The following is a 71,896-nucleotide window of genomic DNA, read 5'->3' as shown; positions in this document are numbered from 1 at the left end:
AATGGAAAATTAAAGGATGATAATTTTTATTGGGATATTTGGGGATTCAATTTTGAATGAATTGAAGGTGTCAGATTAGATATGGATTTGCTGCTCATGGATTGAAGGCCCGCCTTCTCTCATCTCATGGTTCACCATGCCGCCAAGTCGCAAGGGGAGTTGATGATTACCTGTTGAGAGAGAGAGAGAGAGAGAGAGAGAGAGAGAGAGAGAGAGAGAGAGATATATATATATATATATATATATATATATATATATATATATATATATGACATTTGGCTGGCGGTGAGGAAAGGGAGGTTGCCATCGGGTTGGGGTGGGTGGGTGGGGGATAGGGGTGGGCATCTGAACCAAACCAAACCGGCCCGGAAAAAATAAAATAAAAAATCGTATTGACCAACAAGTCAAATTCAATTCAAAAAATCGAACCGAATCAATTTTGACCGATTCTCGTTACTGTTCTATACCCCCAACAAACCGAATTGGACCGAACCGAACTGGCCAAATTTAAAAAATATATAATTTTAATATATATTTATATCCAAAACTATATTTTTAATCCATAACTAATATTTACCCAAGTTCAATTTCAAAACATCTCTCTTTTCTAGCCTCAATATTTCTTTTTGTATGAAATTGGATAATTTGTTAATTTTCAAGCAAAATAAATAAATTTCAGTTGAAATTTGTATAAAATAATAATAATAATAATTCAGTTCAAAATTGAATCGGACCAAAACTGAACCAAAACCGATTCAACCCGAATAGGACATTTTTATAAATTTTTTTGTTAAAATCGGACCGAACCAAACTCAATTTTAGACAAAAATCAGTCCAAACTGAACGATGCCCACCCCTAGTGGTGGATGGGATCATGGGAGGGGTTGGGTCTGCTTGTTGGGTTGTTTGTTTTTCATTTTATTTTTTGTTTTTGTTTTTGTTTTTAATTTGGACTTAACAATGTCAAGTGTAAATACATTTAAGGCTAAGGATAAACTTGGAAAACAAAAGATAAGTTGCCTCATACATTAATTATATTGTTTTAAGTGTAACAAAAGTGATACATGTCATTAAGAAAAGGGAGAAGGTTAGAGAGAAGGTTGCTAGCATTCCCCTTATTGTAACTATGTCCATCCCCACGTATTAATCACTTGATCAGAAAAAAGTAGCGCAGCACATTTGGTGTATGCCCATGTCTTACGTCAGAGGGGACTTTTCTTTTGGGATGGGACTGCTCCTAGTGGCTAAGGTCATCTCCAATCATAAGGCTAAATGTAGTTAGGCCATCTCCAGTTATAGAGCTAAACGTAGTCTATGCCTATAAATTTAGCCCTCCAAAATATTAATTTTTTAAAGAATAGTGTAAGGCTAAATTTTTCTATCTCTAGCCATGCAGGGCTATATTTTAGGGTCCTTCATATTTTATTATTTTGAGAAAAACTATGGTTCAACACTCATACATTCAACAACTATGTATTGTTTAATAATTAAACTAATATTTAGAGGCAATATTCCATATATGACATATATACGTTGATAACATTTAAAAAGGCTATTTTTAAAATATATATATATATATATATATATATATATATATATATATATATATATATATTATCCTAACGGGTAGCTGACGTCATTGCGCTTTTAATATTGGTTGTTGGATATGCATTTGCACGAGATGTTTTGTGCTCTTGCCCACACTTGATAATTTCTCTTCTTGAAAAGCACATGCATGGGGCCCACAAAAAATTTGTCCTAGGCCAAAGCTGGGCTCCAATTGGCCTGGTTGGAGGGCTAAAGGGCCAAATGTTGCCCAACAAATTTGGCCAAATTTTGTTTTCAGCCCATGACTGGAGATGGATTTTGCATTATTTTATGGCTGGAGATGGCCTTAGGAGCTTTAAATTTAGCCCTCCAAAATATTAATTTTTTAAAGAATATTATATGGTTAAATTTTTCCATCTCCAGTCATGTAGGGCAAAAGGGCCAAATGTGGCCCTCCAAATTTGGCCAATTTTTTTTTTAGCCCATGAATGAAAATGAGTTTTGCATTATTTTATGGATATATTTCGCCTATGGCACATGGCTGGAGATAACCTAATTGCGAAACCATGAATTTTTCAATGGGTGGGCTAGCTAATTTTTTTTTTTTGCACTTAATGTTTCTATAATTTTTGTAGAAATAAAAGTATATATTGGCGTAAAATAATAAAAGTTAGAGAGTTAAAATCATGAGTGTTTGTTAAGAGATTATGTTTCTTAAATGAGCAATATATATATATATATATATATATATATAAGATCATTATAGGCCTACAAAATTGAGTGTACAATGGGTTACGAGGCTACTAATAGCTTTTATGGGATAAAATAACATTGAAATACATGTAATATATTATAATTTTAAAAAAAGGCTACTTGGGCTGGAGCCCATGGTAGCCCTCTACCTGGTTCCGCCAGTGCTAGTACTCATGATTATTTACAGATTATTTGCTATTCGAAATTGATAGTGATTTTAGTCAATTCATTCTGTGCCACTAATGTTAGTTATTATTTTAAGGCTCGTTTGATTCACGGATTAAACTTTCTGGGAATGAAATTCTCATGTCTAATCCTACGAGATAGGAATGGAAGATGTTCATTCCCATATTTAGGAACCCTGAGAAATGAGGACTAGGAATTGTCATTTTCTCTCATTTAATTTCCATTTTTGGTATGAAGTTCCCCTAGATGAGAAGTTCATACTCATAAGTTAGATATTGCCAAGGGTGGATCTATGAAGGGGCTCAATTGGGCTTTAGCCCAATGCTGGTTTTGTACTTTAGTCTTTATTGTACAACAAAATCCACTACAATTAAATATTGGCCCACTTATCTTTTAGAATTCAGCCTATCCTAGCCACCCAAATAAGATTTTATTTTCTTCTACCCACTAAAATTCTACCATATTTTCTATAAATAAAAATATAATCCTACCATATAATATTAATTAGCCCAAAAATTCCTAGTTATAAAAGATCTCCCAAAAAAATAATTTAGCCCACCCCTAGAAAAATTCCTAGGTCTTGGTTGTTTCATCCCATGTAAGAACAACCATTATTGTAATTATGTCCATCCCCACATATTAAACACTTGAACAACAAAAAACTAGCGCAGCATATCTAGTGGTTGCCCGTGTCTTAATTACGTCAAAGGGGACTTTTCTTTTGGAATGGGACTGCTCCTAGTGGCTAATTGTGGAACCATGAATTTTTTAATGGGTGGGCTAGCTAAAGTTATTAGCTTAATATATATTTTTTTGCACTTACTGTTTCTATAGTTTTTCTAGAAATACAAGTATATATTGGGGTAAAATAATAAAAGGTAGAGAGTTAATTAAAATCATGAGTGTTTATTAAGAGATTATGTTTCTTAAATGAGCAAACAAATTAAATATAAGATGATTATAAGCCTACAAAGTTAAGTGGACAATGGATTACTAGGCTACATTTGGGTGGACTACTAAGCTTTTATGAGATGAAATAACATTAAAATACATGTAATATATTATAATTTTAAAAAAGGCTACGTGGGCTAGAGCCCATGGTAGCCCTCTACCTAGTTCCACCAGTGCTAATACTCATGATTATTTTAGGATTATTTGTTATTAGAAACTCATAGTGATTTTAGTCAACTCATTTCGTGTCAATATGTTAGTTATTATTTTAGGGCTCATTTGGTTCACGAATTAGTCCAAAAAAGTTGCATTAAATGCTTTTCGAAGTAGGGGAAAAAAGTTTCTGGTGAGCCAAGGGTATGAAGTTCCCCTCTAGAGATGAGAAATTCATACTCATAAGTTAGATATTGCATTCCCAATAATGCATTTACTAAACATAGGAATACAATTTCATAACCATGAGTTAAGGTATTTACTTGTATTCATATCTATGGAATAAAATTCCTCATCATTTAGGAAAAAACTAAAACAGCAAAAAGTAGAAAACCTATTCTTTAGCTGTCGCCAAAGCCAATATATAGCACAAGCACACCATAATATATAAAATAGTAAAAATAAAGAAATCAAAATAAAAAATAGTAAGCAAGCAGCCATGCAGGAAAAAAAGAAAAAAGAACAGAAAAGGCTCTTGGCAGAGGCGGCCCATGGGGTGTGCGAGCTATGCGACTGCACAGGGCCTCCAAAATTTAAGAGCCCCAAATTTTTCCGAGTCAACGCATTCAATTAATTAAAACATAAAAATAAAAATGAAATATTAAATATCACCCCACAACGCCACATGCAAGACCACAAAACCAAAACCAAAACCAACATTGAATTATTAATCATCAACAACTTCCACAACTTAGAGAGTAGAGGCCCTAATTTAATTCGTTTTCCTATTCCCAACTCTCAAGCTGCAACTCTTCTTTTTATTTATTTATTATGGTTTGAAACCTGTGTTTTCCTCCTCCCAACTCTCGCGCTGCAAAACCATTATAATATTCTTTTCTCTTCTTTCAGTGAGTCTCTCTCACTCTCCTCCATCAAAATAAATCCCTTTCTCTTCAGTACCAGTGTACCACCCTCTTCCATCAAATTTTGGATTGTAAAAACCCAAGCTTTAGCCCTTTCCCCAAAATCACAGTTCTTTTCTCCCTCCCTCATTCACATGAGAATTCACCGAGCATTGAAATTGGAAAATCAATTTATCAGCTCTGTGATTTGGAAGAGTGACTAAAGAAATTTTTATGGGAAGCTTTTTCCAAAGGTGTTCCTCCTGTGTCAGAAAATTTTGTTTCTATATGGAATTTTTTTTTCCTACTTGTATATGTAGGGCCTCGACATCCATATTTGCACAGGGCCTCTAAAATCAATGGACCGGCTCTGGCTCCTGGTGCTGCAAATTTTAATAGCACTAATTTTCATTTGACTCCAAGCATGAAAAAAGAACTCATGGCTGCTCTGCTACCATGATTTTTATTTATTTTTCCGCTAGAACCCTTTGGTCAATAATTATCTAAATAAATACAGGATATTGAAGTTCATCGACGGCACAAGAGAAAAAGAAAACCCAAGGTGCAGAATATGAAAGGAGAGCTGTTACATATTAAGCTGGCAGGAGATCCAGATAGACAGAATGAAGAAAATTGAATTAAATTGATTAATTATGGAATTAATTCACAATGAATTAATTCATTTTTGTTTCATGAGCTTATTAAACGTAGATGCTCTAAGCTTTTATGGGATGAAATAACATTGAAATACATGTAATATATTATAATTTTTTTAAAAGGCTACATGGGCTAGAGCCCATGGTAGCCCTCTACTTGGTTCCGCCAGTGCTAATACTCATGATTATTTACGGATTATTTGCTATTAGAAATTGATAGTGATTTTAGTTAATTCATTCTATGCCACTAATGTTAGTTATTATTTGAAGGCTCGTTTGGTTCATGGGTTAAACTTCCTTGGAATGAAATTCCCATTTCTAATCCCAGGAGATCGGAATGGAAGATGTTCTTTCCCATATTTAAGAACCCTGGGAAATGAGGACTAGGAATTTTCATTTTCTCTCATTTAATTTCCATTTTTTGTATGAAGTTCCCCTAGATGAGAAGTTCGTACTCATAAGTTAGATATTGCCAAGGGTGAACCTACAAAGGGACTCAATTGGGCTTTAGCCCAGTGCTGTTTTTATACTTTAGTCTTTATTGTACAACAAAATCCACTACAATTAAATATTAGCCCACTTATCTTTTAAAATTTGGCATATCCTAGCCACCCAAATCAAAATTTATTTTCTTCTACCCACTGAAATCCTACCATATTTTCTATAATATATATATATATATAATCCTAGCTACCATATAATATTAATTAGCACAAAAATTCCTAGTTATAACAGATCTCCCAAAAAAATTAATTTAGCCCACTCCTAGAAAAATTCCTAGGTCTTGGTTGTTTCATCCCATGTAAGAACAACCATTATTGTAATTATGTCCATCCCCACATATTAAACACTTGAACAACAAAAAACTAGCGCAGCATATCTAGTGGTTGCCTGTGTCTTAATTACGTCAAAGGGGACTTTTCTTTTGGAATGGGACTGCTCCTAGTGGCTAATTGTGGAACCATGAATTTTTTAATGGGCAGGCTAGCTAAAGTTATTAGCTTAATATATATTTTTTTGCACTTACTGTTTCTATAGTTTTTCTAGAAATACAAGTATATATTGGGGTAAAATAATAAAAGGTAGAGAGTTAATTAAAATCATGAGTGTTTATTAAGAGATTATGTTTCTTAAATGAGCAAACAAATTAAATATAAGATGATTATAAGCCTACAAAGTTAAGCGGACAATGAATTACTAGGCTACATTTGGGGGGACTATTAAGCTTTTATGGGATGAAATAACATTAAAATACATGTAATATATTATAATTTTAAAAAAGGCTACGTGGACTAGAGCCCATGGTACACTATGCCAAATTTCACTTTTAGCAACACTACATAGGCATCGGTAAATACGAAATCGATGCTATTAGTAGATTAGGCATCGATTTCATAAATAACGATACTAAACAGATATAAAGACATCAGCACAAATTTTTGTTTTTCTATGACGATGCCTTTATTCCCCTTTAGCGTCATCTACATAACTACAGATGCCTAAAGTGATTGGTTTTTATTTTATTTTTAAGAGGGACATTTTTTGATAACATCCCTCTGATGCCTAAAGTCGAGTCAACCCTAATCCAAAATTTTCACGTTCTCCCTCCAAACTCGCTGCCCGAAACTTCATCTCCCTCTCAAACTCTAGCCCCAATTACTTCCAGCTCCCTCTCAATTTTTTCACTCCCTCTCAAACTGTCACCCTAAAACTTCATCTCCTGAAAAATTCTCTCCTCGCCCTCTCATTTTTTTCAGTCCCTCTGAAACTCTCTCTTTCTTCTCTCTCCTCCGTCACTGCCCCATTCTTGCTAAAACCATCAGATGCTCAACTCTTACGATTCACAGCGAGATCCTCCAATCGGTGTTGTCCGGAACGACGGTGTCGTACGAGCAAGCGTTGAAACTTGGGGAGTGCCGGAGAGAGGCAGCGATCCGACGCGAGGCCTTGGAGCGGACGACGGAGGGTACCTTGGTGGCCAGCATCAATAGGCGCCATAACCAGAGCTCCAATTGTTAGGTTTGGCTCTGCCGTTAGGGCTGCACAGCTCATGTTATTCGTCGAGGACCCTCTCAACTTCAATACTCTTGCTGCCATTTTCAACAGGTTTCTCTGTTTGATTTTAATTTCTTAGAAGAAACCCTAGATTTTCAAGCCAAAACCTTTTTATTGTAGCATGGATTGTAATTTTATATAATTGAGGAACAAAAAGAGGACCTATCAACCAATTTAATGAAAATTTTGTCACAACTGTATGCTGTTGATGGGCATTTGTTTATTTGTTTTGAATTATTCTGTTTTTTCTTCTTATTCTTCTGTTGTTTACTCAATCTGCGTAGTTTCATGTAAAATATTGATAAGTTGTATATGTGATAAATGGGAGGCTCACTGCTTAGGTCTAGTAGATTTGCAAACCTTCTAAAGATTCAATGCCAAATAGCAGGCATGAATCTATGCATCAGGTTTGCTTGCAGCACTGGAGATGCCATGGCATATAAAAAGAAAGTCAAAAAGATGCAGTTGGAGATGTTTGGTTCAGGTTTCTTTTCTTTTTCTTTCCTTCTCTGTTTTGTTGTAAATTTTCCTTTTCTGCTCTGTGGTGGTAGAAACTAAGAATGAATGGAGAATTTGAATGTTAAGTTAGGAAATAGGAGATGATATCCTCACTGCTACAACTGGTATTTTTTTTTTCCCAATTAACGATGGCCAATGGATGTGGTGGAATATGATGTGGTAAATTTTAAATTTTAATTATTTGGGATGTTGTTCTTAGCTAAACAGAAATGTTGTTCTTGTTTTGGTTGAGAGAAGGGTTCTATTGTTTTAGGAGTTAGGTCATTGTTTATGAACAAGAAATGTCTAAATCAGAATTTTGGTGTAGCCAAAGAGAAAATTAAATTTTTTTATTATTGTTATTGGGTTTTCATGCTACGAATGTCATTGTAGGAATAGTTCTTTTGACTCTGTAATATTTGCAGCTTGAAGGAACAAAAACTTCTATGAACTTGGATGTGCTTTGCTTGTTTTCACAAGGAACATGGAGTGACTACAAGAGTGAGCGTGCAAAACTTGCTTCATCTTTTGGTCCATTTTCTCATTAGTGAATCTCTATTCATTGCTTTGGCCTTCTTGCACCAACTCGATTAATGTTTCTTTTCTGCTTCTATGTCTGATATAATGTCTTAAGAAATCATCTGTTAACTGTTGACCATTTTAAAAGGGAACACAGCTATAATTTTATGCACCATTGCCTCTGTCATCAACTCCGTAACATTATTAAGTCCATGGTTTTCTTTTCTTATTTATTTATTTATTTTCCTTATGGTTAATTTTTTTATTTTATTTTAGAGAACTATTTCCCTTAAATTTCTGAGTTTTTGTAAAAAAAAAATTATGCAAGCTTCTCTATTTCTTATTGTGATGGAATTTAAGAAACTGAAACATAGTTCAATTGTAGGTGATGCCAGTCGTCTTCCCCAATTGGTCCCTGATCAAGTCCTAAAGCTGAAACAGCTCACTGTTCTTACACTAGCTGAGACAAACAAGGCATGATTCAAATGCGTAATCCTCTTATTTTTCAAAAGTTGTTGGTGATTTACATCTCTGAATGTGTAGTAATGGTTAAGGCTATATGGTTTCAATGTGATTATGTGGAGTGTGTCACTTCTGGTACTTTATGTTCTCCATGCTTAACAAATGTCATTCTAAATAAAAAATGAAAGGATATAGTGAAAAATGCATCACTTTTGGACAAGTCCTTTGGATATAAATTCGTCTTACTTGCACTTGGAGCAAATTGAGTGCAGTTACCAATACCGCCACTGCTTAAAATTGAATTCTGATTGTAATAGGTTATGGTGCCTGCTAAAATTATTGGAGGTTTGAGCTTTATTGCTGCCTTGGCTTTAAATTATTGGATTTTTTTTTCTCTTTGTTTTTGCTTTCCTCTTTCTTCTCTTTGGTTTCTGCTCATTCCCTTTAAGTATTCAATCTTGTGAAAAGCAGGTCCAGTTTGCTGCAGGGAGAGACCCCAGACCTGGACAACTTGGGAGTATGATACACACACTGTCAAACTGGTAACATCTCTGATATTGATGGCATTGGTGTAGTTTCTCTACCTCTCTTGGCATGTGCATTATGATCTCAAAACATTAATGTTTTTCCCTGATTGTGTGAAAGTTTCATGACTGTGATGGTCGCATGTCTAATGAAGTAATGTGTTCTGATTTTTTGTTGCTGAGTTCATGATTTATGAAGTTTCTTCTCTAGATAAAAAAAAAACTAATAGAATTGACTCTTATGTTGAGGTCTGGTTGCATATGGTTCACCATTGACTCTTATCTTACTCTTAACAGAAAAATTGATTCTTGCTTACTCTCTACCCCATCACATGATCATTTAATTCCTAGTTGAAACATGAAGTGGGATCCATTTAATGACTTGCTGTCATCTAATTAGTTTGGTTGACAAATTAGATTTTCTTGTTCACCAATATGATTTGGTAAATTTGCATATTGGTCAATTTGAAATGACAACATATCTTATGCAAATTTAGTACCTTGGATTTTTTAAGTTTATGTTTATATTTCTGCTGTTTGTGTTTACAATTTACATGCTTTTTTCCTTTTTCTTTTTTCCTAGTATAAAGCTAGAAGGAAGGACACATACACCCAAATGGAATTGGATGAGGTGCGAGAAGAATTGGCAACTCATGTCCTAGAATGGCTTTTTGATTGAGCTAAACATTCCTTCATTTTACATGTCTTTCTAGTTAGTATTTTGCTTATGCATAGACAAGTATGGATAATTTGTGGTGTAGGGCTGGTAGAATTGTGATTTGGATGTGATAAGTATGGATCATTCAAGTATTTTGCTTATATATATATAGACATTATGGATATATTTAAATTACTGTTTATATAATGTGTTTTTTAATGAGCAATGGCAACACAACATGATTTGGAAATGAGGCCTTTCTTAAATACTAACACAGAACTAAGTAAAGTGTGATGTGAAACAAGATAAATACCTACCCTTTGCTTATATAAGTGATGCCTATTGTTTATAACAACTTCATTTTTCCAGAAATAACTGAAGTTGAAAGATAAAAACAACAACCAGACATCTATTATCACTGATGCCTAAAACGAGAAGTAGCATCAGCATTTATATAACCACCAGCACTATTGGAGGCTTTTCACGTCTACAAAATAAAAAAAGCGATGATGTATAACACAATTCACAACACCATTATTTATTTCTACGATGTTGTAATTGATAATATGCATCAGCATAGTAGATGTCACTGATGCTGTTAGACCTCTTTAACCTCATCCCTTTTGAAACTACTGATGCTGTTTCGGGTTTAGGCATCAGAAGTCAACTTTTTTTTGGCACTCGAAAATCATTTACGCATCGGAGTTTACCAAATATCCGATGTAGTAAGTGACAAACAGCGACGGAGAATATCCGTTGCCTATTACATAGGAATAGGCAACAGTCACCAATACCACGGTATTTATGTGTAATAGGCAACGGATTTTATCCGTTGCTAAAGCCCTTTTTTGGCATAGTGGTAGTTCTCTACCTAGTTCTGCCAGTGCTAATATACTCATGATTATTTTATGATTATTTGCTATTAGAAGCTGACAGTGATTTTAGTCAACTCATTTCGTGCCACTAATGTTAATTATTATTTTAGGGCTCATTTGGTTCGCAAAGTAGTCCAAAAAAGTTGCATTAAATGCTTTCCCAAGTCGGGGGAAAAAGTTTCCGGTGAGCCAAGGGTATGAACTTCCTCCTAGATGAGAAATTCATACCCATAAGTTGGATATTGCATTCCCAATAATGCATTTATTAAACGTAGGAATACAATTTCATAACCATGAGTTAAGGTATTTACTTGTATTCATATCCATGGAATAAAATTTCTCATCATTTAGGAAAAAACTAAAACAGCAAAAAGTAGAAAACCTATTCTTTTGCTGTCGCCAAAGCCAATATATAGCACAAGCACACCATAATATATAAAATAGTAAAAATAAAGAAATAAAAATAAAAAATAGTAAGCAAGCAGCCATGCAGGAAAAAAAGAAAAAGAACAGAAAAGGCTCCTGGTACTACAAATTTTAATAGTACTAATTTTCATTTGACTCCAAGCCTGAAAGAAAGAACTCATGGCTGCTCTGCTACCATGATTTAAAAAAAAAAAAAATTCCCGCTAGAACCCTTTGGTCAATAATTATCTAAATAAATACAGGATATTGAAGTTCATCGACGGCACAAGAGAACAAGAAAGCCCAAGGTGCAGAATATGAAAGGAGAGCTGTTACATATTAAGCTGGCAGGAGATCCAGATAGACAGAATGAAGAAAATTGAATTAAATTGATTAATTATGGAATTAATTATGGAATTAATTCATTTTTGTTTCATGAGCTTATTAAACGGTAGGCTAGAAAATGTATCATCATCTATATAATTATATTGAATATTGGATGACCTTCAATCTTTAATTCACATCTCTAAACCGTTGCCTTTCAAAATTCTGTCTCCTCCTATAAATACTTACTGCAATGCCAACACTTTCTTCATCGATCCCAGCTTTAATCGTTTACATACCAAAAACCAACATGGCATTGGCAGCAGCTCCTTCTACTTCCACTAAGTTATATTTTCCACTTGCCCTACTTGCATGTTTCATTTTGCTCACGCAAGCCAGCAGCCATGGCTTCACTGCTGATCTCATCCACCGTGACTCCCCTCTCTCTCCCTTGTACAATTCCTCCATGTCCCACCTTGATCGCCTCCACAACGCTTTCCGTCGATCCGTGACACGTGTCCATCACTTCATAAAGCCAACAATGACCTCCCTCTCATCTTCTTCGGCCGCCCCAAATATCCAATCCAATATAATCCCAAGCGCGGGCGAATATCTCATGAACGTTTCGATTGGAACGCCGCCGGTTGAAGTCCTGGGAATAGCTGACACCGGCAGCGATCTCATTTGGACACAATGTAAGCCATGCAAGCGGTGTTTCAACCAAAACCCGCCTCTCTTTGATCCTAAAAAATCCTCCACGTACCACTCAATCCCATGCCAGTCCAGTTCCTGCACCTATCTCGAAGAAGCCGCTTGCGGCACCCTAATTAACGGCGATCACGACACGTGTGAGTACAGCTATCGATATGGAGACCGTTCGTTCACTAGAGGGACTCTAGCTCTTGAGACCCTAACCGTTGGATCTACCTCCGGCCGCCCAACTTCACTTCCAAAAGTTGTATTCGGCTGTGGACATGAAAATGGTGGCACATTTGACGAGTCCGGGTCTGGCTTGATTGGCCTCGGAGGTGGCCCCCTTTCCCTCATTTCTCAGCTCACGAAATCGACCAACGGAGGGAAGTTTTCGTATTGCTTGGTGCCCACAGCGAACACTGCAGCGAGCAAGATAAGTTTTGGCAGTGCGGGTGTTGTCTCGGGTAGCGGCGCTGTTTCAACTCCTTTAGTTGCCAAAAATCCCGACACTTTCTACTACCTCACACTTGAGGCCATTAGTGTTGGAGAGAAGAGGTTGGCCTACAAAACAAAGTCACCAGATTGCGAGGAAGCTGCCGTCGCTGCCAATGAGGGGAATATTATCATCGACTCTGGAACTACATTGACTCTCCTTCCTCCTGGATTTCATGATGATTTGGTGTCGGCATTGGAGACCGCAATCAACGCCGAGCGGGTTAGTGACCCAAGGGGGATCCTGAGCCTTTGTTTTAAAAGCAAAAGTGATGATATTGGTGTTCCTGTTATAACTGCCCATTTTAGTGGAGGTGCTGATGTGAAGTTGCAGGCGTTGAACACATTTGCTAGAATGGACGATGACATGATTTGCTTCACAATGATACCATCTAGTGATGTGGCCATATTTGGGAACTTGGCTCAGATGAACTTCCTGGTGGGTTATGACCTCGAGGAAAGAAGTGTGTCCTTCAAGCCAACTGATTGCACCAAGCATTGATATGAGAAAGCTAGGGCTTCTTTGATTTTCTGATCTGAAATTAGATGTATAAGATTCATGTGGTATTTTATCATGGAAAATTAATGGGAGTTATTTTATGTTATGTGGTCTTTTCTTCCATAAGTTTGTTGATGAATTTCATATTTAAGATATTAGCATTTGCCCAATTAACTGTCATGCATTTTAATTTATCTTCTTTTACTTATTATTTTTCACATTAAAAGTGCGTTGCCTCACTCTAAGAAAGTTTTGAACGCTGCCATCATTCTTCATAATCTTCTCCTTTGTTTAAAGTTTATTTTAAATTAAAATTATACTTAGGAAAGAATATATAATGAATTTAATTTGATATCGCTCTAAGAAAACTTTCAAGCATATACCGTCAAAGTAGTCCATTCATATGCGAATTTTCTAGGCTCAATGATTCATTCGGATCAAATTGCGCTTTTGAATTATTAAAAAGAATTTTTCTCCCAAACAAGGTTCACTAATTTATTTGGACATTCTAACATGATATACTATACAAATACTTATATAGAGCCTACTTAGAGAAAAAAAAATCTAAAATTAGCCACTTGTCATTTTCTAATTGGTTCTTAGTGTGTTGAAAATTTTCAAGAACCAATTAGAAAATGATAAGTGACTAGTTTTGGGTTTTTCTCTTCAAATCGGCTCTCTATGGGTATTTGTATAATATATCATTGCTAAAATAGGGTTATTTGTAAAAAAAATGCTCAAAGGTGTTGATTGTATTTTATATATTTGCCATGTGATATAGTGTTACTATCACATATTATTTTTGTTTGCCCAAAGGTGACATTTAATAATGTACACAATTTTCTAAAATGATAACAATAATAATAATGCATACAAACTTTGGGACTCATGAGGATATATCCTCAAAATTGCTTTAGATAAACATATATTATTTATATCTTTTTTCCTTATACAAGCGATATTATTGGGGGATGGGAGAACTGAACCTATGATCTAGGATGCAATGGATAAATGCTTTAAACCATTCAAGCTACAAGCCCATTTCATATTATTTGTTTGCCGGTTTCTTCATGAATCCTTGTGTTTAGGATATTCTTTTCAACTAAAAAACCAGAAAAATCTCTCTCGAGCTACAAGTGAACCCTAGGCCGTGGCTTCTTATCCCCCCTCCCTTCTCTTCTCCTCCCTCCTTTGCCCCTGCTTTCCTTTTGCTCCTTTTGGTTTTTTTTCTTTTTTCTTTTTTGCAGACTTGGTTGTGGTTGGCTCTGATCCCATCGATTTTTTATAATAGCTGAAAAGTGCATTGTTTATGTCCCTAAATATACCCATAGTGCTTATTTATTTACTAATTTATTCATTTTAATCTACTATACTTTAATTTTTCAAATAAAGTTTAATATTATTTTGCATTGACTTTGGCCAATTTTATGTAGGCAAATAATATTGGAATTATGTGGGCAGCTTGCTGGAGTGCACAAGAGATGAAGTAAAAGAGAAAACTAAGCCAATTGGTTGGAGACTCATCACGTGCTAAATAAGAGACCATGACTTATCAAAAGAAGAAGCTGGCATGCATGCATAGGATTGTGGAGAAGTTAAATTCAAGGAGGAAAATAAATCCTAAGTGGTTAGAGTTTGACTGTTATAAAAGGGTGCTACTTGCTTTGTCTCAGGGATTCTGCTTTTTGGCCCAAAACACTTTATTTTTCTAGAGTTATTTTTCTTTGTTATGGAGAACTAACTCCCTGGCTAAGGCTAGGGGGAAAGCCTTCGAGATACTATGTGGTTTCGTTAGTTTGATTCGAATGGAGCTTTAATGTTAAATTCTTATTTACAGATTTGTTCAATTTAATTTTAGTTTTTCTCTTTGATTGATTGATGGGTGCTTGATAATCATATTCATAGGTTCAGTCATGCTTTTCCTATAGTTTAGTAAAACCATCCATGCTTTTTAGATTTGAGAAAAATTAGTAGATTGCTTTGATTTCATTGAAATTTTTCTTGATAGATTGTTGTTGTAGGTACAGTTTATGCTTGAAATTCTTTCTAAACGAAATTAAATTGGGTTTTAATTGTGAACAAACATGGTGAGAATCAAATTAATGGGATTACTTATGTATTTTGAAGCTAGAACCCCGACGTCTTAGTGTTTTATTATTATTGAACTTTCTTCTAATCTTTTAATCATATTCTTCTTGTTGCAGTTATTTTACGTATTTTGTGCTCTTTAACACCGCTCTTTGTGGATACGATACTCGACTTACGAGATTTACTATTGCGTGACACCTGCACTTGGGTTTAGCAAGCAATTTTTACAGCAGAGCATGTGGCAGAGGGTGGAGGAGAGTTAGAATGAGACGCTTCAAATCTATGGGCATATTCCCTATCGTATTTTCGTTATTCTCCCTTGTCTTGGCATACCATGATGCTCTTCTCTCCTCTTGGCAGATTTGGTTGTCCCTGTTATGGATCTAGATGACTTTGGTTGTGCATCATTTGTAGAGCAAAATGTTGCAGCTCCTGTAGTCGGCGTTGTTTGGTTTCTTAGATTTGATGTAGTTTGTTATTAAAGTCTAGAAACTGTATGAGTTGTCTGGTTTTCTCTTGTAATTTCCAGAAATTTTGTTGAATTTGATGGGTGGTCTACTTTCTCTAGGAGAGTTATGCCAGTTAGTGGCCAAGTCTTATCCTTAATGTAACTAACTTGATCTACGACAACTTAGATGGTAGATAGGGTTTTTTAGACAAGTTCTTTGTGATTTATTCTCTCCAGGTCATTTCAGTCCTAGAGCTGACTCTGGTCACTAGGGAAGCTTGACCCATTTTCGTCGTATTGCTAATCAAGATGGCTCTCTCTATGTACTTTTTCAATTGATCTAATAAAATACTGTTGCTTGTTTGGTAATAAATAAATAAAAGAAAAGAGCATATTCTTTTCAACTAACTAGCCTCTTGAGCGGGTGCCAAGTGGCCTGGTTTTAGTTGTTTTTTATTATTATCATATATAAAGATAAAAAGAAAATTAAAAACTTAAAATAAAACCAAAAAGAGCGGAATGTGGGTAAAGTGGGCAATATACTTTTCTTTAATTATTTAGGTGATAATTGTTTTGTATTTTCAATTTTGAACATTAGTTTTTACTATTATACTCTCATTATATTAGATTGTGGTGTTTTAATATTTTTATATTGAATATGGATATTTTAAGGGTTTATGAATGTTTCATTATTTGACCCCTACCTTTATTATTATTATTATTATTATTTTCAAATATCAAAGTTCCATTTATTGTGAGAAAGAACAGAAATGAGGCATATACATATTAATAGTAAATGTGTCAAACTGACTGGGCCGGCCCGAGAATAGCCTACTTAAGTAAGGTTCCACACGGCACAACTTATATCTTTGGGCGGGGCCGAACGAGGTAATTAGGCCCAATAGGCTGGGCCGGTCCGTTTAAAGGCCATTTATTAAATTATATTTATTTTAGAGAAAATAATACACAATATTATTACATTTATATCCTAAATTCAAATTTATTTCTATCTCTAATAATATATATTAAAATTTAATTTTTTTATATATAAAATAATGATTTTGTTTTTCAAGTTTCAATTTTTAAAATCTAAAACAATAATCTAGTCATTTTCTATTTGGGTGATTTTATTTGCACCCCATTATGTGCTCTTTTCACCCCACATTCACCCTATTAAATTTTGGATTTTCAGCCGTTTTGACCTCTTCAATTATGACCCTTGTAGAAATTAACCTCTTGAATTAAAAAATCAGCCAATTTAGTCCATGAATTAAAAAATATAGCCAATTTCATCCCTGTCATTAGATTTTATCACATTTCATGCACAATTCCGTCAATAATGTCAGATGAAGCTCACGTGAAACAAAATTAGAGGACAATTTCGACTTTAAAGATAGCCCCAACTCTCACTCTCTTTCTCTATATAAATCCATGGCTGACAATGCTTTTCATGTTCTTCTTCCTCTTCCACTCCACAACTCTCATCCACATCTTCAGTTCCTCCTCGAGGGAACCACATGGGTTCGCATGTCGCCAGTCTTGGATCCTATCGCTCTGCTTCTCTCTGGAGATCATTTGGAGAAGATTGATGGATTAAACCCTCTTCCCATAAATCAGAAAAAAGCCAACTCAGTTCATCAAGATCTCTGCTTTTTCTTCTTCTCCAATGTCAACTTCTCACCTACTTTTCTATTTCCCCTCATAACCGATCAATCTCCAATGTCAAATACTTGGAAGACCAATACATCTTGATAGTCAGACTTGCATTGTAATAGAATCTTCTCTATCTTCAAGGAATGTGCCTCTCATGCATAATCTCATTTATAAATCAATTTTCACACTATAATAAGTCTACCAAACAATGGGAAGTTACAATAACCAAACAACAAAGACTGTAAACAATTCTTGTTTTCATTTGGACAACACACCAAGAAAAAGCGACAAAGCTAATTATTAGGTTTTCTTAGTTCCATTTCTTTTGTGTTTGGGCATAGCGGAAGAGATTGTTATGGGGTCGGCTGATTTTCCATTGAAGAGGCCTAGATAGGAAGAAGAGAATGGGGTCTCTTCGGCCTCAACCGTGCCCATGGACTATATTGCCCTCCAATTATGTTGCACATGTGTCTCACATGTCAGTTCTGATGAGATTTTAGATGGAATGTGATAAAATCTGACGGCACGTGTTAAATCGGCCATTTTAATTCATTCGAGTGCTAAATTGGCTGAATTTTTAGTTTAGGGGGTTAAGTTCGATTAGGGTCCCAGTTCAAGGGGGTTTTTGGCAATTTACTCTTAAATTTTGGTGAAATTTAAAACTACTCTCTACACCCCATATTTCTTCCTAAATTGCCCTCATTAACCCCATCCCTAACTTTGTCTATGTAAACTCCATTAGGCTAAACCGTATATCCCATCCCATAGCAAACCTCACCCCATTGCAAAATCCATCTCATTGCAAACACACCTCATCGCAAACATCATCCAATTGCAAACACATCCCTCGCAAACCCCATCTAATTTCAAACCCATCTGATTGCAAACCCTACCGCCATCAAGCTAAACCCGTAAGCAAACCCATCAGGCAATCTCATCACATTGCAAACCCCAGCCCATTGCAAACCCAGCCCATCGCAAACCTTATCCCATCGGAAACACCTCATATCACCAAATCTCATTTGACCTCAAACCAAAAGGAGGCATCTTGTGCGGCACATAACCTCCAAAAAGCCAAGCTTAGCGTTCAATTTTGATTTCTATATTTATGCTTCTAAGTGATATTTCAAAAAATTTATGTGTTTAAGAGTATAAAGATGTATTCATGGTTGTGATTTTGTTGAAAATGGATGTATAGTTCGAACTTGGTATTATGAAAATAGCTGTTACTTTCGGAGGTAACCCATCGAAATCATTGCATTGTTTAAGTGGTTTGTCTACCGAATTTGTTTTAGTTTTTCAGTGGTAGACTACCAAATTCGTTTATGTTTTTCAGTGGTAATTACCGAATTCATTTCTGTTTTTCAGTGGTAGTCTACCGAATTCGTTTCAGTACCTAAACCCTTTCAATAGTGGGGTACCAAATTTGTTTCAGTTTTTTAGTGATCATCTACCGAATTTGTTACAAAGTTTGTACTTAATATTGTTTTCCACATATGAAGAGGACTCACAGAGGTACTACTGAGACTTCATCATCTCGACTTGATAGAGAGCATCCCATAGCCTCAACGAGGAGACATAGAGCGGCGATGTTAGCCCCAACATGATCCCCTATACCACTTTGAGTATACTATAGAGGTTGAAGATGTAGCTGCTACTCATGATACTAATGTTGAGGTAGATGTTGAGCCTATTGAGCCATCTCAAGTAGGTTCCATTTATCCATCTTTACTTACGAGTTTCAAAACTCACATAACAACTGCAATTTGGAATAACCATGTAAGTCGTTTTACTGTAACATAAGAATGCACAATATAAGTCTGGTTCATGGTAATTAACCTAAATATTTTTTTTTGTATTTGACTACAAGAATGTGAGTCCCTTAGGTCCATGTCGAAGACATCTACCCTTCATGTGTGGAATTAGTGGGTTAAACCAAATAATGGTATATTCAAAGGGTACATTCAGAGGTTTGGGTTAGAGCAACTTATTAGGTGTTCTTATAGGAATGCAGATAAGATTGTTTTATCTGCCTTCGTTGAGAGGTGGCATCTTAAAACGAACATCTTTCACATGCCTTTTGGTGAGATGACCAACACATTGGATGGAGTGTCATCTATTTTAGGCATTCCTGTGTCTAGTGCAACGATCTCTCCGCTTGAAGATGATAATGACACAAATTACGAATTGTTAGTTAATTACTTAAGAGTGACTTATGAAGAGGCTACTGAATAATTACACAAATACAATGATGAGTATGTGAATTTTCCATGGTTACTGGCACGATTCTCAGATGCTTCAGACACAGATTGCTTAGCATGGTTGTATAGACAATTAGGCTAAGTTTCGAGGTCCAAGGTGAAACAGATTGCTGGGTACATGACTTTACTGGAGGTATGGGTGTATGAGCACATGCATGGTGTTGTTGTTCTTGATCATGACCTTGAGTATTCAGAGGTCCAACCTTGTGCTCTTCATTGGACTCCACGACGAGACAATAGAACAACATCAGTAGACGTGCAGAAGTATAGACAACAGCTTGACGCTTTGAATGCTGATCAAGTGTCTTTCTCTTACATGATCATCCAACTTTGTTGTGGTTTTTATTTTATATATATTATTTTTGGTATTTTGTTTGTTACATTAGTTCATGCTATATTGTGTATCATATTTCAGGTTATATGGGACCCCTACAAGTTTGAAAGGGAACACCACCCATGTCCAGTTGTTGCATTCTTCTTAGGAATGCTCTGATGTTGTGATGTTGTTGAGCCCTACCATCCTTAATGGGTTCTTAGACAGTTTGGTCGGGTGTAGACGATTCCCCCAGAATAAGTGTCCATACCAGAATTGGTAGTCGTGCCAATTCCTATAATTATTACTTAGGGGGAATGTGGGACAATTGGGAGAACCACACGTTGGCAGAGGTGAACTGTAGTGTACCAATGAGGAGACCATCAGATATTGTACCTGGGTATTTGGAGTGGTACCTTAATGTGGGATATCCGTTTGTCCAGAATCCTAATTACGGAGCCGCATTTAACCCATTTGCTTCAATGAAAAGTACACGTTGGATATCAGATGTCACCCTCATAATTTGCAATAGTGAGAACCTATGCCTATTAGTCTTATAGGTGCAATCCATAATAAATACATGTGAAAATGCACGCAAAATCTCAATATTAACGAGGTGTGTTAAAAAAAAAAGTCAGTTACAGTATCACCAGATGTCCTATGCCACTTAATATTATTGGGTTCGGAGAACTTAGTAAACAATTGTTGCATATGTGTTCTCCTAGCAAATTCCTTGATTATATTTCGGATCCTAGCATTGTATATTGTCTTCATAGTTGAAACATTCATTGCATTTCTATCATTCAAGGTGACCAAAATATCTCTCGGTTTCACCAAACTCTTAGATATATCCACCAACAAAGCATTCTCCTCTTCAGAAAGTCGCCCCACAAATGAATGACCTTAAAGATACTCCAAAACAACATGGTTATGTACTCTGCAAACCACCTCCAACTTCCAATTATCATCATCACCAAAAATGACACATTTGAACAAGAATGGGCATCCACATTTCTTAGTACCAGTGTCCCTCGAACACTTTTTCATATAACCATTTGCATCCGACTTTACACCAATTGTCTCACTAGACTTGCAAGACTTATATTTACCGCTTCTCTAACAAGTATGTATTACTCGAGGTCTTCTCTTGCCCTCACCTCCAAAATCAGACCTTGTAATTACAATTACAATATTATTCATTTTTCTTTGTGTATGAGCCACTCTAATTAATGCATCTCTACCTTTGAATATCTACACATTAAACTCATGTTATTTGAAGTTAAAATTTGAAACATTAATGCCACGTTAATGATACTAAAAAGGATTTCAGACAAAAAAAAAAAAAAAAAAAATCAAAATGATTACAGAATAAGTTGTGAATTGATCACTATAGTCTATTATACAATAAGAGTAGGGTCAAAATAGCTTGCATTCAATTTGTGGTCGACAGTAAGTTACTGAAAAAATAAATATATTTCGGTTCGTTGCCACTTAGTGATAGGTAAAAGTCGGTTATACGCCTCTGAAGTCCTTTCCACATTACGGTGGATCTCCACAACATCTTAAGTTAACGGCCGATCAAACACAACTAAAATATGTTCAATGTTTCAATGACATGCCACCGAATTTTCCTATCACGTTCGGTACTGGTGTGTTGCACATAACCAACGACCACTATGCAATCCTAAATTTGAAGAACGCCAAAAAATAAACTCATATCTCATTCAAAGCCTCCCTAACTTCAGTCTCACCCTTCATGAATAAATACTATATATGTTTTCACCAATATAAGCGTATAAACCTTGTTAGGATTGTAGGAACATGATAGTTTGAGAAAAAAAATCTAACTAGGATGGCAAGAACATATGTGGGGTGTAGTGAGTAAATTTAATTTTTATTTTAAATATTTTTTGTCCTTAACAGTATGTACAACGGTAAAATAGATTATTCATGTTTAATATTAATATGGGTGAAAAGAGCAAATAATTGGGTGCAAATAAAATCACATTTTTTATTTAAATGTATTTTAAATAAAGATTTTAAAAAATGTCATTGCATTTTCTATTTATATGTAAAAAAAGATTTAAATGAAGTTGTAAAAAAATTACAAAAAAAAATGCAATATATAAGTCAAATTTGGCGCGGGCCTATTTCAGCCCATTTAGTTAACTAGCACGAGTACAGTCCTAGCCCATATCGGATCAGAATTAATAATTTTCATAAAAAAACAAGCCTGGCTATTAAATGAGCTGACTCTAAACGACTGTACACCATTTGGTTTTTTTTTTTTCTTGGTCAATTTAGAACACGAGGCATATTGAACACGTTATAGTACATTGAGTAGAAGTAAAAGACATTTTTGCCATTTGTGGTCGATCAACACAAATGTGAGTTACTTTTGATCAATCCACAACTGCTCAGTAATAAATGCATAATATGAAAAACCGTTAACCATTTAACCTAGGCTTGTAGAGCTAACAACTTTGAGATTCTTCAAAATGTCCATCACCGTAAAAAAGCTTTGTCTAGCCAAAACTAAGATTACATACAAATGTCAAAGTACAAAACATTACACCCACATTTTGTGGTAATAAGAAAAAGTTTTCAGACACCCCTTTATTTAAAAGTAATTTTGTCTGTATACAAGAAACAAAAAAGTATTTTGGTAATTAAAAATTCGCCAAATTACATTTTGATCCCTATGATTTCATTAATTTTCCACTTTAGTACTTGTCATTTCAATTTTGACAATTTTAGTATTCTAATTTTGTTTTTTATTTATTTATGATAAGCGATAGAATATTATTGATGTGAAAAAACTAATGCAAGAAGTCTGAACTCGTATCAAGGGCAAAGAAAATTCTTTGATCACAAATTATAATTCTCATACAGTACATCAGAAATAAAATCAGGAGGTTCCTCAAACCAGTACATAAAAGCCCTTATATGCAAGACAAAGTGCGCTATACGGTGAGCCACACCACTTGCAGTACGACGAATATGGGTAAAACCTTCTTCAGTGACATGTGTTAGCAAGCTCTTGGTATCCTCCCACCACTGGTCCAATGACGGACCTATTTATGGAGTTACTTTGAAGTGCTGTAATGATCTGGAGAGCATCACTTTCAAAGACAACATTTTGAAAACCCCTTTCCATCGCCAATACTATACCTCTTTTGCATAGCAATCAAAGTCTACAAGTCCAAAATTGTTTTAATAATAAAAAAAAGATGAATTTCGCTAGTGTGGTATATCTCAGTTTGAAACTCCCCAACACCCAAGTAATGTCTGTGTAAACTCTCATCGATCACTTGTACTTAAAAAAATGAATTTCATATTACCACATCGAATTTCATCTATGAATTTGACCACATTTAATATTTGTCAAAATGAAAATTACAAGGACCATAGTGAAATTGCATTAGACTACAAATCCAAAAATGTAATTTGGCCTTCTAAGTGAAAAAGGAGGATTAGAAAATGAAAAGAAAATGATGTAATGAACTTGTTCATATTCGATCTCTCTAACTCATAAAGTCCCTACTTTTTTCTGTTCTTTTATATATTCGCTTTCTCTCTTCTTCTTCCTTTCTGTTACCAGTAAAAGCCAAACCACTTTCTCTCTGACCGCCAAGATCATTCTTCTATCTAGGGCTTTCTCTCCGTATGGAGTCTATACGGAAGCAAGCCAGTAAGCTCAGGGAGCAAGTCGCAAAGCAGCAGCAGGTGCTTATTATTATTGATTGCTCTAATCGTCTGCTTTAACTTTTGGCTTTTCGCTTAAGTGCTTCTCTTGTCTTTGAATGTTAAGTAAGCTTAGCAACTAACTTCATTTTGTTTTTCAATTTTATGTTAACAAGACATTGGCTAAGTCAACTTTTTGTTGAACATTGAATTACCGCGGAGTTTTTGGTTTTGAACGATTCAAAGTTGGATTTTTTGTGTTTTCTACATGACAAATTTGTCAATTTTTTGTCTTTAGTGGAGGTTTTTGTGTTCTTTAGTGGTTATATTATGAAATTTCTTGGCTTTTTGGATTGTTGTGTCAAATTGTGTACATTGATACCAATTGATGTAGAACCAAGAAAACTGAAGTACAAAAGAGAAGTAGAATAAGAACAGAGATATGAAAGTAGGAAAGTTTATCACTTTATTCTCTATTCAATATACAAAGCTCGGAACTTGAATTACAGTAAGTCCTACATATCTAATCAATCCCAGTGTGATAAAATTCCCAAAATTAATAAACTAATTACACCCCTGAATTCTTATAAACAGAACAAAACAAATAGGTAAATCCCTAACAGAAAGCAACAAAATTAAAAAGAATTCCCATCTCGTGCTTGTGGCTATAAAATCTACACACTTTTATTTTTCAAATCTGGAGGCACTTAAAAACCCATTGTTTTTTGCATGACACCTATCTTATTTGTTTTGTGAAGAATTTGGAAATTTCTTACCTGATCTATGTTATAGGTGATCAGTGGTATGGTACTCTCCCTGTACCTGTGTATACAAAGCATGGAAACTAACTAAATTTTTCATTTTTTCATTACTAGAAACCCGGAGCACTTTTCTCTCTGGTTTAGATGCTCTATAGAGATATTTATTGTGACATTAAGGGACTAGGTTTGAAGATTTGATTATTAAGGTGGAAACATCTTGGAGGCACAAGACATATAAGTGAAATAGATGGGATATTGGGACATTAAGTCGGAACTGTTTCACGAATAAGTAGTGGTAGAAGGGTAAACAAGTTGTGATAAATTGGAGGATGGGGAGGGTAGTTCATTGAGAGCGAGCAAGGAATCATGAATGACGTGATTGTGATTACATCTTTTGTTTTCTGCCTATGCAATGTCACATTTGGCTCATGGTTATGGACTGGACTTTCATGTGGGAGGGGGTGCTAATGTGTCTTAAGCTGATATTTCCTATCTGCTTAAGCTTTGTGGACAAGTTTTCAGTCATATGTTAAGATTGTAGTGTTGAATATCTTGCAGGCTGTTTTGAAACGGCTGGGAAGCTTAGGTAATGAAGCTGTTATGATTGATGAAGCTGAACTTCTGTGCCACCAAAATCTTCAAGATTTATATAATTCGACGAGGGCAGCAAAGGTAAAGTTATCATGCCGCTATGAAGTTGGCTTTTTCTTTGCTAACTACTGGTTCATCTTATTTCATCTGACTAATGAATTATGGCATGCACCATCTGCTAATGCATCATCAGTGGTTTCATTTTTCCAAATTCTAACAATAAGATATGTTACCCAGCATTTTCAGCGGAGTCTTGTTCGGGGAGTTGAAGCTTTTGTATCGATCAGCTCAAAACAAATGGAAATAGGTGACAAGGCTTTCTCTAATTTACTGCATTTGGTTCATTCTACAAGTCTAGTAGTTTAAATTTCATCTTAATAATTTAGTGAGAAGGTTAGCTGAGGATTGCTGCAAATATGGAGCTGAAAATCAAAGCACTAGCACTCCTCTAGTGATAGCTTCGGATTTCTTTGGTAGTTCACATAATTCAATCGAAGAGGAGAGAGAGATATTTCTTAAGATCCTTGGTGAGCAGGTAATTTCTTCACTGTTTTTATGTTTTATGTTTTATTTCTTTATTTTATATTTATAAACATTGGATAAATCTCAGGATGTGGCCCTTGAAAATAATCTTGTGACAAAAAGCTTCATAACATTTTCTTGAAACCAACATGCCAATATAATTTCTGTGTGTGTATTTGAAAATTATATACCATTTTGGGAAGAAAATTGATCTGTGCTATTTTTGTATGGGTGACTGGTTAGTTATATAAGTGATGATTTTGTTTTGCTCCGTTGGAGATGCATTGGACCATTGGGCTACCCAACTGGAGGTAGCACTCTCACATCTCACAAACTCACTCAACCTTAGTGCAGGCAGCATTATTCCAGGCCTTTTGCACGATGACAAGAGGCTTTACCAATTGAATCTACTCATAGTTTTTATGAGGCTGAACTTACCAAAATTTACTGTATAATTTTGTAGTTTCTTCCATTTTTCCTTTCTTTTTGGTTTATAATCATGGTACAGGATTGAAATTTGTAGGTTGCTGAACCTTTACGGGCGCAAATAACGGGAGCTCCTTTGGAGGATGCTCGCCACTTGACTCATCGTTATGATAAACTGCGTCAGGAGGTGGAAGCCCAGGTATATCTTGATGTCACTTCCTGTATATAATGGTCTTGGATGATGCATCTGCTTAGTGAATAAATATTTATCTTCTAATCAGGTGGCCGAAGTATTGAGGCGTCGGCTGAAATCCAGGGGCTCTGTATCTGCAGAGAGTTCTGTGAAGCTTCAGAATGCAGAAGCAAGATTGATAGAACTTAAATCTACAACAGTGGCACTTGGGCGAGAAGCAACTGCTGCAATGTTGTCAGTTGAGGAGCATCAGCAACAGATGACTTTCCATAAGCTTTGTACCATGGTATTGTTACTAATTTTTTGTGAGAACTGCATTTGCTGTTACATCTTGGTTTCCACTTATGGATATAAATAGATCTATTCTCTATGTGAAAGGCTTATTAATGTAATAGCTGTTATGTTGATTCCCTGAAGATTTTATATGATTAATGCGCCTACAGTCTCAGTAGCCTAATTTTCTGCCTCCTCTGTACAGTACATTTTTAGATTTTTATTTTAGATTTTTTTAATTTTTTTGTGTTTTAGTACATGATATACATTCACTGAATTCATAATTTTTGCACAAACACCTGTGGAAAGTTTGTATTTATTTTTATAATCCATAAGTAATTACTATACGTTATTGTAGGTGTATAATTTTTAGTTCCCAAATAATAGGAAGATGAAGTTATCTGAAAATCAAAAGATATTTCAAACATAATAGCTTTACTGAATAATGCTTTTCATGCTCAATATATATATGCATACGGAAACTAGCATTGTTGATGAACTAGTTTCATTGAATAATTTTTGCATCGTTGTTAGCAATTTTAACATCATTTCATTACAGCATAATCATTGTGCACTACATATTCACCATGCGCATTCCTTTTCTTTAACAAATTGGTTTTTGAAGCTGTTATTGTTTTTCAAAACTTGAGAGTTAAAATCTAAAATCTAAAACCTAAGCCCTAAGCCCTAAGCATTGTGTTTTGGTAAAAATTGATTCGGCATTTGAACGGTATCAATGGGTGGTCGAACAATGTTGGCATCTGGCCGTCTAATTTTTCATTAAGGAATACACTATATGTATTTATATGTATATATGCATTTATTCAGTCTGCTTCTCGAAAAGGTTCGACACTCACTAATTGATCAGCAAGTGTGACCAATTGGTCTGCACTTTTTGATTTTCCTGAAGGTTTTTAGGAACAGGCAAGCTTGTTTAAGTGATTATCCAATGACAGAGCTGTGTAATCACTAGTTTAGCGCATCTCAATTTTATGTTATTTTTATACAATTTGAATTTGTGTATCTATCTTTTTGCAAAGGTTAGACTTTGGAAGGGAGTGATGAGTTCTTTTAGCCTGTTTATTCGTCTCTGTGACTTCTGCCCTTCTATATCATCTGTTGGAAATTTGTACCCTTCTTTGGTTAGAATTGGTTCATCTAAAACATGGGAGGGTATACTGGTGCTTTGGAAGTGCACTGGCTTTAATTAAGGAGAAGCTTTTGGAGGGTCAGGACTATATGGGGATGGCAATGTTTTGCAGATTTTTGGATGGCCATTTATTTTTAACAATTCTTAAAGGTTGAGCATGCTGTCGTAAATTATGGATGCTCCGTCTTCTTAGTTATCCTTGTGAGGGACTCATTATCAGTTTCTCATCATCTTGAAAGACGTAGTAGCTGGTTAGAAGTGTTCCCCCAATCTTTTTGGAGGTCATGTTTCCAGTTTCGCCCGTTGATAGTAATCCTACATGATTGCTTTTTTGCTCTTAGTATATTTTATGAGTGAATCCACATTTAATTAGTCGTTCTACTTCCGCTTCAAATTTTTTCCTGACTGTAGTTTTCATAAGATCATTAGGCCAATTATTCGTCCCAACTATGTCTCATTGCTTGCCTTTTCTTCTCTATCCAAACTTTTTGTTGCCTATTCCATGTTTTGATCACCTAATTTTGTCAAACATTATGACATCTATTCCTTCTTTTCGTGTATCATAGGACCTCACAAGAAGAAGAGGATTGGTGATGCATTTGAGTGGGATGCTTTTTCCTTTCTTGATGGTGGCCTAAAATGGTGCTATTGTTCTTTAACCATACGGTCTTTTAAACAAATGGTATTGTTGGTATATCTGTTGTTGCAGCCCCTTTCAGTTGGTATATATGAGTGTTTCTTTTTGGCATAACAGCTTGGAACATAAGTTCTTTTTGGCAAGAACTAAGTTGCAATTACATAGGCAATCTAATAATAACCCCGGTGGAATAAATAAACAGTAATAATAATGAAATCCTAAAGCCTTCATAATAAAAAGTTCACTAAAGAAGTCTAATTTCCAGATTTTCCCTGTGCCAGAACTCCATTCAGAGAGTTAAATCAACAGTACCAGTCTAAAATATTTCATGTCATTGTAGTTCCTTTGATATCTTAGGAATTGCGTGATTGAGTTGCTAAACGAGTTTTGGCTGTCATTAAACAAGTTCAAATTCACAAGGTCTTATCTCAGATTATGCACCTGTTTAATATATACTATTTTGGTTTATATTTTGACGCACTTGAGTAAATAGGGAAAGTCTTCTTCGCATATTAGTGGTTTTCTTTCTCCTTTCCTTTTAAACGTTTCCTAGTTTAAACAACTTTTGCTGTTTCAACCCCACAGAAGTTTCGACCACCTTGTAGTGCTGAACGTAAGGAAATGTTATATGTAGTCTCTATAATAGCATCAATTCATATGTAGAATTCTGAATAACTGTTATGCTGGAATTGTATGATTCCTTTGTGTTGAGCACAACGGAACTGGTGGCTCAACTATCTAGTGATGCCCTGTTCAGCAATGCCTCTAGAAGTGTTAAAAAACGCTTTCAGATAACAATAAATGCCTTTCGTATTGTTTAGCTGAAATATTTTAAAGTGTTCTGGGTTGTTAAAGCATTTTTTAGTGCTTTCAGGAGAAGCACCTATCAAGAGCTTCCTCAAGAAACATTTCCAAGTGCGTTTCTAGGAGCACTTGGAATCTCGATGAACTTCTGATAAGTGCTTAAAACAAAAGCCTTCTAAGCAGAATTAATTCCGTAGCACTCCAAATAGGCCCCAAAGAAGCTAAGAAAAATACACAGAAGAACTTATGATTTCTGGTTTTTCCTTATATATTTAAATTAATTTGCACTTGAGAATGGAGAGGTAAAAAAGGAAGGTGAGAGAGCACAAGAAAGCTATCTCTTGACAGCACCTATGGCTTATAAGAGGGAAAGGAGAAGGTTAAAGGTAGAATTGATAAGGTTTTTGCGTGCCACCATCACTTGCACTTGCACATTCATGGATACCATTGCTGCTCACCATCAGTCTTTTTTGGGGCCACAATTGCACATTGTCAGAGCAATAGATGAAATAAATATCTTCTTTACTCTTGATACTTCACTTTAGCTGGAGAGGGCAAGTAGATTAAATGAGGAAAAAGGCCTTATCACACCAAGGGAAAATAATTCATCTGTCCACTAGCAAAGTTTCTGACTCGAAAAGTGTTTTAATGCTGATATTTGGAGAAAGTTATTTCTCAAACTTGTGCAAAGCTCTCCTGTCAGAAATTCTTGCTAGATGTATCTAAATTTGTAACTGTAATGCAATGGTGCCCCCAGTTCTTGGTGGATTTGTCGTAACTGTAATTGTTCTTTATACTAAATTTGGCTGGATACTGGTAACTTATTGTATTTTGCTCCTGATATTACACTTGTGTATTTGAACCTAGTAACTATACTCTGCAGGTCGATGCTGAGAGATCTTATCATCAACATGCTCTTGCTATTTTAGACAAGCTACATTCTGAGGTATGCATTATGTAGCTTGGCTCTGCACCTTTTTGTCATTATGTGCTGTTTTCTTATCTCTTTTCAGTACATGAAAATTTATGACTCCTGCATTCTTTTAAATGGTTAGATGATTCTGGAGAAACTACCAAGAGAATTCTCATCACAATCTGAGAAAATGGATCCTGATACTAATTCAAATAGATCTGTTGATCATGGACAACTTTACCAGGATGACACTTTCTTCATTGCAAGAGTAAGGCCTTTAAAATCCATGAAATTTGATTCCCCACATCCAAAATAAACTGCTAATGTGCTTGTCATTTCTTATCACAGTTTCTGAATTTTTGTTGCCTAGAAGTATAGGCTGATAACTATTCATTTAGAGTGATTGTTGGGCATTAGCCTAAATTAAGTCAATTAGCTTAAATTAATGTCGGATTGTTTTATTAGCTTAAGTTGAGCCTTGTTGTCTAATTTGCTAAATCTTGTTTTTGGCAAATTCTGATTAGCTTAATTCAAGGCAAATCTTCAGAGCAGATTTATGTTTGAATCTTGTCATACAAGTTTTTCTTCAAGATCGTAAAATGGTATTCATTTTATTTGCGACAAGCTGGAGTTACTGATTATTAGTCATTTTAGTCAATGGCATTTGGTCTGATTGTTTAATTTGCTTATCTTTCAGGCTTATTGTTAATGGCAATACAATGATTTTTCTCTTATCTTCCCAAATTTTGTTTTCAAATATTTCCTTATTGAATGATCTGACTTCTCTGAAAATATAAGTTTGTTGGTTGATCTACCTTGTTTTTCTCTTGTAATTCTGAGTTTTCACCCCTCGTAATTACCTTCATTTTGTAGGCTATACACCCGTTTGATGCTCAAGCAGATGGAGAGTTGAATCTAGCAATTGATGATTATGTTGTGGTTCGTCAGGTACCACAACCTCCCTTAATTTAGTTATTGCTTATGCATTGCTATCAGCATAAATGTGGACTCTCTCTTTTTTTCTTTTTTTTTTTTTTTTTTTTTTTTTTGTTATGAAAAAAAAGTTTGCACTGCTGTTCTGCCCAAGGGCTGAACCACCCTCATGGACATACAAAATTTGGTGCTAATTGTTATGAAGTCCATCTCACTCGATGGAAATTATTTCACCACATTCTAGTAAAAAGTAAAATTGGTCTACTTCATAAAAACTCAGTCACCCACCACATACAGGACACAAATATATATATATATATATACAGTTATTCTCTTATCCGGATGTCCGCACATTATTATCGTGCGGATCCTATTGTAAACATGCAGGAAAACAGAAAGGGGTAGTACAAAATACACAGCGTCCGCACGATAATAACGTCCGGATGTCCGCATAAGAGAATTTCTGTATATATATATATATATATATGTGTGTGTGTGTGTATGTATAGCCCACTCTGAAAATTGCTGGGATTAGTAGTGTGTGGAACAGAAAGAACTAAATGGAAAATTAGGTAGGATCATTTTCGTATCATTATTTGGATATGAAATAGGAGGAACGATAACTAATAGTCGGAGTGGCTTGTAGCAAGGAATATGGTGTGACATCTTCCATACTCCACCTTTTTGTTTTATGTCTCACCTAAGCAAGGAATATGGTGTAGCGGAGGCGTCATATAAAACATTTTTGTTTTGTTTTTTTGTTTTTTTGTTTTTCTATTTTACACATTTAAAATGAAAGAAATTATAATCCTTTCTTCTCCATTATTTTCTAGTAGTGTTTTTTATTTTTTACTTATTTTCATTATGGATGTTATAGGTGGGCCCTAATGGATGGTCCGAAGGAGAATGTAATGGCAAGGCCGGATGGTTTCCATCTGCATATATAGAGAGGCAGGAGAAAGCCCCTTCGGCCAAATTAACGTAATTATAATTTCATTCCCACAGCTCCTATATAAATATTTTTTCGGATACGAACCTACTATATAAACTTGGTATAAACTGTATATACCAATAATTTTAATGTCTAATAATAGTCTTATTTGGATGAGGTACTTGGCTCTTTCAGCTAGCCTAGCATGGTGCTGTGCAGAAAAAGCAAATGATATTTTTAGTGTAATAGTGATGTAATGTAATGTGCGGATGTATCAAGGATCTTTCTTAAAAACATAATATATATATATATATATATATATATACATATTTTATTATGGCCATTCAAACATGTTCTCAGGTTGTGTTATTTTGTTTGTTTCGGTTTTAATATATATTATGAAATAGGGGAGGGGAAAAATGAACTAATACAAGTGAACTTTCGCCCTGTTTGGATGAGGGAAAATAACTTGGAATTCAACTAAAAGTCAAGAATTGAAAAGGAGAAATTGACAATTCTCTTGCTTGGCAACTTAAGCACAGAATTTATACAGAAAAAAATTGTGTAAATTAGGGCATCAAATTCCTGAGTTTAATTTCAATCAAAATAGGAGTCATTTCACAATTTCCATGGTGCCATTTACAAAATTATGTCATTTAAAAGTTTGACATACATAAATCCAAACACTAAAATCTTAAATTGATGAAAATCTAAATTCCTTCATTTTAGAATTCTATGTAATTGTCAATTCCTTCATCCAAACAGAAAGTAAAGGGTGTATATTTTCTACCCAAAAAGAAAAAAACACAATGTCAAAACAAGAGTAGGCTCTATAATCAGAGATGCAAAGAGAGTTTTTAGCCCATTATAAATGAAATGATAAACACTAGCCGGTAATGAATGCCTTGCGTCCAATTATGCGGTTATTTTGGTCTCAGTTTGAAGTGGCATGTTGGCTTTTCAAAGAACGATTAAAATTGAGATATTGAGAATTGTTTTGACCCCCGCCCCCCCGAAAAAAAACTTTTTGATCCCTTAAAAAGGGTCCGATGATGATTTTATAGAAGCTATAGTTTAAACTACTTCAAATGAAATTAATCTAAGAGGGGAACTCTAAATTTGGTACAATTAGGTAGGCTTATGTTTTGGTCTTACGTTCATGTTGTATCTATTACTGCCTAATTAGACAAACCTTGAACTGTTTCAACCTAAGCTACACTCGGTGATCCCTAATTCCCCATGTTCGCCATGGGCACACTTCCTCGACCAACTGTCCTAATGCACATCTGCTAACCAACAACCTAGCATTGCTTATTTGTTTCTGTAAACCACTCGCTACAAGTTCCTGATAAAAAAATATTAAAAAAAATAAAAAGCCCAACAAGTATTGGTTTGTATTATCTACATGGTCAGCCCATCTCCCCTCTGCTGATGCGCTAATTAAGGGGCTAATAACTTATGCAAAACGAATAGCCATTGAAAAATCGTATTTGCTAAAAGGCGGACTAAATAATAAAATTATGGAACCATAATACGTAAAAGAAACTGACTCCACAATTCCTTTTACATTTTACATATTCTGTCAAAAAGTAAAACCAGAATTAAAGCAGACTTAAGAATTGAATTTGTACAGAAGGGAAACATAATATTACATAACAAACAGAGGCCATAGGCACTACAATACTTGACTGAATGTCATGAAATCATATTTTACAAAAATGGCATAAACAAGAATCATTTTCGGAGCGACCACCTTCTATTTATATAAATATCATATACACTTAATTTTGGGGAACAAAAGGCAAGAGGAATTACAAGAAAATGAAAGAAAAAGAAAGGCTAAATAAATGACTCCAACAGGTGGAATTATTTTCCATCCACATACAGAGAAGAGTTTGAACGCACCCGAGCAAAATGAGAGCAAGACGAGCAAATTACACTCAGAATCTCATTGGTCATGAATAAGATGCTTGGCCATGTAGACAATAGATGGTGCAGGCCTTCTTCTAAATGCCACTAATCTGCAGAAAGAATGAACGAATCGAATGGATAATGTACCTTTGCAGATTCTGAGTCACTTTCACTGTTTGCATTACATGCCTGACATGAGATGAGACCGATGTAGATGCAAATTCTGACTTGCCCTGCCTGCATAAAGCCTTTTTAATCAGAGCTGGAATCGTAGAAGTCACTTGGGCATGGTGTCATGACCTCAGATTCAAGCACCTGGACCACCCTATGCATGGAGGGTCGATCTTCGGAAGTTGAAGAAACACATTGAATGGCGACGGAGAGCAAGGCATCAAGGCTTTCGGCTTGCACCCCCTCGCATTGTGGATCAACAATGTCTCTTTGCCTATTCTCTGTGACCAGAAAATTTAACTGCAAAGGGCGTTATAAATAGATTAGAAGAGTTGACTTGGAGTGGAATTCACAAAATCATATTAGGAGGACCATTAAGGAGGTAGCAGCTCCAAAACTTTCACATAAGACCTACTTGACTGCAACAATCAATCAAAACCCGCAGAATTTTCATTTTCTTTCTTTCACCTATCATATTGAACAAGAGGAGTAATTGCTTTCCAATAGTTGATGTGGATATGCAGCCAAATGAGTACACAATTTGCACTCAATGTCACCACTAGATCTAGCTTCTTATCAAAAAGCAATATAACCACAAGAAAAAGATCACTTTCTACAGAAACCACGTGTAGAAAAGAGACATACCCAGCCAACAATGTTGAGGCCCTTCTCAATGAATGATGCATCTGTGGGTCGTTTTCCACTCAACACTTCAAGCACCAGGACCCCAAAACTATAAACATCAGTCTTCTCAGTTGCTCTGCCACTTTGCATATACTCTGCCAATGATGTCAAGTAACTCAGAATGTATATAAACGTAAGATAAACTACATTTTTACTCTCAGAAAGAATTTCCTGCAAATAGACACCAGAAACTTTTCCACCCTTTTGTGTAACATAGATACATTTCATCTATTATAAGCAGCTGATTTGGAAACCCATATATTACCAGAGACCTCTAGTTTGAGGTGTTGTATGTGAAAATGAACACATTATAATCGTGCATGTGGACTAGAAAAATGTGTTTCTAAAGCTTGACACAAGGGACTGCTCACTCTATCCAACTCAGATATGCATCCGTGGTCTTTCATTCTTTGCTGATTATGTGATTATTCCTTTGGATTCATTCTCAAAGAAATTCTGTATGATCTCAAAGCAACACAAGGAATGCATTGTGCACACCCTTTTGTATGTCATGAAAAGTCTTTTGTATTTTTTTATTTGAACAAAGAGCATACTTTATGTATTAGAAAAAGAACAGTACAGTACAGTACAGGGACAAGTTCTCCACTGAACTAACTAGACCACTCATGTAAAGCTACAAACAGATCTAAACATCAAAAGATTGCATAACAAGCAGTCACAATGACAATTAAAATACAGCAGCACCCCAATTATAAAAAAACTAACCAGAACAAACTATCTGTAAACTCTGAAGACACTGAGCCCAAAGGAAATCCCAAAACGAACTCTATCCCACAAATGATCCACCTCCTCATCCACTGCTGTCTCAAATATCCTTACATTCCTATCCATCCATACCAACCAAAAAATTGTCATCGCATGAAGCTGGAGTATCCCAACTCACTTGGCCTCCCTAATCAATCTTTTCTCCCCCCCCCCCCCCCCCCCCCCCCCCTTTTTTTTTTTCTAAATCCAGAAGAGGTTTCATTAAAAGCTCACTGTATTATTACTCAAATGGGATTAAAAAGCGATTGAACACGTGTTAATTCTGATGGGGTCGCACCTTCAGTTTGCAAATGAAAATTTTCTAATTTTTAGGGGATGAGTGGAAATTTGGGAACTTAGTTACAGAAACTGTTGCCCGAAAAAAAATTACAGTGACAGCGATTCTGGTGTTTGGTCAAGGTTGCAAGTGAATAGTCGTCTAGTAGTTGGTATTAAAAGAGAAAGTTGGAATCTCTTACGGGCATGGTTGGGGATGTTGTGGAAGGTCAGCCTATAAGTACTTTGGTTGTCTTTTAGAGGGAGAAACCCCAGAGCTTCCAGTTTACATGTCCCCATGGTTTGGGACAATCCAAAAAAGGTTGTATAGTTGGAACAGCGGCTTTTTATCTCAGAGCAGGAGGCTTAACTTGGTTCAACCAGATCTGCAAGTCTACCAATTTACTACCTCTCTATGTTTTTTGGTTACCTTGCAAGGTGGCAAACAAAAACAAAAAGCTTATGCATGATTTTTTACAGAAAGGGTATGGATGAAGGAAAGATAGATCACTTAGTGAATTAGAAAGTTGCATCTCATTCTCAGGGCCAACGGTGGCTTAGGAGTGGTAAACTTGCTCAACAGAAAGATGGCTTTTCAGGGAAGTAATTATGGAGATATATTCTAAAGTCAGATTCTCTTTGGCATTCAGGCATCCAGAGTAAATATGATTTGCATGTCAATGTGTGGGGCTCTAAAGTGGTGGTTAGAGGCTCCATTCACTGTCCATGGAGGGGCATTTATCACAGATTTTTTTGTCTTAGAGTCTATCCTTTGCTCTATATTGGGAAATGGGGAGAGGATTCATTTTTGGGAAGATTTTTGGATAGGGGAGTCTGCTCTTATTCTTTCTTTTTTTGTTTTTTTTTGTTTCTAAAGAAAACAAACTTCATTGAGGGAAAGAAAGAAAGAGTACGAAACAGAGGACAAGGTTTCCTCAGACCCAATGAAAATACTAAAATTTAAAACAGGCACCAAAAGACTTGCAACAAAATGCAGACTACCATAACAATACTCTAAGACGCCACAATCCAATCCCATAGTACAAGTGAAAAAGAATAGTCCCAAAATTCTGGAGAAACCGGAGCCCATAAAGTAGCCCAAAAACACTCTCTCCCACAAATTATCCACTTCCTCCTCTCTAACATCGTCAAAAATCCTTCAACTTCTTTCCACTCAAACTACCCAAAAACAGCCATTACATCACACCTCCGAAGCACCATCCCCACCTTCCCTTTGAATAACAGACGCCTTGAAAAGGATTTACAAGGGGATACCCTGACGACTCCAAACACCAAATTTTCCTATATTTTCTTGTTGCTTTGAGAGAGCGGTCTAAGACATTTGAGGTAGCTAGGCTGAGCTGCGTGATGCCCTGTGCTTGTGATTACTTAATCATTCAGGCATTGTGCTTACAGTGGAAGAAAGAAGACAGAGGTCCTGCAGTGCGCTAGAGATTTCTAGTAATTATGGTCAGGAAGAAATAGCATAATATTTTAGGGTAAAGGAGGAGATGCCGTGGTTTCCTTATGGAAAACGGTCAAATTTTGGGCTTCACTATGGTCATTTCTTATGAAATCAGAGATTCTCCGTTCCTCCTGAACATGAATTGGTAACCCCCATTCCTAGGATATATTTAGATGTTTGTGGTTTGGCAGCTTTTTGGATGTTCTGTTTTAGCTTTTAGTATTGTTTTCATGATTACTATTCTTGTGTTTACTGCTTCGGATTCTGTCAGGATTGTTCTGTGGTTTTGTTGTTGGGAGTTCTACTGTGTTATTCTGTTGTTCTGGCTCTGTTTAGACTCTCTTAGGGAGCTTGGATGCTCTATTGGGTGTTTAGTTTAGTGGACTGCTCTCACTTTTGTTTTATTGCGACTCTGTTGTTATAACCAAATCAGTTTACTGACCAAATAAAAAAAGAGGGTCTTGACCTCACCAGCTTTTATGCACCGCAAATCGTTTTGGTAGTGTGTGAAAGTCTGCTCTAGGTCAAAATCATGATTACTGTTTTCAAACTACCGTGGATCTAGTCAATATAAGCCTTCAGAGAGTTGAGAGCTCAGCATATTTAAACAGGAAACTCTAATCAAATTCATATTGCTTACCTGGAGCCAAATAACCAAATGTTCCAGCAACAATTGTCGTAATGTGAGATTCTTCATCCTCCAACAGTTTGGCAAGTCCAAAGTCAGATACTCGTGCCTCAAGATTTCCATCAAGCAAAATATTGCTCGACTTTATGTCTCGGTGTATGATCCTAGGTGAGCAATCATGATGCAAGTAAGCCAGGCCTTTTGCTGCTCCCATTATGATATTCAAGCGTGCATCCCAGTCTAGCTGCTCAGATCTTTCTGTGGAATGCATCATGGAATATTATTGTTAAGGGTTTATTTCTACGTAACAAATATGTATAATGCGAAGGAAAAATTTTGTACAAAAGCAAGAAACGAAAAAAGTCTGGTAAAATGAAAGTAATGTTATGAAAATTAGGGTTACTGATCAACTTTGGTAGGACAAAGTGCAATTTTGGACCTCATTATTCGTTATTGGATTTGGTTTTGATTATGGGAATTCCAAGGGCTGCTGTCTCTGAAGATTTTATTTAGCTTGCTTTGATGCAACATCATTTTGCTATCAGTTAGCAAGTTGATGGTGTTAGGTATTGCATCCAAGGGACAGCTTCTTCACCATATCTTCACCTACTAATTTAGTTCGTTAAGTTTTGTTTCTCGTTTGGAAGCAATAGCAACAAACAACCTAATAAAACGAAAGCTTAGAACATTGAATATGATGGAAAAATTTAGCAGCATTATTTTCTCCAAAATGCACTTGATCACTAATAACTTACCCAATTCCTCATTTAGTTACATGGTATTTCATTGTTCTGCAAATCAAATTACTTGATACTTGATGTCTATGACATGCATGCGTTTTAACATGTTATTAAGGAATACAGGAACTGCACAGACACGGTTGATTTATCAACTATTAAGGTGATTTTGGCCACATTTTATGCTCCTTGTTATAAGAATGTTTGAAGCACAAAATTTCCATTGAAGTGGAAATCTTGAATCAACGAATGTACCATACCGTACACTAAATATTGAGCCTGATAAATGATGCATATCCCCCTGATGGAGATCATGATGCATGTCTATAAGCAACCTCAATAAAAAGACACCACTGTCCTTTTGTTGGACAGTCTTAAATATTGAAATAGTTATATGCATTACTTCTTCTTTTTTCTTTTCTTTTTTCACAAAATATATATTCCAATCTTTGTTTGCCTTCTAGGGGTTTTCTCTCTCTTTAATTTAAAAAGGATTTTCTTTCACCTTTGTTTCCTGGGTTCTACATTCATTACCCCCTTAATTCATCTTTAAATCACTTTATTATTACATTAAACCAGATGCACATGTAGCATGTCAAAGCAATAAAGTTAAACACAAGAAAAGCATCTCACCGTGAAGAGCTTCATCAAGGCTTCCACCAGATAGGAAATCATAGATTAACAACTTTGATGTAGGAGAATTGCAATATCCCCTTAAATTCACTAGGTATCGGTGTTTTATACTTCCAAGAATTTCTAGCTCCCTTTCGAAAAAACGATCAAAACCCTCGTTCATCTTTACAATTCTTTTCAATGCAAATAGATTGCCATCATCCATTGCAAGCTTGTACACTGTTCCAAAGCCCCCACAACCAATTATGTGTTCCTCATTCAAAGTCTCTAATTTCTTAATTATGTCTTTAGAAGAGTATGGCAAATCTCCATGAAACATTACAATTGATGCACCTGAAGTAACAAAATGTTAGTAGAGATATCGAAGTCTAGGAACTCAAGATTTGCTACATGTAAATCAAATATAACCCATAAAATAGCTAGGAACAGTACCTCCACTGACATCCATTGCGAGACCTTTACTGTCATGTTTACCAAACTTTTTATAAAGAAAGCAACCCCAGAAACACATGAGAGCCACCAGAAGAAGTGCACCCACAGTTGCTGATGCACTAATAAGTAGCCGACCGGAGTATTTCTTCTTTCCACCTTGATTTTGATCTACAATGGGTTAAATACAAAACCTGAATACCATAAGGTTTTAAACATTTTAAATTCTGTAATAATAGAAATTCTTTCGCTTCCTAAGGATTCTCTGGATATTCACACACATTGCACCCATCTATTTCACATCGAAGGAGGTTTACCTGAGTTTGGAGATTGGGAATTTGGTGGAGATTCTCGAGGGTCATCTTTGCATATAGTACTGATTTGTTTCCCACACAAACCACGATTTCCATCAAAGCTGCAATGAAATGTAGCAATTGACTATTTAAATAACATGGAAATCTTTGGGGACCACATTTCCATAGTTCCATATAAATTGTAAGTAACTGTGGCAAGATAGAGATCTTAAGAAAGTCTATCAGAGTAGACATTAGATGGGCAATAATATGATAACAATTCCTTTCCATGTTGATAATTCATCACTTTTACATTAGAAATATTTCACCCTACTGGAAGATAAAAGATAAAGGACATAGCAATGTAAAGAGTGTGAAATGAAGTAGAAACCATACGAATCATGAATAAGTGAGAACTGTACACTATCAAATAGCTTCATGATGACCCAGAACACATAAACTTCAGAAGATGAGCTGTACTTACGAGCTTTGAGGTAAGTTGGTAAGCATGCCATCAGATGGTATTGGTCCAACCAGAAAATTGTTTGACACATTGCTACAGAAAATCAAGATTCCATTGATCAATAAATTAGATCAAATTTCCTATGTTCAATAAAGCACCAATTATCAAGTTTGGATATAACTAAAAAGAATGAGGCTACTTACAAAGTGACAAGCTTATCCAACTTCCCTAGTGACACAGGAATACTACCACTGAGAGAGTTACTTGAAATATCTCTGTAATTTAAGAACATAAAATAGTGATGAGTTCCACATTGTAACACCAAATGGACGAGAATAATAAATCTACTGATTTGATAAATTGGACTTCATGCTTTCCAAGAGTATTTCAACATCATAATCATTTGCATCATTTGAAGTTAATGTGTGCGAGGAATTAACAATCATATCATGCATGTTATTGCTTCTAATAGGTTTATTTCTTCCAAACATTTGTACAAATATTATAACTGTTGAACAAGGTAAGCATTCAAAATAAAAAATAATTGCACATCATAAGGCGACATATGAGAGCATTCACTAACTACTATGGTATAATATGAAACTCGAAATTTTATACATAAATATGCTAATCAGTATAGTATTTACTGTCTGATTGTCACATCCAGTGATGATAAGTTAAATACTTTAGTTAGCCATAACCGCAGCCAACAGATCTACAAAATAACTTGTTTAAAGCTATAAATTCTTAACCCATATTGAATTAGGAAAAGTAAGTAATGGAAGCTATAAACGAAGATTGCTGCCCCAGTTTAAACAGATAACTATTTAAATTTCCCTGAGCTAAATCTAGAAAATTTTACCTGGCAGGTTCACTAGATTAAAATGTATAAATAACTAGTTGAAGAATCAGGCAACCCTTTCATCTACTATATCCACTGCATTTGATGAGTGAAGAAAACTCTTATTGGGCAATCCTCTTAGTTCTGGTTCCACTTTACCAAAGTGATTCATTCCTTATCTTTACCGTTTCATATCTTTATCGATATCTAAGCAGCTTAGTTGTCTTGTGGTAAGCTAAATAAACAGCTATAGTAAAACTGTATACATGAAAACATCAATGCATGTACAGTGCGAAATTTAACTTCTCCTGCATATTGCTTTAAAAGACAGTGAATTAAACAAATTTATCATTACAATGAAAAACAGTTGTTAAACAAGAAAGAATGAGTTACTAAGAAATCTCACGCCTACAGGATAACAATTTGGTCCTGGGATGTTTATCTGATATCTTTTACGCTACAATCTTACAATGGATGCATCACCTTAGTTATCAAATTTAAAACTAGGAAATACAAAAAAGATTTAAAAGGATAAAAAAAAAAAAATTATCAACATGTTAGAAACAACTCACAAATATTTGAGGTCTGAAAGCTTTCCCAATTCATTGGGAATTGATCCACTTAAGTAATTACCCTGCAAGTATCTGTATCAACAAAATAAACTCAACTTCAGCAGGAAACAAACAGGATTACTTAGTATAAAAGGAAACATGGATAAAATACAGATATAGTTTGGAAATTTTTCTATTGACAATCAAAGAAAACAAATTGTAAAAGCTGCAACTTATAACTCAACTTTCAAAAATAAGCAAAATTACTCAGTGCAGAAAGAAACACGGATAAAATATAGATATTTCTATACAAATTGTTAAGCTACACCTAGCTAGGACAAGCTATTCTTGTCACAAGCTAAATGAAAGATGCTACAAGGAAAAACAATACTAAGAAGTGAAAGATAGCACTGCTGCTTTTAAATATGAACATACTAGAACAAAAACAACACTAGATGTAAGTTTTCAAATATAAAGATAGCACCCCATTCTCCGCATCTAGATGTAAGTTTTCACATGTAATAATTGAAATGTGCTCCTAGAGAAGATTTTTATTTTCTAAGCATGGACACTTAAAGGTGGAAGCATACACAGATGTTGAGGAAGTTGGTTCTGTTGATGATAGAAGGTCCACTTTAAGTTACTACACCTTTATTGGAACCTTGGTAACCGGAAACTAAGAAACAATCAGTGGTTGCGAGGTCAGGCGCAAAAACAGAATTTTGGGCTATGGTTTATTGGATTTCTTAATAACTGTGGTTACAAATATTGTTCAAGGAATTGAGTTTTATACAAGTTCCTATGCCATTTTATAGTGATATTAAGCCTTCAATCGGTAAAGCTCTATCAGATTGAAAATAATAGGACTAAACGTATTAAATTTGACAAGAATTTTATCAAGGAGAAATTAGATGCCGGCATAATTTGTACAATGCTGTCATGATGGAAGATAATTTTTCTTGAGAGCATCCCAAGTAAAGTTTTTCATTCAACTTTATGCAAATTGGGCATCTGTAATCTATACACCACCTTGAGGAGGAGTGTTGGTATTATTAATTTTTATTGTTAAGGGTTTACCAAATTGACAGTTAATATGTCTAATATATGATTTCAAGGTTCACTCGCAGCCAAACAAGTTAAAATACTTACTTAACTAATTCAAATCTAAAGCCATCATTCAAATCACCTTATCATATGATATCCAGAAAACAAAAGGAGTCGCCTTTTTAGCAGTGATGGAAAAAAATAAAAATAAAACAGTTAAAAGGATGAGCACATATCTGTTATTAAACAAATTTTCTTTGTTGAATCACTGTATATAATGATCTCCAACCAACTAATTGGAAATATGAACAACCATCATTCAGTAGTAAACATAAGAACACTTTTTACAAGATAACAATTAGTGCAGGTGAACTTACATTCCCTGCAACTCCGTGCAATTCCCCAGATCTGAAGGAATAGTCCCATAAAAGTTGTTGTTATGAAGAGCTCTGCAACATAATACATCATTCATAGAATCAGTCAGAGGAAGACATTTTTGATATATCAAAGATACATCAACTACCAGAAAAGCTATTATATTTCTCAAAGATGCATACAAAATCTTCAGCTGATCTAGCTTCCCAAGGTCAGGCGATACAAATCCACTCAACTTGTGACCAGCAAGACTCCTGCCAGATAAGTCATGAGAAGCAAACTTATAATTGCAAGTAACAATTTTCGTTCTTATGCAAAAAAGAAATTAGGTCTCGATAATGAATTATAAGGTCTATCCACCACTGGACCAAGGAACAAAAGCATGCCCCACTGCACGTTCTCCGAATCCAGAAGAATAACACTGATGGGAATGTCTCTAAAATGTCAGACAACGATGCCCAAAGAGAAGCTATGACCTTAATTCTATCCTAAAGTAAATGCACCTCTTCAACTTGCATTCAAAAACTCCCCTATTTCTTTTCGATCACAGTCCATTGAAGAGTAAAAGTTGCACACTTTCAAAAAGTCACTGCTTTCTTGTTATTCCCTACTAACAAAGTACGGTACACCAACAAAAGATGACAATTTCAAGATCAAACCCACAAAATGTCAAACATCCCCAATAATCGAGACTACTTGTCTTGTGAAAGAACAATGTTAAAAGATTTGATGTACATTCTCCCCCTTTTTTTACACATTTGACACCAATGTGGAGATAAACACACAAGTCTATTTTTTTTTTTTCTAATTGGAGACAAGACTTTATTAATAAAGAGCAATGGTGCACTACCAGGGACAAGATGTCCTCTAAAGCAAAGAAAAAACCAAAACCAAAGCCATCCACATAAATCTCAAGAAACAAGGTGTTAGTTCGATATGCATATAAAGTGATACAGAACATAATTATAGGTACTCAGAACTCACAAGTAGATTACTCTCTTTGTTTTCTTATCACATTTCACTCCTTTCCAATTACATGGATCGGGATCTTCTGGTCTCCATTGAATAAGGATACCATCTGAACTAACAACTGCTGTCCTGAAGCTTAGAAGTGCCTCACCTGCAAATTAGAAACAGCATTCGATAAATCAACCATATCAGATTAGGGCATGTCTGTCAGTCTAGTAATACAAAAGAATAGACTACTTTTTCAGATTAAGTAAACGTACACACTACTACGGGCACATTCTTGGAATCACTTATGTGATACCTGATTAGTGTTTCTAACCAAACTTCACATAGGCTAATACAAGTACATCAGCAAATAAAAATAAAAATAAAAATAAAACAGCATATCCATTATTTCCAAGGTTTTGTTTTGATGGTAAGAAGTAAGTCGATATTTCTTCATTAGTTATAATATTTGGCATGCCTCAAGACAACTCAAAATTAAATAGAAGAAAAAGGACAAGAGAGACAAATATATGTCAAATTACCATCACGACTGATAGCTCTGCATTCATTCGTTATTATGTAAAGCAGTAGAATGTAAAGAAGCCAGGGTCCACTCCATTTCACCAAAAAGATGCCCATAGTGGCACTGGTCAAGCATAATACAGCAACTATAATTCATCTGACACACCAAGCTTTAAAATGCTTCCCTCTAGTTGACGATGACATCCAGCAGCCGGAAATGCAAGAAAAAGGAAGCCTGGAGAGAATAAGAACTAAGTCTAACAGTAGAAGCAACACGAGAACCTCATTCAAGAAAGTGACCAAAGCATTTTAACATTTGTATGCATTTTTCTGTGTTTAATAGCGGTTTGAACTCGGCCAAAAAAAGTAGCCATTTGAATGTATTATCTTAGATTTAGCAAATACAAGTTACTATTTATAAATTGTGATATGTTCAGTTCAGATCTATACTATATCACATGTTAGGAATCCTTCGAGCTTCCTAACAAAAAACACAATAACAGTTTCCATTAATGTGTTGGAAAATGAAAAATAACTAAAGATGGCATCAGGTACAATGGAAATGACCATACTCACGGTAAGTAATACAGCAAAAGTGCATCCACGGACTAGTAAAACAGATACATCAGACAGACAATAAACAACCGCATTTAAAAAGATCTAGGAAAATGCTGAGTATAATACCATTTCAAAGCTACCCTAGTTTAGAGTGCGGATGACAAATCATGTCAACCCTACCCCCTTGTTCTCCCATTTTACCTTCCGGTCACCAACTAAGCTCTTTCATAACCCCAAAATTTAACTATAATGACCATGATATACTTCATTTCCAACCCAACAAAACCCATTCAATAAATTATTTTATTAATGGTAAAACAGAAGTCTTTGCATATAGACCCATTGTGTGCCAAACTATCTAGGTTGGATTTACATACACATTTAAAACGATATGCAATTTACTATAACAAGCTCATAACTGTCAAGGATTACAAAAGCAAGTCGAATAATAAATGCAATTAGTAAACCCAATAACACATTGAATTTATCTTCAAGCGAAGAAAGAACTTCCACCCAAGAAAAATCTTAAGCACCATCAATCATTCTTTCATTTTTTTTTCGTCAAATTAGAAACTTCTCAATTACTCATTCCAAGTCCACTGCTAGTCCTAACAGCTAAAACTTAGTGAATTAGACCATTAATACATTTCCATACACTTCAACATAATTGAGAATAAATTGAAGTAGCTAGCATCGCATAAATTAAAGCAAAAAGAAAATCTTGAGCTGAAATTGAGTGAGATTTACCGAGAAATGTGAAAGATGAAGAAGCAGCTGTTGGTTGTGATCGATCTGAGAGAGAATGCAGATTGAGCTGTGAAACAGAGAAAGAGCAGGAAAGGCCAAAACGCCACCGCACTAGTCTCCCCCTTTGCTGAAGTCTCTGAGATTTGTGCCTACGCCAAGAGAGAGAAAGCGAGACGAGAGAGAGAGAGAGTGTGTGAGAGTTAGAGAGAGAGAGAGCAGTGGAGAGAGTGAATGTGTGGAATTTAGATGCTTTGGAAATAAACAATTAAAAAATAGGGCATTCAGGGAATTTAGCACAACCAAATAAGGGAAAGTACCTTCCCACGTGCCTACGCTGACCTTCCGTACGTGCCACCGACCGACACCTTACATTGGAAACCCTAAGAATAAATAAATAAATAAATAAATAAATAAATAAATAAATAAATAAATAAAATGATTGGCTCTCCTACAGTTCGCGATTTTACAGTGGAGTGGAGCGGGCCGTTGAATGGTGCACAAAAGTTGTCATGCATAACTTCTCTTGGTGGAAAAAGTTTGCAGCATTTATCCGGTTCCTTCATTTACAGAGAGAGAGATTTGGTTGAGTTTGGTTTGGTTCGGTTCGGGTTTATAGTAAACCAAACTCATTTATATCAGCAATAAGTTGGCTAAACCGTAATTAAACTTTTATAGAGTCGGTTTAATCTGATTTGGTATATCGCCATCTTGGTTCGATATGGTCAATATTCAATGTTTTCGACACAAAAGCACACCTCTACTTCCAGGAGGTTCCCACTTATAACTACATTCTTTAGTTTGGATTCTACGTAAAAAAAAGATAAATAATTCTTTTCCGTTTTGTAAATTTAGGTTGTTGTGTTTTGTTCTCTTTTAAAAAAAATGAGAGAGGTTTTGCTCATCAATTTTTTTGTAATAGTACTAGAATCATCACCAGTGCTAATAGGCTCCATAAATGAATGATCCTGTAAGTTTAAATTGAAATAAAAGTATTATAAATTGATGAAGGCTCGAATACGCAATTCATTCAGAGTCCTTACATCACAAAAGAGAAGTGCCCCATGGGCAATGAATTCAAAATGGTGACGGTATATAGAGATAACAATTGTGTTAATGAGTAGTTCCTACAAAACAAATACAATTAAGTGTCGTGATCAAAATTTCTTATTTAATATAATGGACAATGTTAAAACGGCCCATATTGTTAACAAAGTGTGTGTGTGTTTGCGAAGAGGGGTATAATATTTGAATAAGAAGTTTTGTTTACAGCATACCTCCAAACTTGTATATTCAACGGTTTTTTTTTTCTCTTTAGTCTGGGGTGTTAGCAAGGGCGGACCTAAGCTTAGGCTGGAGTAAATGTCTTTGTCCTTTTACTTTCATTTATTTTTATATTACTCCATTTACTTAAGTTTACAATGTAAATAAGGAAGTACCCCCCATTTGGATTCAAATAAAAATACTAGAAAATCAAATTCTCACCAAATCAAAATATGAAAAATCGGTTTTAGTGCAAAATACGATTTAGGCTAAAAATGATGGCTCATTAAGTCAATATATACTTCATATTAAAATCCCATAAAATCAAGTTTTCTTATTTGATGTGTAAGGAATAAAAGCCGCCAAAAATTATCTTGAGAAAATGATTATTCCAAAAAACCATTTTTCATACTTAGTCAATATTGCACCTCCGCTAAAAAATTTCTGGATTCGCCAGTGGCTACACCCACAGAGAGCAAACATAAAAAAAATTTCTTCTAGCCACCCAAAACACCATATTTGAATCTTGAGAGCCAAGATGAAATAGCTCTTCTCCTCTAAAAAATTTACCAACCTATCTTCAGTAGGTTCTTCAATCTTGGTAAGTTTTTTTATTTTATATATATTCAATTTCCAATTTTAATTGTTGTTGTTAAGTTTTTATGATTTAGGGTTAGGGTGAAAACTTTTGGAGACTATTGATATATATTTTATTTTTGCAACTTGAATTATTAATTAGCATATATGATTTTTTTTAAGTTGGACAATGTATTTGATTTGGTATTTATTTATATTTTGTACTTCTTTATGTTATATTTGCTTGTAATGTGGCCATGTTTGATTTATAAAATTTTATGTACATTTTTGTTTCAAGAGAAAAAAAAAGGCTTATAATATATCTCCTCTATAAATATATATATATATATATTTAGCCTACCCCTATAAAAATTCCTGGGTCCGCCATTGGGTGTTAGTTTATTTAGTATATGTTTCATTTCTGATGGAGCTGGGTGTTTAAATAAGACCCTAATTCTTATAATTATGAAGGGAAAAAAAAATGAGAGATTGAAAAGTTTTATTCATATTTTTATTCACATTTGTCATAAAAAAAAAAATTGGGAAGTTTCCATGATTTGGGATTAATAAGTGAATGTAGAGAAATCGTATGGTCTTGAGGTAAAGACCCTTCTTGTGCCCCTTCCCAAATCAACTTCCCGGTGGACCCAACTCCCCAATCTCTCTTCTTTCTTTTTTTTCTTTTTTTCTTTTTTTTTTAATTTATAATTTTATAAATAATTTCAATTTTATTATTTTGTTTAGTTTTAAAGCTTGGACTGAATTTTCTAATGAATATCAGTTTTTAAAGTCAATGAAAGTTTACTTTTTCTGTTGTGGTTCTGTTACAGAATCCTACTAGTCATACTCATCCTCTTTTTAGCATTATCAATTGCTGCCATTTGCTGATTCAAAAGAAGTGGTGCTGTTCTGTCAAGTATATTTTTCGAGAGCGGAATTTTGTTACTGATTCTTTGGCTTCTATGAGCCATGATCTTCCCTTGGGTTTGCATGTTTTGGATTCAACGCCTGGCATGGTTGTTGAGCTTCTTGCTGCTGATGCCAGAAGCTTGGCTCGTCCAAGGATGGTTGTTGTGTAGTTCTTTTTGTGTTGTTTGGGCTTCGGCGCCCTTTTTATCCACACACAAAAAAAAGTTTGCTTTTTCTAGTGTTAAAATAACTAGATATAGTAATAAAATTGTCCTTATATTTTTTCAAAATTATTTCAATGTTTAATTTAAGGTACATGTGAATTTATTCTTGGAGAAACATGTGTAAAAAGTGGATATTTCATGACCATGGTGAAGGCTTGCTTCTCTGTCAAGTCAACCTCATTTTGATCTCCCAACTTCCATTCAAAATCTCTAACCAAATTGGCCACAAAATATTCAACATGAAGCAGTGACACATTAATAGCAGGGCAAATCCTCCTCCCTGCACCAAAGGGCATCATTTGAATACCTCTAACTCCCTTGATATCAAACTTCACCTCTTGTTGACCAGTTCGTATGAATCTCTCTGGTCTAAACTCCATAGGTCTTTCCCACACATTTGGATCACGTGACATTTCTGCCACTGTAAAATTCACCATTGCATCTTTTGGTATGTCATAACCATCCATTTGAATATCTTTCAAGACAGCCCGTGGCAAGATGAAGTGGCTTGGTGGATGTCGGCGTAGAGTTTCTAACACAACTGCCTTCAAATAAGGCATCTTTATTAAATCATCTTCTGCAATATCTTGTTTTGGTTTTACAACAGAGTTGATTTCATCTAATAGCTTCTTCTGAATGTCTTGGTTCTTCACTAAGTTGGCCATAACCCATTGTAATGTGGTGGTGGATGTATCGGTTCCGCCTAGCAGAAACTCCGAGCACAAACTTACCTTTTCATCATCCGTAAGCTTTCGTCCACCACCGTCGGGGAGCTGAAGATCGATTAGACTATCAACATAAGAGAGAATACATTCTTCGTCTTCAAATTCATTGTTGACTTTTTTACTCATTAACCATTCATGACGTGCTTTTATGATTGAGAGAATGACATTTACTTGATTACGACGAATCTGTAAGAGTTCCTTCCACAACTTTCGAAACACGATCTTTGATATGGTCGGCATAAAATTTAGTTTGTTGAACCTAACAAAATTCAAAAGCAGTGCTTGTTGCACGCTTTCAATATCTTTAATGGTTTTACCATCAAATTTGACTCCAAAACACATATAGGATAGTAAACCAAACATGACAAATTGAAAATTGTGCACCACATGGATGGCCTTGTTGCCAGAATCTGCTTCATCTAAGATCTTATCCTTTAAAAGATTATATGCCCATCTACGACCACGCGAATACGTCTTGAGTCGAGAAGGATGTATTATGGACATGAGATTTTGACGAAGGAGACGCCAAATTGGGTCATATGGTGCAGAGCTAACAGTGCACTGGTTGCTAAAGAAGATTCGGGTGGTTTCGAGAGCAGCAGGGCGACCAGCAAAGACTGTACCATTTCTCACAAGTGCTCGATGAGCAGTTTCGTGGGTGGTGATGAAAATGGCAGGACGAGACCCGATATGGAGAGTAACAATAGGGCCATACTTGGAACGCAAATGGTGGATAACGGGCTCAACATTAGCGAAGTTGCTAGAAGATTTGAGAAGCCAATAGATGTTCCCTAAGATAGGTAAGGTTGGGGGACTTGGTGGTAGTCTTTTATTGCTTAGGAGCTTTAGTAGCGCAGTAAAAGAAATGTAGAGGCAAACAAAGGCAAGGAGAAGAAACCAAAACTCCATTTGGAAATGTATAAAAAGGAAAATTTAATACACCTTCTAGGTGTTGTAGTTTGAAGCATTTATATTTGCTACAAGTGGGGTTTAAAGATTGATGGTAAAACGTAAATGTAGTTTCCAGACATCAATCTAATTCTAAACTGATGTCATTATTTGTCAAAAGTAAAAGAAACGAATGTCATTAGTAACTTCACACTTATTAAGTCATAGTTGTTTTTGTAAAACTAGTTATTCATGTTTATATACAAAGTCAACTAGTGAAATACCACTGGATTCAAAGAAGGTTGGCGATTTAAGGTTATTTATAATGGACGAATCAGTCTTTTAATCACTGGATGTGGAAAATTAAAAATAGATGTAGAAAATAAGTTTTTCATGTCATACTTCATATATCATTAAAGCTTACAATATTCAGCACATTTTTTTTTATACAAGCGATATTGAGCGCCTTAATTAGGCCATAATCTATTCCCTATTTAGAATGGGTGCTGCTATTTCCACCTCCTGTCCTATTTTCCCACCCACCATATAAATTTGAAAAACAACAATCCTATCTTTCCATCCACCATTATTCCTAAAATACTCTATAATTATTATTCAAGTAAATTCTCCACCCAGTCACATATGGACAACTGTCAATCAATTTGAGACTTAAATAAAAAACAAAAAGATTTATCTCAGCCCCCCTCTCTGTGTCCCCCGCTCTTGCAACTCAAACCCCGTCATTCTCTCATGTCTCCCCCCTTTCTCCTTCTTCTCACATGTCTCTCATCTCTCCCTTTCCTCCCCTGCAACTCAAACAATCTATTTTTCTCTCTCTACTCAACAGCTCTCTCTCATCTTTCCCTCTCTTTCTCTCTCTTGGCACCAACAATGATGGAGGACGACAAGGTCGCAGGCCTCTAGAATAAGTTTAGGGTTTCTCTCCCTCTCTTTCTCTCATACTTTTTTGTTACTTTTTCTTTTTGTGAAATGGTAGAATAAGTGGGTTTGTGAGTTTAGGGTTTTTTTTTCCTAAGTCCTTAGAAATCATTTTACAAAGGGGTAAATTTGTCTTTAAAATTTTGAAGATAAGGTGGGTGGAAATATCAGCACTCTTTAGAATTTAGGTTTTTTTTTATTGCAAATGGTCCCTGAGGTTCACGAAATTATCACCTTTCATCCTTCATTTTTTTTTGTGACATTAATTGTCCTTAAGGTTACTCTCTATACATAAAATTGGTCTATATCGTTAGCTTTCATCAAATTTTCTGTTAGAGTGCTGACATGACACATATGTAGAGCTCACAAATCCAATTACATAAAGCCAAGCGGATTTAAATAAAAGATATCATAAAAATTAAAATCCATAAAAAATTGGCAAAATTTTTTAAGAAAAAGAAGATTAAAACTTCAATAAATAAAAAAATTGAAACCATCCCTCCCTCTCACCCTCCCTTCCCCTCTGTCTCCCCTCTGTATCCCCCTCTTCTCCCCGTCTCTCTCTGTACCCCCCCCCTGCCCTCTACCATCTTTCTCTATGTTCTTTCTCCAAAGCAGCAACACGACCCTCTCTCTCTCTCTCTCTCTCTCTTCCAAGAAAGAATCAAGTTAAGAAGATGGTAGCAAATACAAAATTGGTCACGGACATTGAGTTCAGTGAGAGCAAAAGAAAGGGCTCTTACACTGCAATGGTTTCCCTAAAAAAATAATTTAAAACTTCAATTTAAAAAACTTGGGTATGAGATTTGGGATTTGGGGGTTGGGGTGGGTTGCGAGTAGGGCAGGTGGGTGGGTGGGTTGCGGTTGGGGTTGGGCTTTGGGGGTGGTTTGGGTCGTGGAAGAGAGAGAGAGAGAGAGAGAGAGATATATATATATATATATATATATATATATATATATATATATATATATATATATATAGATCGCTGCAATATATATATATTTTTAATGGAATTTTTATTAATCTCCTTTATCTAGATTTTAATTTTTAAGGTATCTTTTATTCAAAATCCACTTGGCTTTATATAATTGGATATGTAGGCTCTATATATGTGCTATATCACCACTTTAATAAAAAAAAAAAAAATTATGGAAGCTAATGGTAGGGACCAATTTGATGTATAGAGAGTAACCTTAAGGACCATTAATGTCACAAAAAAACATTAAGGATGAAAGGTGATAATTTCGCTAATCTCAAGGACCATTTGCGATAAAAAGCCTAGAATTATATTAAATTTAGAAAATACAATTGAGTAGTACTAGAGATAACAATATATTACACAAATTATGTGTAAGCAACCAGTTTCTTTTAAACAACAAGAAAGTGGATGGATGTGGATATAAGGTGGGGGTCGCTCTCTCGTTACACGAGGAGAGCCGTGCGTCCTTTCTAAGGTTTCATCTCGAGTCCAGCTGCCATCCCATAGCAATCAGTTACGTCGTTTCCTCTCTCTCGCTCGGCCGTCTCCTCACGCTCCGTCGTCCTCGCCTCCTTCTCCAAGCCCATCGCTTCCAGTCGCTCCATCACCTCCTGCCATCATAGTCATTTTCGATCCTTCTCTCTACACTCGTCGTGCGCATCTCATCGACCCCATCACCTCTGCCTAGCCTCGACTGCACTCTCGGCATCTGTACTGTGCATCAATATTCGAGTCTGTCACCATGGTCATATTTTCCCATTCTTTGGGGACTGGTTCATTTGCTCTTGTTTTCCCCTCTTTGCTGTTTGGTGGTTTGTCTATTGTATTGGTATGTCTACGTCTATTGCTAATATTGAGCAATCCTTTGGTAGCCACCTGGTACTCACGTCACGTGAACATGCTGGTTTGGTTATTGGTTCTTCTGACATTGCACACAATTTTGTTAGTTTCATCTATGGTCTTGTGGCTCAAGTCCTTATAGATCAACTCATCAATCGTGATGGATTTATTGAAACCTTTACGCAACTTTGGAAAGGCTCTATTTGTTGTGCGGAAGTGTCAACCAATTGTGAGTGAAAATAAAACAACAACTGGCAAGAGATAAAAAAGAACAAAACAACACCAACAAGAACACCAAGATTTATATTGGTTCAGCAATGCCTACATTTAGTTTGGAGACGACAGAGTAATCCACTATAATTAAATGAGAGAATACAATAGCGTTTAACACTCAGAAACCCAAGCCCCAAATATACCCAAGCTCACACACTCAAGAATATAAAAGGATTACAAATTGAGTACAATTTGGAGAAAGGGAAAAATAACCAATGACAACCACAAATTGTTTTGCTGCCCAACTATTATTTTTCCTCTCTCACTTTCTTTGCTGCCAACTTCTCTCTGCTCACTCTCATTCAAATGCTAGGTTGCTTCTCCTTTTAAAGCCAAAAAAGAGTGGCTCTTCAAAAAAGCCAACGGCTAAAGGCCTCCAATCAAGTCAAAAAGTCAGCAATGAATGAATGCCTTTTGTCTCCCACATGCTGCTATCCCATCTCTGCCAATTAATGAAGCCCACAGCTCAAAATATAGGCAAAGCCTAAAGTTTCCCATAATTAATGCATTTCCATTTGCAAAGCCAATTCCAAATATCAAAGCTGCCGAAAGCAACTTTGCATGTAGGTGCTCTATTGAGTCAAATAGTCAACAATCTCCACCTTGACTCAAAATTGCACCAAACCATAGTAGTACTCCCAATGGTCGTCTCCCAATCCCCCACAGGACAATCCAAAAATTTTACAAATGCCAATAAAGTCTAAGTAGGGCTTAAACTTGAGCAACGAAACTGGCTTTGGTAACATATATGCAGGATTGTTGGCCGTCCCAATCTTCTGAAGAAGAATATCTCCTTCGTCAATAATCTCATGAACAAAATGGAACCTTACGTCAATGTGTTTCGAACGTGCATGATGAACTTGATTCTTTGCTAAATAAATAGCACTCTGACTATCGCAATGAACATGCACATGGTCATGTTGAACCCTTAAGTCATCAAGCAACCCTTGAAGCCAGATGGCTTCCTTAATAGCTTATGCTACCACCATGTATTCTGCCTCAGTAGTTGAGAAGGCAACTATAGATTGCAAAGTCGATCTCCAACTCACTAGACCTCCAACAAGAGTGAATACAAAAACTGTAGTGGACCTACGCTTGTCAAAATCACTTGCGTAATCAGAGTCCACATATCCAACAACACATTGACTAGTAAGTTTATCCTACTGAAATAACAAACCAACATCCATAGCAGCTTATGAAATATCAGGCATACATCAAACTACCACCAACACTTGCATATGGAATTTGAGCCATGTAATGACTCTCTTCACCAGTTTTAGGAGACACAGAAGCACTAAGTTTGAAATGAGGGGCAAGAGGTGTACTAATCGGTTTTGAATTTTCATTCATCCCGAAACGCTGTAGTACCTTCTTCAAATACTACTTCTGACACAGACTAATCTTGCCCTTTGCTTTATCTCTTTCAATTTCCATACTAGTATCTTACAAGCTTCTCCCAAGTCCTTCATCTCAAATTCATTACTCAATTGAGTCTTCAACCTTTCAATCTCCACCTTGCTCCTACATGTTATAAGTGTAACAACCCGGCCCTAAATTAATAGTTAAATATTAAATTATTCAAGAAAAAAACAATTTTACCCCGGGAATATTTAAATGATTTTAATGTTGACCTTTTTGTTCGGGGAAGTTTTTGGTGAAACTATAACATCCCGGTTCGAAAAGTATTAAAATAATTAAAATAAGAGGAAATAAATTTAAATGAGAAAATAAATTGAAATAAACAATAAAATAAAATGATTTGAATTAATTAAGGTTTTTGGAAATTTAAATATGATTTAATATTAAAAAGGGAGGGCAAAAAGGTCATTTTAAGTTCAGGAAGGAATTTGGAAATTTCGATTGTACCGATGCGTAGAGCACATCGAGATGAGTCCATAAACACATAGTGGGCTCAAATCTGAGTTATAACGAGAGAGATACAATAAAAAATTCAAGTAGGGATAAAATCGTAATTTTGCATAACTGTTTAAAAAAAAATAATCTAATTTCTTCTCTCTCTCTCTCTCTCTCTCTCTCTCTCTCTCCCGTGGATCTCCCTCTCGCGACACCACAGACCCGCCCACTGTGTGGCCGGTGAACTCCACCTCTCGACCACCAACAAACAACGACGGGGCCGGTCGGAAAATGCTAAGGGGCGCTTGGAGATCACAATTGGGTTGAGTTCCGATGAGATCAGCTTCGCACAGCGGTGCTGGCAGCTCGCAAAGCTCCGGTGGTGTTCGAATTTTCCAACACCATTCCCAGCGTCTCCTGCCACCAAAACTGGCAAACCAGGTATGGATTTCGATCCTTTTCACATACCCTAGCTATTTATATGGTTGGTTTAGCTTGATTGTTAGGTTTTGAAATTTAATCTAAAACCTACGAATTTCCAGATTTTTGGATAGAGTTTCCGGCCACTTGCCGTCCGAATTGGACGTTGCCGTAGTTGAATAAAGTGTTCCACTTGTCGAGTAGTAGCTATAGCCGGAAGGGTGGCCCTCGATTTTGAAGTTTTCCGGTCGCTAGTATCGCTTAGGAAAACCACGCACTGCAGGCGCATGTGGCGGCGCGAGGGCACTGTAGCGGAGGTGCATTGTGTTCTAATGCGATCTCCTTGTTGTCACGAGCACGTAGGTGTGCTCGGATTTTAATTTGGATGTCGTTTGATCGTTGAATGGATTTCGCCTATTGTGCGATTTCTGGGTTCGATATGTTCGGACCATTAGATTGAACTCAAATTCACGTATGTTGTACCTTGTATTTCTAGGATCGTATAGGATGCAACAGATCGTGAGGCAGAGTCCCGAATACTCCGAAATCGCGAACCACAGGGCTAGATAATTGTAACCATACGATCGTGCGATCGTGATCAATCCAACTGTTCGATTCACACCCAACTTGAAGGACAGGTTTAGAAGAGTGTGTTAAACCTACAGGCACTCCGGATTTGTGATCGGAGGTCGTGGCCAGTTGACCAAGTTTGGACAGTTGGAACCTCGGTTGACCGTGAGTCTACCAAGGTAGTGTCACTTATCAAGAAGTAATAGAATGACCATGTAAATGAGTCTTAGCTGGTATTTGAGTTATTTTGATGGTATTGGGATTAGGAGGTTGATTCATAGTATTTTATGAGCTGTTTTTAAGGGTACACGGCTCTTTTGGATATGAAATTTCTTGCTTGATGAATTTAGATTGGGAAATGGATCGATACAGGATTTTCTTTAAAGATTATTATTTTTCAATGATTAACCTACCGTGCACACTACTATGGAGCTTAAAGATTTTGATTTTTTTTTTCTCTCTTTTTGATTTCCTGCATTTTCAATTTTGTCGCAACAACCTTTTTGAACGGACGCAATTAATGAGAGACAAGACATGATGCCCTAGAAAGTCGCGACAAAGTTGTAGACGGTTGAAGCAGTAATTGCTAGAGTTTCTCTAAAACTATGTCCATAAATTGGAAGGAGTGGAAAATCCACGCAGAGGAGAGAAAACAAAGAACAAAAGAGAGAGGAACATGAAGAAAATATCCAGAGACCATAAATATTTTGATTTTTTTTCTCTCTCTTGCTTTCTTTTCCTCCTTGTTTTCTCTCCTTTTGATTTCCCGCGTTCTCAATTCTGTCGTGACAAACCTTTCTGAATGGACGCAATTACTGAGAGACAAGACAAGACGCCATGAAAAGTCACGACAAAGTTGAAGACAGTTGAAGCTGTAATTGCTAGGGTTTCTCTAAAACTACGTTCATAAATTGGAAGGAGTGGAAAATCCGCGCAGAAAAGAGACAACAAAGAAGAAAAGAGAGAGGAACAGGAAGAAAATATCCAGAGAGCTTAAAGATTTTGATTTTTTTTTCTCTCTGCTTTCTTTTCCTCCTTGTTTTCTCCCTTTTAGATTTCCTGCGTTTTCAATTTTGTCGCGACAAACCATTCTGAACGGACGAAATTAATGAGAGACAAGACAAGATGCCATAGAAAGTCGCGACAAAGTTGAAGACGGTTGAAGGTGTAATTGCTAGGGTTTCTAAAAAACTATGTCTATAAATTGGACGGAGCTGAAAATCTATGCAGAAGGGAGAAAACAAAGAAGAAAAGAGAGAGGAACAGGAAGAAAATATCCAGAGAGCTTAAAGAATTTGATTTTTTTTTCTTTGCTTTCTTTTCCTCCTTGTTTTCTCTCTTTTTGATTTCCCGCGTTTTCAATTTTGTCGCGACAACCTTTCTGAACGGACGCAATTAATGAGAGACAAGACATGAGGCCCCAGAAAGTCGCGACAAAATTGAAGACGGTTGAAGCTGTAATTGCTAGTGTTTCTCTAAAACTACGTCCATAAAATGGAAGGAGTGGAAAATCCACACAGAGGAGAGAAAATAGAGAAGAAAAGAGAGAGGAACAGGAAGAAATTATCCAGAGAGCTTAAAGATTTTGATTTTTTTTTCTCATTGCTTTCTTTTCGTCCTTATTATCTTTTTTTTTTTTATTTCCCGAGTTTTCAATTTTGTTGCGACAAACCTTTCTGAACGGACGCAACTAATGAGAGACAAGACAGGACAACATAGAAAGTGGCGACAAAGTTGAAGACGATTGAAGTTGTAATTGCCAGGGTTTCTCTAAAACTATGTCCATAAATTGGAAGGAGTGGAAAATCCACGCAGAAGAGAGAAAACAAAGAAGAAAAGAGAGATGAATAGGAAGAAAATGTCCAGAGAGCTAAAAGATTTTGATTATTTTTTTCTCTCTGCTTTCTTTTCCTCCTTGTTTGCTCTCTTTTTGATTTCCCGCGTTTTCAATTTTGTCACGACAAACCTTTCGGAACGGACGCAATTAATGAGGGACAAGACAGGAGCCATAGAAAGTTGCGACAAAGTTGAAGACGGTTGAAGCTGTAATTGCTAGGTTTCTCTAAAACTATGTCCATAAATTGGATGGAGTGGAAAATCCACGCAGAAGAGAGAAAACAAAGAAGAAAAGAGAGAGGAACATGAAGAAAATATCCAGAGAGCTTAAAGATTTAATTTTTTTTTTCTCTCTGCTTTCTTTTCCTCCTTGTTTTCTCTATCTTTGATTTCCCGCATTTTCAATTTTGTCACGACAAACCTTTTTGAACGGACGCAATTAATGAGAGCTAGGACAAGACGCCATAGAAAGTCGCGACAAAGTTGAAGACGGTTGAAGCTGTAATTGCTAGGGTTTCTCTAAAACTACGTCCATAAATTGGAAGGAGTGGAAAATCCACGCAGACAATAGAAAACAAAGAAGGCAAGAGAGAGGAATAGGAAGACAATATCCAGAGAGCTTAATGATTTTGATTTATTTTTTCTCTCTGCTTTCTTTTCCTCTTTGTTTTCTATCTTTTTGATTTCCAGCGTTGTCAATTTTGTCGCGACAAACCTTTCTGAACGGACGCAATTATGAGAGACAAGAGAAGACGCCATAGAAAGTCGCGACAAAGTTGAAGACGGTTGAAGCTGTAATTGCCAGGGTTTCTCTAAAACTACGTCCATAAACTGGAAGTAGTGGAAAGTGCACGCAGACAAGAGAAAACAAAGAAGGCAAGAGAGAGGAACATGAAGAAAATATCTAGAGAGCTTAATGATTTTGATTTTTTTTCTATCTGCTTTCTTTTCCTCTTTGTTTTCTCTCTTTCTGATTTCTCGCATTGTCAATTTTGTCGCGACAAACCTTTCTGAACGAACGAAATTAATGGGGGATATGACTAGATGCGATAGAAAGTCGCGACAAAGTTGAAGACGGCTGAAGCTGTAATTGCCAGGGTTTCTCTAAAACTATGTCCATAAATTGGATGGAGTGGAAAATCCACGCAGAAGAGAGAAAACAAAGAAGAAAAGAGAGGGGAACATGAAGAAAATATTCTGAGGTTAAGGTTAAAGATTTTAATTTTTTTTTTCTCTCTGCTTTCTTTTCCTCCTTGTTTTCTCTATCTTTGATTCCCCGCATTTTCAATTTTGTCGCGACAAACCTTTCTGAACGGACGCAATTAATGAGAGACAGAAGAAGACGCCATAGAAAGTCGCGACAATGTTGAAGACGGTTGAAGCTGTAATTGCCAGGGTTTCTCTAAAACTACGTCCATAAATTGGAAGGAGTGGAAAATCCACGCAGACAAGAGAAAACAAAGAAGGCAAGAGAGAGGAACAGGAAAAAAATATCCAGAGTGCTTAATGATTCTGCTTTCTTTTCCTCCTTATTTTCTCTCTTTTTGAATTCCCGCATTTTCAATTTTTTCGCGACAAACCTTTCCGAACAAATGCAATTAATGAGAGACAAGACAAGACGCCATATAAAGTCGCGACAAAGTTGAAGACGGTTGAAGCTTTAATTGCTAGGGTTTCTCTAAAACTACGTCCATAAATTGGAAGGAGTGAAAAATCCACGCTGAAAAGAGACAACAAAGAAGAAAAGAGAGAGTAACTTGAAGAAAATATCCAGAGATCTTAAAGATTTTGATTTTTTTTTTCTCTCTGCTTTCTTTTCCACCTTGTTTTCTCTCCTTTAGATTTCCCGCGTTTTCAATTTTGTCGTGAGAAACCATTCTGAAAGGACAAAATTAATGAGAGACAAGACATGACGCCATAGAAAGTCGCGACAAAGTTGAAGACGATTGAAGCTGTAATTGCTACGGTTTCTCTAAAACTACGTCCATAAATTGGAAGGAGTGAAAAATTGACGCAGAAGAGAGAAAACAAAGAAGAAAACAGAGAGGAACAGGAACAAAATATCCAGAGAGCTTAAAGATTTTGATTTTTTTTTCTCTCTGCTTTCTTTTCCTCCTTGTTTTCTCTCTTTTTCATTTCAAGCATTTTCAATTTTGTCGCGGCAAACCTTTCTGAACGAACGCAATTAATAAGAGACAGGACAAGACGCTATAGAAAGTCGCGAGAAATTTGAAGACGGTTGAAGCTGTAATTGCTAGGGTTTCTCTAAAACTACGTCCATAAATTGGAAGGAGTGGAAAATTCACGCAGAAGAGAGAAAACAAAGAAGAAAAGAGAGAGGAACCGGAAGAAAATATCCAGAGAGCTTCATGATTTTGATTTTTTTTCTCTTTGCTTTCTTTTCCTCTTTGTTTTCTCTCTTTTTGATTTCCGGCGTTTTCAATTTTGTCGTGACAAACCTTTCTGAACGGACGAAATTAATGAGGGAGAAGACCAGACGCGATAGAAAGTTGCGACAAAGTTGAAGACGGTTGAAGCTGTAATTGATAGGGTTTTTGTAAAACTACGTCTATAAACTGGAACGAGTGGAAAATGCACGCAGAAGAGAGAAAACAAAGAAGAAAATAGAGAGGAACAGGAAGAAAATATGCAGAGAGCTTAAACATTTTGATTTTTTTTTCTCAATGCTTTCTTTTACTTCTTGTTTTCTCTCTTTTTGATTTCCCGTGTTTTCAATTTTGTCGCAACAAACCTTTCTGAACGGACGCAATTAATGAGAGACAAGACAAGACGCCATAGAAAGTCCCAACAAAGTTGTGTTTGTGCCTAATAAACCACGGCCAAGAACTGACCGAAGGAGCCCCTTTCCTCGGCCCTAACACTCGCTCGTGAGGCTAAAACGCGGCGTTTCACCAAGATGTCTGGCCTTCCTAAAAGGCAAAGGAAAAGTTGTGAAGGCATGATCATCTCGGCCTTGACTATAGGCCGAGGTCGAGGCCGAACAAAATCACGGCCAAAAGCACTAAGGTCAGATCATCAAGTGGCAGCAGGGTTCCACGCTTCATTTAATGAAGCAATGCCTCTGTTTATGGTAGCAAACCCACTGACCACGAATAAGCATTTAATGCACGAGGGAAGGTGGGAAGTGATTGAAGTCAGGATTTGGTGATAGGAATCAGAGTGATTAGACGAAGGCATTCTCACAAGGATTTGGTCACCAACTATCAGAAACAATAAATGCGTCTCCACGGCCAGAAGCGCAGAACCCACGATCAGGGCGGCGGCCGAGATTCACCGGGATTTATGGGGTCACACCACCATGCTTCACGATCCCAAATGTCGATTGGACTACCCACTTGCTCTAATCATGCTCCACCATGCAGATTTTTAGCCTCGATTACTCCTCCAAGAACTCTTCCTATAAATACAAGGCTCAAGCTACATTCACAGGGTTCAAACACCAAACAAAAGCCTCTCACGAAGAAAATTATATTTTCCTGTAATGCACTTTCAATATTTTTACTTGCTTTCCTAGGAGTAGTGTTAGTTTGTAAAGAAAATCCATTCATCAATATATCATACGACCCTTGATTTTCAAGGCGCCGGAGCACCATCTCTGTTACTCATTCATTCACCCCATATATCATACGACCGCCGCTCACTGAGCAGCGCGCCGGAGCACCGCCCAAAACCCGCCATCAGCACCACCCCTAAACGGCCTTGTAGCTCAGGCCGTGAACCTTACAGCCGAGATCAGTTCCTCTCTCGGCTACAATCGTTTGATTAGAAGACGAGTTCAAACAGGCGCACCACTTGACCATTCTATCCACATCAACATCTCGACGCACAGTAGACCGTGCTGGCATGCCCGCGCACAACCGCACCGCATCCAAAAGCAGGAAGCCATGTGTTAACGCACATCCCCTCGGCCCGGAACCCCAGGTCGTGAGATTTGCGCAGCTGACAAGTTGAAGACGATTGAAGCTGTAATTGCTGGGGTTTCTCTAAAACTACGTCTATAAATTGGAAGGAGTGGAAAATCCACGTAGAAGAGAGAAAACAAATAAGAAAAGAGAGAGGAACAGGAAGAAAATATCCAGAGAGCTTAAAGATTTTGCTTTTTTTTTTTTTTTTTCTCTGTGCTTTCTTTTCCTCCTTGTTTTCCCTCTTTTTCATTTCAAGCGTTTTCAATTTTGTCGCGACAAACCTTTCTGAACGGACGCAATTAATGAGGGACAAGACAGGACGCCATAGAATGTCGCGACAAAGTTGAAGACGGTCGAAGCTGTAATTGCTAAAATTTCTCTAAAACTACGTTCATAAATTGGAAGGAATGGAAAATCCACGTAGAAGAGGGAAAACAAAGATGAAAAGAGAGCGGAACAGGAAGAAAATATCCAGAGAGATTAATGATTTTGAATTTTTTTTTTCTCTTGGCTTTCTTTTCTTCCTTGTTTTCTATCTTTTAGATTTCCCGCGTTTTCAATTTTGTCGCGACAACCTTTCTGAATGGACGCAATTAATGAGGGACAAGACAGGACGCCATAGAATGTCGCGACAAAGTTGAAGATGGTCGAAGCTGTAATTGCTTGGGTTTCTCTAGAACTACGTCCATAAATTGGAAGGAGTGGAAAATCCACGTAGAAGAGGGAAAACAAAGAAGAAAAGAGATAGGAACAAGAAGAAAATATGCAGAGATCTTAAAGATTTTAATTTTTTTTTTCTCTTTGCTTTTTTTTTCTCCTTGTTTTCTCTCTTTTTGATTTCCTGCATTTTCAATTTTGTCGCGACAAACCTTTCTGAACGGACGCAATTAATGAGAGACAAGACAAGACGCCATAGAAAGTCGCGACAAAGTTGAAGATGGTTAAAGCTGTTATTATTAGGGTTTCTCTAAAACTACGTCCATAAATTGGAAGGAGTGGAAAATCCACGCAGAAGAGAGAAAACAAAGAAGAAAAGAGAGAGGAACATGAAAAAAATATCCAGAAAGCTTAAAGATTTTGATTTTTTTTTCTCTCTGCTTTCTTTTCCTCATTGTTTTCTCTCTTTTTGATTTCCCACGTTTTCAATTTTGTCGCTATAAACCTTTCTGAACGGACGCAATTAATGAGAGTCAAGATAAGACGCCATAGAAAGTCTCGACAAAGTTGAAGACGGTTGAAGCTGTAATTGTTAGGGTTTTTCTAAAACTACGTCCGTAAATTGGAAGGAGTGGAAGAAAGAGAAAGGAGAGAAAAAGAAAAGAAAAGCAGAAAGAAAATGTCTTATTCCTTCCAATCTTATTTGGATTTTAGTTTAGCTTTGCCAATACAGACAAGGGTGGCACTTGAACCGGTTTGGGCTCCCTATTTTGCGTCCTCACAAGGACCCGTGACCGTCAACGACTTGTTACTCCTTGACAACGATGTTGCCATTGGAGTTGCGAGGAGTTTGGTGACTCCTAGGGATCTGCGCATGCTGGGAATGAGGGATGATAACCGCATAGTGAGCCCCAAGACGCTAAGATAGTGATTTTTGGAAGCTCAAGTGATGAGCCCCAAGAAGCTGTGCATGAAAACCCAGGAGAGGAGATTCAGAGCGCAAAACTAACACTACTACAAAAAGTGAAAAAGACGACCAGACAAAGACGACGGTAGAACAAAAAACCGTCGTTGTTTTAAAAAAGATGACGGTAACAAAAAACCGTCATGGATAAGTGACTTAAACAACTAAAAAACAGAGGTACAGTTGAAATTTTTTTTTATAACGACGCACACAAATAAAAAAGCGTCGTCTTATTAAAATGGTTTTCTTCAGAGTTAAAATCTGACCAAAAAACAACGACTGCAGGTATGACAAGCGTCGTCTTTTAAAAATCAAGTGTCCTTTTTTTGGTAAAAACATGGTTGTTTTGAAAGAATTGTCGTCTATTATATGTAAAGATGACGGTTTTTTTTAAAGAACTGCCGTCTATTATAAGTAAATATGACAGTTTTTTTTTTAAAAAAGAGTCGTCTATTTTATGTAAAGATGACGGTTTTTTTTTATGAAAAAAGTCGTCTATTATATGTAAAGATGACGGTTTTTTTTATGAAAAAAGTCGTCTATTTTGAAGTATAGATGACGGTTTTTTTTATAAAAAGGGTCGTCTATTATGAAGTAAAGACGACGGTTTTTTTTATAAAAATGGTCGTCTATTATGAAGTAAAGACGACGGTTTTTTATAAAAAGGGTCATCTATTATATGTAAAGACGATGGTTTTTATATGTAAAGGGTCGTCTATTATGAAGTAAAGATGACGGTTTTTTTTAAAAAGGGTCGTCTATTATATGTAAAGATGACGGTTTTTTTATAAAAAGCGTCGTCTTTTAAAACATGCTAAAAAAAGGCCGCTTAAGTGAATTCGCGCTCGACAAATTTTCAAATTTTCCCCCGTCTTTGAAAACCTTATCTCTCATTAACAAGCGTCGTCTTTTAAAACACACTAAAAAAAGGCCACTTAAGTGAATTCGCGCTCGACAAATTTTCAGATTTTCCCCAGTCTCTGAAAACTTTATCGCTCCCTCCTTGAAACCTCCTGAGCTCCTCTCTTCTTGAAATCCTCCTGAGCTATTTGAAACACTCCATCTCTCACCTTTCTACTCCTCATACGTACCTACCAACCATCGACGCAACGACACCGTCAACGCCATCGCTCTTCGCATAAGTCATCAGCAGCCGCCATCGACGCCATATTCACAGTCAACGACGACGATGTCCTTGAAAACAGATCTAGAGATCTTGTGAGATGGGAAAATCCTAGAACATCAGATTTGGTCTTCGATGTCGCCTGAGGTTCGATGACAGATCTCCATCGCGCCTTCTTGGTGAGCTCTCGCCATCCACGTCACAAAAGCAACTCTAAGTTAGTCAAAATGTTCTTCTGTATTGTGTTACAAATGAACTTTTCCTGCATAAGCTTATGCTTGTATAGATGATGCATATTTTTTGTTAGTTAAGATGACCTTGAAAACAAATCTAGAGACCTTGCGAGATGGGAAAATCCTAGAACATCATATTTGGTCTTCGATGTCGCCTGAGGTTCGATGACAGATCTCCATCGCGCCTTCTTGGTGAGCTCGTCATCCACGTCACAAAAGCAACTCTAAGTTAGTCAAAATGTTCTTCTGTATTGTGTTGCAAATTAACTTTTCCTGCATAAGCTTATGCTTGTATAAATGATGCATATTTTTTGTTAGTTAAGATGATAGCAAGATAATGTAATCTTATTGTGGTTTTTGATTGCTCAGGTAAGATGACATGGCAAATAGGTGCTGCAGCTTATATAGAGTGCAGCTCAAAGGCCCAGTTGGTAGGCAACTTAGAAGAATATAAGATCCATTTGACCAAGATGACTTAGAACACTACTCCAAGATGACAGCTGAATGTGGAGAACAAGTACAAATTGTGGAAGATACAACAACCATAGGTTAATGCTTTGGATATGGTATTTTGTAATTATGGGTTATAATGTTATAAATATGGTATTTTGTATGGATATAGTAGGAATCAAGATTGGTAAACAATGTAATTACAATTGAATCTTCAAGTTTTATGAAAGAAATAATTTTTTAGGATATCTAAAATGAAATTAGTACATCATTTTTACAGATAATAAACGGCAGTTTTTTTGGAACAAAACCGTCTTTTTTAGATTTAATAGACGTCTTTGGATATAATAAATGATGGTTTTTTTTTCAGAAAAAGTGTTGTCTTTACATTTAAATAGACGACGGTTTTTTCAGAAAAAGTGTCGTCTTTACATTAAATAGACGACGGTTTTTTCAGAAAAAGTGTCGTCTTTACATTTAATAGACGACGGTTCTATAAAAAAAAGTGTCGTCTTTACATTCAATAGACAACGGTTTTTTCAGAAAAAATGTCGTCTTTACATGTAATAGACGACGGTTTTTTAAAAACCGTCGTTTTTACATATAATAGACGACGGTTAATTACCGTCGTAGTTTGACTTTCAAAAAGATGACGGTCGATTTAACGACGGTTTGAAAAAGAAAAAGACGACGGTGTTTTCCCGTCGTCTATTTCAATTTTTGTAGTAGTGTAAAGGCTCTTATCGTGCAAATTCGAAGCGTGGCCAAATGATGACGATAAAGATGATGAGGAAGAAGAAGAAGAAGAAGAAGAAAGAGTTGTTGTTTGTTTATTTTTTACTTTTTGTACTTTTTTACCCTTTTTTTTTCATGGAACTATAATAATGAAAAGTTAAGGACTTGGCCCAAACAATGAAAGAGAGTTAATGGTGGGATTTCTTCTTTTAAGGTTTTCATTTACACTCAACTGGAAAGAGAGAGACAGAGACAGAGAGATGATGATCACGTGTAGATATATATATATATATATATATATATTTATTTATTTATTTATTTATTTATTTATTTATAATATATATTGATGATGATCACGTGTACATAAACTAATATATATTTTTAGATTTCTCTACCCCTTGTTCTGATCCACTTTAACCAAGCCATGCCTCTTTGAAAAAGGAATTCACTTTCCAACTTTTTTTTTTTTTTTTATGTAACAAAAATGAAAAAACAGGGGAAGGAATCATGTTTTGGGAATGATTACCACAAAAAAAAAGAAAAAAAGGTTGTAACAAGGATGAAAAAGTAGGGGAAGGAATCATGTTTTGGAATGATTACCCAAGACCCATCATTAAAATGGTTAGTAAGAATGAAGCCATGAAAGACAAAGAAGCTGGTGAAGGAGCTGGTGAAGGAAGCCATGAAAAAAATTGTTTGAAATTGAATGGACTAGGAAGTGGGCACCAACTATAAACTCCAATACTACTACTCTTGCAAAGGTTTCTATTTCAATTCCTCACTATTATTTTTCTGTCTTAGTTTGATTTTAGTTTTTTTCTTCTTCATATAAATGGAGTAACATATATATGATGTAATTTGTTTCTCAGATTGATAAAGAATGGCTGCAATTTAACAGGTTGACCATATATAACTTGAAAGAGTATTAGGTTTTCAGTACTATTAACTTTATCTTTTTTATTAAATAAAACTTTATTATAGATTTTTAGATGAATACAGAAAGGGAGCACATCAGTTTGTCAATGTAGCACAAAGACATGTGGGAAACTTAGATATTATAGTATGCCCTTGTTTGGAATGCAGAAACCTACAACATCACCACTTTAATTTAGTGTATGAACACTTGGTCATAAAAGGCATGGATCCTACGTACACCACTTGGGTTTTTCATGGTGAAAGTCCAAGTAATAATGTTCAATATGAAGATGTGGAAATGCCTGAGGCATATAGGTTGTACCATGACTTTTATTTCCAAAATGATGAAGTTGAGGGGTACCCTTGTGAAAGTAAAGAGGCAGAAATTGAAAATTTTGTTAGAGAAGTTGAAACTCCTTTGTTTCCTGGTTGTACTAAGTATACAAAGATGTCAGCAATTGTTGCTTTGTTGAAGTACAAAGCAACACATAGTCTTACATATAATGCTTTTGTTGAAATGCTTCAAATTTTTGGTGATATGCTACCAGAAAATAACACACTTCCTAGTTCATTATATACAACCAAAAAGATATTTAAGGCATTTGAACTTGGATATGAGAAGATACATGCATGCGTGAATGATTGTTGTCTATTTAGAAATGATCTTGAGATGGTAGAGGAATGTCCTAAATGTGGTTCTTCGAGATGGAAAGTGAATTAATGCAATTCTAAAATTGAAAAGGGAGTCCCTGCAAAAGTATTGCGTTACTTTCCAATAGTACCACAATTGAGGAGGATGTATGCAATAACTGAGATAGCTGAACAATTAAGGTGGCACTCAACACATAAAAGTCAAGATGGTAAGATGAGACATCCCGTTGATTCCTTGGCATGGGATAGGATAAACAAGAAGTCGCCTTCGTTTGGATTAGACCCTCGAAATATTAGATTTGGCCTTTGTACTGATGGTTTTAACCCTTTACAAGATCTTAGTTCTAGATATAGTTGTTGGCCAGTTGTCTTGGTTATATATAATTTGCCTCTTTGGTTATGCATGTTTAAGGAGAGTTTGATGTTGACTTTACTAATCCCAGGTCCAAAACAGCCAGGTAATGACATAGACATTTATTTGGCACCACTTATAGATGATTTAAAAGATCTATGGAATAATGGGGTGAAGGTGTATGATGCATTTGCTGTTTTGATGTGGACAGTAAATGACTTTCCAGCTTATGGAAACCTATTCGGATGGTCTACCAAAGGAAGGTTTGCATGTCCAGTTTGTCGTAAAGACACATGTGCTGATTGGTTGACACATAGTCATAAATTTTCATGCATGGGTCATAGAAGATTTCTTGCTCCGAATCATCCATATTGCAAGAAAATGAGTTGGTTTAATGGAAATCATGAAGATAGGAGTAGACCAAAGATTTCTACAAGTGAAGAAATTTATCTTGAAGTTGATAGCATTATGACTGACTTGGGGAAAAAGAACAAGAATGGAAGAAAGAATAAACAAAGAAAAGACAACAAGGGAAAAAAAGAAACTAAGGAAAAGAAGGAAAAAAATACGAAGAGGAAGAGGAATCAAATGAAAGATTCGAATTTTTCTGATCTTATATGGAAGAAGAAATCAATATTTTTTGAGCTGCCATATTGGAAGGTATGTTATAAATTATAGTATTAGTAGTTTGCTGAAAATGTTTCTATTTAATTTCTTATTTTTGGCGTAGGTTAGCTATTGCAATGACTACTATAACACCATATTGCTTATTGATTTACAGAATCTACTTCTATGTCACAATTTGGATGTCATGCATGTAGAGAAGAATATTTGTGAGAGTATTATTGGAACACTTTTACTTATGAAGGGAAAATCTAAGGATGACATCAAATCTCGTAAAGACTTGGAAAATATGGGGATTAGAAAAGATTTGCACCCCAAAAAAACAGGAAAGCGTTTTTATCTATCTGCAGCGCCTCACACTCTATCAAAGAAAGACAAGGAAACTTTTGGTTGGAGGCTTGCCAATTTAAAACTACCTGATGGTTATGGTTCAAATATTGGAAATTGTACCTCCTTGGAAGATAGTAAGATATTTGGCCTCAAGTCCCATGATTATCACATGCTAATGCAGCAATTGCTATTGGTGGCATTGGGGGGCCTTTTACCTAAAGGTCCACGGACTGCAATTTTCCGGTTGTGTGCATTCTTTAATGAGTTATGCCAAAGAGTTGTAGATAGAAACAAACTAGAAAAATTGGAGGAAGACATTGTACAAACATTGTGCATGTTAGAAAGGTTCTTTCCTCCTTCTTTCTTTGATGTAATGGTGCATTTGACAATCCACCTAGGATGGGAAGCTCGTCTATGCGGACCGGTTCAATATCGTTGGATGTATCCATTTGAGAGGTAGTTTTCAATTTATCAAAAGTAATATACATTTTAAACTTGAAATGAAATTTGTATCAATTCTAACTCATTGGTATTTTAGGTATATGAAAGTGTTGAAAGGATATGTTATGAATCGTGCACGACGGGAAGGGTGTATGGCTGAACGCTACCTAGCTGAAGAGTGTGCTTTGCTATGTAGCAGGTATTTAAAGCAAGCTGATGATATAGGCTCCAGGAAGGTGCGCAATGAAGAGTTTGAAAATGATTTACTGTTGGAAGGACGTCCAATATCTCAAGGAAAACAAATAATTCTTACAAATGAGATGTTGCAAATTGCTCATCGCCAAGTGTTGTGCAATATGGTAGAAGTGCAGCCATACATAGAGTAAGTTTTTGTAACCTTTTTACTAATTTGCAACTTGCATGGAAGTGACATTTCAAAAAATTCCTAACACATTACTTACTATGTTAGGATGCATTTGGATGAACTTAGGCACTCAAATAGACATCTATTAAAGAATGAAACTTTATTACAGAAAAAGCACGTGGAGTCATTTAGCACATGGTTGGATGCTAAGGTATTAAGAGATCTTATCATAATTAATGGATTTTGAATTTTATGTAATTGACACTTATATCTAAAACATGCTCACATTTTGGACAGATTAGGGCAGAGAAGATGGTCCACAATGTGTCAAATACTTTAAAGTGGCTTGCGCGTGAGCCTAGTCGCTGTGCAATTTCATATTCTGGTTTTATTATCAATGGTCTTCGGTTTCACACTAAAGAATTTGAGAAATCTCATCAAAACAGCGGTGTTTCACTTGAAGCAACAACTATTTGTGTATCTAGTGCAAGAGACCATACACCAGTCACAGGGAAAGTAGCTTATTATGGGGTTTTGAGAGAAGTCATAGTCTTATCATATCATGAATTTTATATTGCCTTATTCAAGTGTGATTGGGCAAGCATTGTGAATATTGTGAATGGCATCAAACTAGATGATGGATTTGCCTTAGTTAACCTCCAAGAAGGACCAAGTCAGTTTCAAAGGGATCCTTTCATGGGAAAATATTGCCAGCTAAACCCTAATTATAGCATCACAAGCTAAACCCTAATGATTTACCTTAGTTACCCTAAACCCTAATTATAGCATCACAAGTTAAACAAGTTTTTTTTTTTATTCTAGGGAGGATGAGACATCTAGTTGGTATGTTGTCATGAAAGCACCTCCCAAAGGATTTCAAGATTTGGAGATATCCGATGAGATGGAAAGTGGCACATCTACCCCATTTGATGTATCAGAACTTGATTATGATGATGATGATGAGAACGAACAATATGTGTGAATGGACGTTGATGGAATGTTTTTTGATGAGTAGTGTAATAAATCATCTAACATTGGATGTGAAAGGATAATATTAAATATATGTCTTGACTTGGTGTATTTAACATCCTCTCTTTGTTATTCATCCTCTCTTTAAAGAGTGGTGATTTTTTAAATTTCAGTGCCAGTTGATAGTATATAGGGATAATATGTCACTACATAGCTAAATCATGTACTTATTGTTTTCTAGGTTGGTTGCTGTCAAAGTCTGTTGACAATTATATCACAAGATGTCTGGTGGTGAGGTGAGACTTTTTTTTATTTTATTTTTATTTTAATTACTTTTCTTCAAAGTGAATAATAGTTGGTACTAATTTTATTTATGTATTTGTGCTGTGAAGTCTTCTAAGATTGTTGTGAAGAGAACAGCAAAACAAATCAAGGCAGCATTGGTTATTGCAACTGAACGTCGAAATTTGGGAGTTCGTATATGTGATGAGAGGATGAATAACAAAGAGAAACAACCAAGAGGTACACAACAAGATAATTCGCAATGGAAAACTACAATGAGAGGACAGCATGAAAATGAGGTTAGAACATCTAATTTGATGTCCAATTTTTCATCTACTCTACCAGCCACTAATGTAGAAGAGCAACCAGCACATGCTGAAAATGTTGCACGAATCAAAGAACAAAAAAAGAAGCGAGGTCCTACTAGAATGGTAGTTATTCCCCTAGGCAAAAAATCACTGTTAGAAGTTAGTTTCAATCTCGGGGGACAACTATGTGGTCCAAATTCAGAGTCTTTTGCCTCATTTCTTGGGGTCTTAACCCGAGCGCATGTGCCTATTGTTATGTCAAGTTGGAAGGACCTTAAAGAAAAAAACAAGGATGAGCTTTGGTCATTAATTCAGGTTTGCTTTTATTTATTTATTTATTTATATTTTTTATATACCAAACTGTTATTCCACCTATTCTCTACTTGGAAAATGAACTGCTATTGTATTTGAAAATACAGCAAAACTACATAGTGGGAGATGAGCATAAAAACTTTACTTTTAGGATGATGGGAAAATATTGGAGACAATTTAAATAA

General features: G+C 35.9%; 3 protein-coding genes and 3 pseudogenes across 13 annotated transcripts; 4 read left to right on the top strand and 2 right to left on the bottom strand.

Moving 5' to 3' along the window:
• Positions 1 to 6,676: 6,676 nt before the first annotated feature.
• On the top strand, positions 6,677 to 10,049 carry LOC110763314 (COP9 signalosome complex subunit 7-like). 11 transcript variants are annotated; one of them, XM_088252831.1, is made up of 6 exons: positions 6,684 to 7,255; positions 7,593 to 7,688; positions 8,128 to 8,203; positions 8,607 to 8,695; positions 9,155 to 9,225; positions 9,791 to 10,049. In XM_088252831.1, the coding sequence occupies exons 2-6, from the start codon at positions 7,632 to 7,634 to the stop codon at positions 9,867 to 9,869; spliced, it is 372 nt and encodes a 123-aa protein (XP_088108957.1). In that variant the 5' UTR covers positions 6,684 to 7,255; positions 7,593 to 7,631; the 3' UTR covers positions 9,870 to 10,049. The 11 variants fall into 11 exon arrangements, 9 of the variants coding, with proteins under 9 accessions (XP_088108959.1, XP_088108958.1, XP_088108954.1 ...); XM_088252830.1 differs by having other exon boundaries at positions 7,546 to 7,688; XM_088252833.1 differs by lacking the exon at positions 8,128 to 8,203 and having other exon boundaries at positions 6,677 to 7,255; positions 7,546 to 7,688; positions 9,155 to 9,200.
• Positions 10,050 to 11,779: 1,730 nt separating this feature from the next.
• Positions 11,780 to 13,156, top strand: LOC110749065 (aspartic proteinase CDR1 pseudogene; annotated as a pseudogene).
• Positions 13,157 to 23,418: 10,262 nt separating this feature from the next.
• LOC110749063 (SH3 domain-containing protein) lies at positions 23,419 to 32,077 on the top strand. The gene is made up of 10 exons (XM_088253586.1): positions 23,419 to 23,642; positions 24,920 to 25,033; positions 25,190 to 25,259; positions 25,339 to 25,487; positions 25,998 to 26,099; positions 26,182 to 26,379; positions 29,841 to 29,903; positions 30,013 to 30,138; positions 30,744 to 30,818; positions 31,681 to 32,077. The coding sequence occupies exons 1-10, from the start codon at positions 23,583 to 23,585 to the stop codon at positions 31,786 to 31,788; spliced, it is 1,065 nt and encodes a 354-aa protein (XP_088109712.1). The 5' UTR covers positions 23,419 to 23,582; the 3' UTR covers positions 31,789 to 32,077.
• A 1,281-nt stretch (positions 32,078 to 33,358) lies between these two features.
• LOC110749064 (LRR receptor-like serine/threonine-protein kinase FEI 2) lies at positions 33,359 to 46,025 on the bottom strand. Its single transcript, XM_021949086.2, has 14 exons — positions 45,782 to 46,025; positions 44,497 to 44,711; positions 43,985 to 44,120; positions 43,183 to 43,254; positions 43,003 to 43,074; positions 41,603 to 41,674; positions 40,393 to 40,464; positions 40,211 to 40,282; positions 39,751 to 39,848; positions 39,437 to 39,604; positions 39,005 to 39,337; positions 37,647 to 37,892; positions 34,462 to 34,595; positions 33,359 to 34,116 (listed from the first exon to the last, which is right to left on the bottom strand). Exons 2-14 carry the CDS (start codon positions 44,591 to 44,593, stop codon positions 33,898 to 33,900), a joined length of 1,791 nt encoding a protein of 596 aa, XP_021804778.1. The 5' UTR covers positions 44,594 to 44,711; positions 45,782 to 46,025; the 3' UTR covers positions 33,359 to 33,897.
• Positions 46,026 to 48,833: 2,808 nt separating this feature from the next.
• Positions 48,834 to 50,384, bottom strand: LOC110749066 (cytochrome P450 89A2 pseudogene; annotated as a pseudogene).
• A 3,968-nt stretch (positions 50,385 to 54,352) lies between these two features.
• Positions 54,353 to 70,822, top strand: LOC148294327 (uncharacterized; annotated as a pseudogene).
• The last annotated feature ends 1,074 nt before the right edge of the window (positions 70,823 to 71,896 follow it).

This window comes from Prunus avium, chromosome 5 (genome assembly GCF_965620075.1).
Source record: "Prunus avium chromosome 5, drPruAviu1.hap1.1, whole genome shotgun sequence".
Taxonomy (NCBI): domain Eukaryota; kingdom Viridiplantae; phylum Streptophyta; class Magnoliopsida; order Rosales; family Rosaceae; genus Prunus; species Prunus avium.
The sequence above is the reverse complement of the archived record's forward strand: the minus strand, read 5'-3'. Positions and strand labels throughout refer to the sequence as shown.

What these genes read in the sequence shown, in the direction of transcription:
- LOC110749064 (XM_021949086.2), bottom strand. Translation starts at nt 44,593, where the DNA reads ATGGGCATCTTTTTGGTGAAATGGAGTGGACCCTGGCTTCTTTACATT. An exon ending in CAGAGCTATCAGTCGTGATG is followed by an intron (nt 44,121 to 44,496) that starts GTAATTTGACAT and finishes TCTAATTTGCAG; the next exon opens with GTGAGGCACTTCTAAGCTTC. An exon ending in CTTTCAGACCTCAAATATTT is followed by an intron (nt 40,465 to 41,602) that starts GTGAGTTGTTTC and finishes CTTAAATTACAG; the next exon opens with AGATATTTCAAGTAACTCTC.
- LOC110763314 (XM_088252828.1), top strand. Translation starts at nt 7,200, where the DNA reads ATGTTATTCGTCGAGGACCCTCTCAACTTCAATACTCTTGCTGCCATT. An exon ending in CTTGCTGCCATTTTCAACAG is followed by an intron (nt 7,256 to 7,545) that starts GTTTCTCTGTTT and finishes CTCACTGCTTAG; the next exon opens with GTCTAGTAGATTTGCAAACC. An exon ending in CACTAGCTGAGACAAACAAG is followed by an intron (nt 8,696 to 9,154) that starts GCATGATTCAAA and finishes TGTGAAAAGCAG; the next exon opens with GTCCAGTTTGCTGCAGGGAG.
- LOC110749063 (XM_088253586.1), top strand. Translation starts at nt 23,583, where the DNA reads ATGGAGTCTATACGGAAGCAAGCCAGTAAGCTCAGGGAGCAAGTCGCA. An exon ending in AAGTCGCAAAGCAGCAGCAG is followed by an intron (nt 23,643 to 24,919) that starts GTGCTTATTATT and finishes AATATCTTGCAG; the next exon opens with GCTGTTTTGAAACGGCTGGG. An exon ending in TTAAGATCCTTGGTGAGCAG is followed by an intron (nt 25,488 to 25,997) that starts GTAATTTCTTCA and finishes TGAAATTTGTAG; the next exon opens with GTTGCTGAACCTTTACGGGC.